The 72,089-nt window shown below is 50.4% G+C and overlaps 1 protein-coding gene across 2 annotated transcripts; it reads left to right on the top strand.

The window, feature by feature from the left end:
- Positions 1–17,388: 17,388 nt before the first annotated feature.
- On the top strand, positions 17,389–64,439 carry GP1BB (glycoprotein Ib platelet subunit beta). 2 transcript variants are annotated; one of them, XM_069620049.1, is made up of 2 exons: positions 17,389–17,478; positions 62,360–64,439. In XM_069620049.1, exon 2 carries the CDS (start codon positions 62,400–62,402, stop codon positions 63,024–63,026), a length of 627 nt encoding a protein of 208 aa, XP_069476150.1. In that variant the 5' UTR covers positions 17,389–17,478; positions 62,360–62,399; the 3' UTR covers positions 63,027–64,439. The 2 variants fall into 2 exon arrangements, with proteins under 2 accessions (XP_069476150.1, XP_069476149.1); XM_069620048.1 differs by lacking the exon at positions 17,389–17,478 and adding an exon at positions 55,689–56,051.
- Positions 64,440–72,089: the final 7,650 nt, after the last annotated feature.

The following is a 72,089-nucleotide window of genomic DNA, read 5'->3' as shown; positions in this document are numbered from 1 at the left end:
TAAAGTAGCCAGTGCATGTATCAATTTCTACTTGGAAATGAAATGCACTGCACCCGAGTCTGTCCCTTGCTGCCTGTCCCTGTGAGCTGCTTCATTCCATGTCTCAGAATGCTACATGGCTAATACAAGTGCCTCAATGGACCATGGTGGACTGGAGGGTATGTGCCACTGCCCCTGCAGGTGTCCCATACAACTTTCACATCAACTAGCCATCAGTCCATTAACACATCTGAGCTGTATTGTGTGCTTCTACACCAATATTTGTCCAAGTTCACCGTCAGTGCTGCTACTAAGCATGCATGTTCAACTGGCCAGGTGGAAGGTTTGCTGTGTTGTGACCACCCTGTGCGGCACACCTTGCCTGGAGTCCCTTGAAACACGTCATCCATTTTCAGATGTATGATAGCAATCCCTGTGCCTCTGCCTGCGCACACATGCACATGTCGGCAGCACCAAACGTGTCCTGATTCCAGACGTCCAATGGCCCATGTCTGCTGGCAAAGGTGGTCTTGAGGCTCACCCCCCTGCAGAAAGTGCATGAAACATATGATTAATGCTTAATATTCATCTGTGTGTGTCTCTTCAGGCATTACATGACTGGACCATGTCAGAGACGTACATCAGAAATCACACCATCAGTCTGTCTTTCACAGCAACAGTGTCGAACACACTATCTACGGCATGATTTGCAACAAGCACATGTTCATTTAAGATAAGAAACATAATACACAATGCATAGCAAAGAATGTACACATGAATCATTAAACACCCCATCTAGCAAAAGAAAAAAAGTGGACAATTACACCCTAATCATCCCCACTAGGTGTGTTAACACAAGTTCCACAGCAGCAGACATGCCACAGATATGACAGACCATCACCCTTGTGTATAGGCTGTTACACCGAACCATCCTTGCGAGCCCATGGATAAGGGAAGCAGGAGTGGCATATGTGAGTCAAGGACCCCAAGCAGCAAACACATACACAAGACAAGCTTGAAGGGCCCAGCTGGAACAGACAGTGGATGCTTTCAAAAACCACAAAGAACCACACCGTCACATGAAAGCACAATAGACTAGCAATTTAAACTATATTAACTAATTACACTAACTATGAAAAACCTACTTTACCTATTTGAACTAACTATCACACAGAAACTTAACTAACTAAACTAAAAGAAAAATAAAAAATGGCCACATATGACCCGGGGGGGGGGGGGGTGGGGAGGGACCCAGGAGGGGGGGGGGATACAGGGTGCTGCTCAACACCCACATGCGATGATGCTGAGGAAAAAAAAAACCTCCATGGGCTCAACGCCTGCACAGCCCGACCTATGTAGGAGATAGATTGTCGTCCGAGTCTGGCTCTTCCTGGAAAGGACGACATGGCACAGGAGCATGACCACGCCTAGCCACAGCTTGCCCCTTGTCGGCAGCAGGTCTGCCGGACGGGTGAGCATGGTTCTGTGTGGTGATGACATGTAGGTCTGCATGCAGAACCTCCCGTGATACACGTGCTTCCTCTTGCAAGGTAGCACGTGTAACACGGAGTTCCTCCTGCAAGGCCTGGCTTGGCAACCGCTGCACCTCCCGGCAAGCATGTAGCTCAGCCGAGATGGTACGCTCAAGCTGTGCAAACCTCTCCTCTGCCCGCTCCCTCTGGGACATCAGAAGGACACCCAGAGTGAATCTGAGCGAAGCATGCTCCTCCCTCAGGGCCTTCATGTGTGCCTCTGCGTGAGCAGCAATTGCTTGACGCAGAGACGACATTTCAGCCTGGCGTGCCCTGTCTGAGGCCACCATGCCCAGCCTGAGCGAGCGGCAGTGTACCGTGCCGCCTGCTTCTGGAGAAGCACCTGTCTAGCAGGGGGGAGCACAGATTGGGCCACACGCTCCATGCTCATAGCAATGTTCTCCATTGCTGCCCCCTGTTGTTCAGAATTGGCAGTCATGTCTTGCTCCCACTCAGTATACTGTGGTTGCGCGCGGCGACCACGTTGCTGGGCTTGACACCTGCGGGACCCAAGGACCGGGTGTCCTCGTTGTGTTGGCTCCGCCCGCTGCTGCACGACTACATGCCCCCGTCGACGTGATGGCCCAGGCACATCAGTGACTGGTGTGGAGGATGACCCTGCGTCCCGATCCACCACAGGCGGAGGTTCTAAGACTGTCTGACCCCTCAGTGCAGGTGTCACGGACATAGGAGTGCCCACATCAGAATCACTCACCCCTGACATATGGACCTGATGCACATCCAACTCGACATGGACGTCAGAGTAGTCATCAGGGCTGGACTCATTGCCAGCCAAAGACAAGATGGACTGTAGCACATGTGGGTTATCTCGGCCTACCACTCCTCTACCCCCACTTGTGCCGGGTTTCTGTAGTGATAACAACCCTGTGCCTGGCATGACAACACCATCCTCTGGCTCCATTGCATCATCATCTGAAAAGTAGAGAGAAAAAAGGTCACTACACATGTTAGAAGCTCACAACACACACACACAGACATCACACAGACACCAAACACATCAAGCAGACATATCACACACAAAAGAGAACCTGCCATGCATGCTGGGTCAACTTGACATTGCTTCTGTGATTAGGCTTGTAGAAGGGTGTTATATCGCTCTGAAGTGGGTTGATGCAGTGCAGCACATTTGTACGTTACTCACTATCCACATGTACAAGTACTTCATGATGTGTATCAGAAAATGTGAAGGCAGTGCAAGGTCAACTTCAGCCATCACGTGCAATCATTCATGCAATGGGTAGCATGGCTACAAGCAAACCACCCCTCCCCCCAAGTGCAAATGCAGGGATGCCTTGCATGGCATCAAAAGGATGACCATAGACCTGTGTATTGAGAGACAGTGTTTACTAGCATCAATTGCATCATGTGAGTCAAGTGACAACACAGCAGATGATGATGGGACAGTAAGCAGGACACATGATGAAACCTCAGGAGTACACCCACGTGTGAAGAAGACACTACACCAGTTGACAGAGTCATTGGCCATGAAACAGGCTGAGGCCTGTGACCCACACAGACTGTCACACCCTAAACATGTGTGCGACACAGGACTGAGCCACGGTGGCCATGGGAAGGCTGATGAAATGCCATGCAATGTAGGTTACCCTGGACACGTACTACAATGATCATCCAGTAAAGGGCACATAGGAGCATGCATGGAATCCACATTCAGCATGAATGAGCACTCATGCCCCTGTGGGGCATCTGACCTCTGCACAGTCCAAGTGAGACACCCTGCATCAAGTACTAAGGATGTACCACACAGCATATGTCTGGCAGATTGGCCGCTGGATGTTAGCATGTACACAGGAGGCATGAACAGGGAAGTACCCAACGGCAATATTGTAGCATACCAGTGCTAAGGTGGAATTGGGGTGCAGAGCAGGGGGTTGAGGGGCAAGGGAGCATGCCTACATTGGGTACCCCCTTGCAGGCAGAGTACACATGCACGTCAGTCATGCTATGCATAGTTCCTTGGCTGAGAGGAAGCTCACCCCACGCTACATGCAGAAGTGCCAGTGAGCTGGAACATGGACCGGAGGGGAAAACTGGTAACCAGCATGTGAGTAGGATGCAAAAGTGGTGATGTGGACAGTCTCCGTCTGCTCCACATGTCCACCATCCAGCAGAGTAGACATGCATCAGGGAAGCATTGCATTACTCACACATCATAACCATGTACACGTGACATGTAGTGGCCGTCATGCACATCACATCACACAAGTAAAACACACACGTCCTCCACAAACACGCTTCAACACTCACTGGACTGTGCATCAAAGTCCGGCATCTCTCCCACTCCTTCGACCGATTCTGATGGTATGAACTCCGCAACGAGTGACTCATGCGGAGTGAGGTCTTCCTCCTCCGGTGCAGGCCCACCGCCAGTCACCAGAGTCAAGTTGTAATTTGAGGCACGCTTAGCCTTAGCGCTGCGTTTGAGGTCATTCCAACGCTTTTAGCACTCTTGCGCCGTGCGCACCTCATGGCCGAATGCACTCACATGTTCCGCACCTTGCTTCCAGTGGGTATCACGGTGGGCAGCCGTAGTCTGACAATTGGCACCCACTAGCATGTCACGGCTGTGGTCCCGCACATAGTCCACGAGGTAGTCCAGTTCCTGGTTGCAGAAAGGCTTCTTCCTCGACATGCAGGAGGTCGTGGCTTTGTGTGGGGTCCTAGCCTGTGCTGCAGGTGCAACCTTCCTCCTCTTGGATTGTGGCGCAGACCCTGGCTGGCTGATGCCGCCCTGGTCAGCATGGCCAGTGGGACCGGTGGATTGAGCCAAGGGAGTGGCAGGTGGAGGGACGACCAAAGGCCTGACTTGCGTCAGTGGCAGCTGGGTGCCCTCTAATGGACCCTGAGCAGCAACATCCCCTGTGGCAGGGTCATTGACCGCGACTGTCCTGGTTGGCAGACTCACAACCGGGGTGTTGTTGGGTGCATCTGCCGCTGCACTTGCCAACACCCGGCTGTTCGGGGCAGCAGATGACATTACTGCCCCAGGGACACGTGTCTTGGTCAGGGCAGCCTCGCCTGCCCCTCTGGTTTCCCTCCGGGCCTGTTGGAAATCTTCCAAGGGCTCTTCAATTGCCAACGCAGCCTGCGCTGGCAGACCTTGAGCCTGGGTGGTGGTGTCCACAGCTGCACCTGCAGCTACCACTACCCTTGGGCCCGTGGCAGTCGATGAAACAGACTGCCGGGTCACACGGCGCCAGTGCCAGATGCAGAAGCTGCATCTCCCAGAACCACAGGGGGTGGTGGCATGACTGCACTGACACATGGCACAACATCATGCTCAAGTGGCGCACCCCTGCCTCTTCCTCCTCTGCGGCCACCCTGGACACCCTGGAGTCCCCCTACTCCCTGGTCACCCTGGCCATGTCCGTGACCACGCCAGCCACTAGGAGTACGCCCAGCTGAGGCGCCCCTCACCTTTGGTGGCCTCCCAACCATGGCACAGATGGAGTAGTGCCGGCACAGATGGAGTAGTGCCAATGGGAGGTGTACACCACAATTGACCTGGGCAATTGGGGTGAAGGGGGTGGGATGCAAGATGTTAACAGCCCCCCTGCACCTGCAAGGCTGTATTTGACTCCGGTGATGTAGTGACGGGTCACGCTACGCTCTGGCACCCCAAAACTGCAGTAAAACCGTGCACGCAACCCTGCAGCCTACGTGCGTGGAATCAACCTCCTGCAGTACGCGGTGGCACCCAGTAACACAAAAAACGCGTACGCGTGGGACACACGGGCTACTAAGACCTCGAAAACAGGTGCGATACACAGGGGCACCTGCAGTGGGAAAAATAGCGTGCGCGACTCACCGTCTGACTAGCGCGATGCAGGAAAACACGCGTAGCCAATACCCCCGCCAAAAGAAGAGATACGTCCTCGATCGCTGTGAAGATGTAATGGCGCGCGAAACAACACGAAGCAGCTACACACGTCGGTCTCCACGAAAGGCACGTACAGCGAACTGCTGGCCCCGCTCACCTTTAACCCGTGCTCAGGGAAACGCCCGCGCGTGTCATGTCACTTACGCGCGTAGGCGCTTTCCTCAGATTACACGCATTCATACGTGGACGTGCAGTTTTTTCACGCGGGCTGAACCACTATGCCCACGTCACGAGGGAAACGCCTGTGCACGTACGCGCTTACGCGCTAAGGGCCTTTGGTCCAATGAAAACGCGTACGTGTGCTGACGCACTTACGCGCTAAAGGCCTTTCCTCCAATTACACGCTGACGTGCAATTTTTTCACGTGCCAAATCACTCTGTATTAAGCTGGCCACGCGAAAACACACGGAAGACCACGCTCCTGCCCAGAAGGCCGAATTACTGCCCCCCAGAGCCCCGAGCACGCTCCCACCTGCAATCTGCTGCTGCCTGACTGCCTGCTGCCCACGTGCCCTGCCATTTGCTGCCTGCACGTCAGCCAGGGGTGAAGTTGCTGTGACCACCCCTGCTGGAACTGAAGACTCCCGACTGGGATTCCCTCGCTCCACAGCCCAGCCCCAGGACCCAGTTGCCCACCCACTCCTGCCTCTGGGGTTGCCATGTCCAGCAGAACACCATCGGGCAGCACTGGCAACCCCCAGCCAGAGAGGCAGAGGGCCACCAGCTTCAGTGCCATGGAAGTTGGTGTCCTGGTGGAGCAAGTCCTGGGGCAGTATGATGTCCTCTTTGGAAGTTCGCGCGCCGACAATGAAGAACGGACCAGGATCTGGATGGACATCGTGACTGCCATCAACACGGAGGGGGTGGCAGACCGCGACTTACATCATGTCAAGAAGCGCTTGGAGGACTTCAGGTCCAGGACCCTCAACAAGGACCGGCACCTTGCAAAGGCAGCGGATGCCAAAGGGCGCCGGTGCCAGCTGTCGGACCACAAAATGAGGGTCCTGGAACGCATATGCCCAGTGCTCTACGTCCAGATCCTTGAGATGCAGACCCGTCTGGAGTCGAGCGGTAAGTGTACATGCAGAGTGATTGGACGCTGTGCGTGTCATGGGGTGCCAGTAGTGTGCAGGTTGCACATGTGTTTTTGTAGGGCCATGTAGGGATGTGTATGAACATGGGCGTGAGGCTGCCACATGTGTGCCCTCTCATGTGTGAGACACATTGATGGTGTATGTGTTGGTAAGCATGCCGGACAAATGCAGGTGTGGGGGCACACATGTTTGAATTTCTGTGTATGTACATTGGCATGGTTGTGGCATGGATGGTGGTTCCTAATGCATGTATCTGCACTGTGTACATGTGCATGTGTGTGTACTTGACAAGTGTGCAACTGTGATGCAACATGGATGCATGTGACACTGATATGTAGAAGGCTGAATGGCAGATCTGACATGTATGGCGATCTCATCACTGCAACAGTTGGAGGAGATGTAGACATGCATGTAAGTGTGGTGGCGTGTGTGCATGTCTACTGCACTCCATGTGTTTCATGTGATGGCTGGCTCACCTTTGGATGCTAATGCTGTTGTATGTGTATGGATGGTGCTGGCTGTTGTGATATGGCTGTGGAATTGCTCATGTGTGTGAGTTAAAATGACATTTGTGTTGGGGATTGTGATGCCATGTCTGAGGTTTGACACTGCCACTCATGTGCAACTGTCATGTGTGTATCAGTCCATTGTACAGTGCCCTGATGCCTGTGTCCTATCTCTCCCTGTCTGCAGCGTCAACTGATGAAGAGGGCGGAGAGGGTGCTGCGGAGCACAGCGGCAGGGATCGCACCGCCAGCCGGAGACGCAAGGCCCGGCTCCCCTCCCAGGTTGTCATCTCGTCAGGGAGTGAGGAGTCTGGTGCCACGTCCCAGGCCGCAGCTGACGAGGGTAGGTCCAAGAGGCGGAGGTCGGAGTTGGACTCCTCGGCAGCAGAAGGGGCAGCTGAGACCCCTCAGGGTCCGACGGAGGAAGATGGCACGGAGTCATCCAGGTTGGTGGGGGGTTTGGTGGAGGAGGAGGCCGTGCAAGGGACAGACACGGGGTCTGGAGGTGGGGATTCCACTGGTGCTAGTGGTGCAGTACAGGGGCAGGGACAGGAGGCAGCACAGGCCACCGCGGAGGTGCCTGCGTGTAATCCTGTCCCCGATCCTGTGACTGCATCATCCTGCACCAGCAGGGATGCCTACGTCCAGACCCGTTTTCAGGGAGGGGATCCGCTTACAACAACTGGTCTTCCTCTCCCTGCGGACGTGGCAATCCGGGACCGGGTTGAGCCTGTCCTGAGTGGGATGGCATTGCGTCAACAGGGCATGCGAGGTGACTTGCAGTGTTTTCGTGAGGACACTGCACGTCATCTTGAATGCCTCGTTGACTGCGTTGAACTGCTGGGACAGCTCACCAGGGCCGGATTCCTCCGTTTGCTGGACCTTGTTCCGACCCCCTCCTCACTTGAACCCCCTATGCGCCAGTCGTCCTCCATGCCATCTTCCCACCCATGTATCACCTGGGTACCCTGTAGAGCTGCCTCTGACCCTGCGGCCAGGCTGGTGGAGGACACATCCCTGCCACAGTCGGGAGTCGGACGTCCAGCAGGGATGGCCACATCAACAACTGCACCCCAGCCAGAGGAGGATGTGCAGGCAGCAAGAGCCAGGGCACAGGCAGAAGCACAGCAGCAGCAGCAACAAGGTGGGAGCCATAATAATAATAATAATAATAATTTAGCATTTATATAGCGCTACGAACCCTCAGGTATCTGAGCGCTGCTTATTATTACCCACGGTGTGTGGTGCTCATGATGGCTCGGGGCCTTCAACATCGGAGGGGCAGGCATTGGCCAGAGGGCAGGAGGACCCAGGACTGGAAGTGTCTTCCATGTGGCAGCGGTTAGGCCATGCTATAGATTCGGAGCGACGGCGGGCGGAAGAGGCGTGGCTCACCATGGTCAGGGCGGAGTTCTCCATGCGTCAGGCATTGAGGTGGGCAGAGTGCCTCGAGACAACTCGCAGTGAGTTGGAACAGGCCATGAGTGCCTCCCTGCGAGACCTCGGGGCCAGGGCAGAGTCCCGCTTCCGGGACATCGACATGGAGTTTGATGATGCCCTGGCCCGGGACACCAGAGAGTGAGCCGCAGGACTTGCCCGCCACCATTGTATATAGTTAGATAGTGTTAGGTTTCCTTTCCTTTTGTTTTTTCTTTTGGTTGCGCTTGGACAATGCACCACGTTTTTGTATATAGTTTTTTATTAGGTAGTATTTCTGGTAGGTTTCATTTCATAAATTGGGCTCATGGACCCTGGATTGTTCATTTGTACATAGTTCGCCATTGGATTTTTCACATTTTTTTAATTTTCACCATGGAGCAATGGATTTCACTTTCTTTTTTCCCTTGGATTTGCTTTGTTGGACTGTGACTTTGGACACCATTTCTTTTGTATTTCTTTGGATTATGATTTCTTGTTTTTTATTCTTTCACAGACATGCAGCATTTCTTTAATTATTCCCATTGTTGTGTGTTTTTTTTAATTACATTCATGTTGTGTTTAATACAGTTTTTTCTTCATACTTCGATGTGTGGTATTATCTCATTGGTTTCATGCATGTCATGATATGGGTTTTCACATTCACTTGCACCCATTGTGTTTGTGTGACGGACATGTGTTCATTTATATACTTGCCTTTGGGGTTGTATCATGTAATTGCCTTTTCTATGTGGGTGGATGCAATACTTGGTTGGGTCTTTGGGCTGGAGAGGCTGGCCATAAGGGCCATGATTGAGGATCGTCATTACGTGGGGGCAGGGGGAAATGAGTGGGACATGAGTGGGGGCCTGCTGGCAGGTGCCCGCACTGCTGGTGGGTGGGGGGCAGGGGGACATGAGTGGGGGCCTGCTGGCAGGTGTCCCGCACTGCTGGGGGGTGGGGGTGCAGGGGTCATGAGTGGGACATGAGTGGGGGCCTGCTGGCAGGTGCCCCGCACTGCTGGGGGGTGGGGGTGCATGGGGACATGTGTGGGACATGAGTGGGAGCCTGCTGGCAGGTGCCCTGCACTGCTGGGGGTGGGGGTGCAGGGGGACATGGGTGGGGGCCTGCTGGCAGGTGCCCCGCACTGCTGGGGGGTGGGGGTGCAGGGGGACATGAGTTGATGATCAGTAGTGCAAGCTGACATGTGGCTTGGCTGGGGGGCATGCCCATGGTGGATGGGCTGCCTGCGGGACATGACCAGGGGTGCAGGGTAGTCCCCTGTGGTGTGGGTTGCCTGCAGGGGCCGTGGAGGGTGTAGAGGGAACACCTGGGAGGACCCACACTGCCAATTCACGTGTAGGACTCCCGCGCACCCCCGAAATACACGTACCCTTCTCATATCGCGTGTGAAACTTCCCGCGAACCCCAGTAATACACGTACCTCACTTGCACAGGCCCTTTCGCGTGTGAAACTTCCCGCGAACACCAGTAATACACGTACCCCACTCGCACAGGGCCAATTGCGTGTGAAACTTCCCGCGCACCCCCCAAATACACGTACCCCACTCGCACAGAGCCAATCACGTGTGGAACTTCCTGCGAACCCCAATAATACACGTACCCCACTCGCACAGGGCCAATTGCGTGTGAAACTTCCCGCGCACCCCCCAAATACACGTACCCCACTCGCACAGAGCCAATCACGTGTGGAACTTCCCGCAAACCCCAGTAATTCATATACCCCACTCGCACAGGGCCAATCACGTGTGAAACTTCCAGCGAACCCCAGTAATACACGTACCCCACTCGCACAGGGCCAATCGTGTGTGAAACTTCCCGCGCACCCCAGTAATACACATACCCGACTCGCACAGGGCCAATCGCGTGTGGAACTTCCCGCAAACCCCAGTAATACACGTACCCCACTCGCACAGGGCCAATCGCGTGTGGAACTTCCCGCGAACCCCAGTAATTCATATACCCCACTCGCACAGGGCCAATCACGTGTGAAACTTCCCGCGAACCCCAGTAATACACGTACCCCACTCGCACAGGGCCAATCGTGTGTGAAACTTCCCGCGAACACCAGTAATACACGTACCTCACTCGCACAGGGCCAATCGCGTGTGAAACTTCCCGCAAACCCCAGTAATACACGTACCCCACTCGCACAGGACCAATCACGTGTGGAACTTCCCGCGAACCCCAGTAATTCACATACCCCACTCGCACAGGGCCAATCACGTGTGAAACTTCCCGTGAACCCCAGTAATTCACGTACCCCACTCGCACAGGCCCTTTCGCGTGTGAAACTTCCCACGAACCCCAGTAATACACGTACCCCACTCGCACAGGGCCAATCACGTGTGTAACTTCCCGCGAACCCCAGTAATACACGTTCCCTGCTTGCTGTGCTTGTACAGTGTTAGCGCAGCCCTTTGCGCTGGATTGGGGATTTTGATGGCTTTTCCCTGTACGAGGGGTGTTCTTGGGGGGCGTAACTGGCGCTGCTGCAGGGTCGCTGCGCCACTGTGCGCCACGGCTGGTTTTGGGAGCTAAAATCCATGAATACGCTGTGTGCGGAAATGGATTTAACGCACGAGGCTGGCGCAGACAATCGCACGCGCACACTGTGCGCCAGCCGCATGCGCCACTTGTGCGCTAAATTCTATGAATTACCCCCTAAGTGTCAGGACAGACTCGTCAGACTCCAACAGTTTGAGGCTTTCTTCTCACCTTCACCAGGGCCCAGGTTATTACTACATCACTCGCAGTCTCTGGGGGTATTCGCTCTAGTTTTCCGACCGTGGTAAGCGACCACATCCTGTACCACTTGTAGTTCTTGTAGATGCCGCCATGGCTGCACCCTGATCTCTAGACATATCGGGAGCTTGTTCCTGTTACGACTTTAAGCGTCCACTGGCCTTTATTTTGCTGACTGTGTGGATTTAGTAGACTGTCCCGTAGATTGTGGTTGAAAACAAGGGATTCCCAAAAAAGTATCTGACTCCTTATGAAAATAGGAGTTTGTGTACTCTTTGGGAAAAACCTGCAAAAAGAGAGAAAAAAAGAAAACGAATCGCTCCTCCCGTAGTGTAGATATTGCAATTCGTTGCCAGCATGATGATGAAGGAACTGAAGTGTCCCGAGGAGCTTGTTGGCCAGGTAGGAGGCTGAAGTGTAGAGGAAGTCAAGGGCAACAGAGCTGGCGCGGGAGATTGAGACAGCTGCCGTACCGCTGATGAGGAGAGCAAGTTGTAGACAAATCACAATGGCAGAGAGCGGCAAGGGAAGGCAGGCAGCAGCAAGAGTCAAGGGAAGAGCTGCTAACAAGCCGCGGTGGAAGTCAGCGGCAAATGGAGGGTGCAGCGCGAGAAATTAGGAAACGGAGATGCTGCAAAGCGGGGACAGCTGGAGTGTGGAAAGAGGAGCAGAACATGAAGGCGAAACAACTTTCTCCCCCAAAAAATGAAGGTGTAAGTACTAGTTTCCATGAGAAGTTGGGTAGTGAGTATAAACACAACAAACGTGCCGGTGTGGGGTACAAGCTGCAGTATGGTAGAGATGCTGAGTCCCAGAAAAAAGCACGCATTGGCAATGACAACACTGTTGGCTGTTGTAGCGTCATGGGAAAGGCATTTGCCAGGCACTGCCGTAATGGTACTAACATGTACTAACAAGGTCTCCACTCATCCATCTCCAACTCTCTGAGGGTCAGACGCTTCTCCAAGCAGAGAATTGGGGGCAGATATATCTCCTTGCTGGGGCCTCCCTCTGGAACTGCCTCCCTGCCTCCCTCAAACTTGAGCAGAACCACCTCTGGTTTCCGGAAGCAACTCAAGACCTTCCTTTTCGCTTCCGCTTTCTCTCTTTTTCTCCCCTGCTGATGCACCCGACCGCTCCAAGCACTGGTCCCCTGGTCACCCTCTGAACTCGGGCCCAGGCTCCTGCATGTCCAGTTGCCCTTGCACTGCCTCAGGGCTCCCCAGCACTTAGGGGTCTGTATCTGCAATGCTACCGTCCCTTCTCTCTGCACTTATGAGCCACCCTCTGGCTGCACTTGTGAGTTAACTGCACTTCCCCTTTCCCCTCCCCCCTGGCACTTCTCCCCTTACTTCTACCCCGCACTTACACGATCTGAATGACACAAGGCCTAGTAAGATCGCTATTTACTTATTTAGTCCTCCCTTTGTTTCCCCCTCCTTGTCTTGTCGCGCCAAGAGACACTTGTGTACAGGCGCGTTATAAATGCCACATCATATCATATCATAACAGGCCATTAATTTAGTTATTTCTTTTATTTATTTGCATTTATAAAGCGCACTCACAGCCCAGGGGCATCAAGGCGCTGTGTCACGAGAGTGACTTAGTTACAGGTTATGACATTGCTACTGGTTACATGAGGCGTAGCAGGTTTTTGAGCAGGTTACATGGATGACAGAGTACATACATGACAGTCATTTGGATAGGAAGCAGTGATACATGCAGGACAATTGAACGCATCTCTGAGGTTGGGTGGAAGGGAGTTCCACTGGGTTGCGGCGATGAAGGGGAAGCTGGAGGCTCCAGCTCATGCTTTTGCGACCTTGGGCACTGAGAGTAAGTTGGTGTATGGGGTTCTGATTGGTCTTTCTGTGCGTCGTCTGGTGAACCTCTGAGACGGGTATTGAGGTGCTGCGTGGTGGATGCATTTATGTGTGAGGGGATAGTGTTGTGAATATGATGCGTTCTTTGACGGGTAGCCAACGGGCTTGTTTCCTGGCAGCTGAAATGTGTTCCCTTCTAAGGATACCAATGGCAGCTCGGAGTGCATTATTCTGGACAATTTGTGGGTTTTCAATGTTCTTTGTGGAGGTCCCGACCAGGAGGCCGTTGTACCAATCGAGTCGGGCCCCAATTATAGCTCTGGCTATAGTCAGGCAGTTTTGCTTCGACTGCACCTGATCCTGCTTTGTAAGGAAAGGTCTAGCTGCGGTCAGGTGTTTGGAGTGGTAGGCCACTGATGAGGCGATGGCGTTTACTTGCCTTGTCATAGAGAGTTTGGAGTCTAGGTAGACTTTCAGGGTTTTTATGGCCTGGGAGACTGGGATTGGTATGTTGTATATAGTAAAGACATTATTGGTTGTCAAGTTTCTTTAGTGTTTCTGGTGACCCGATTAGAAGGAGTTCCATCTTGTCTCCATTTAGACAGAGCCAGCTCTGTGCCATCCAGGTTTGGATCGTGGAGTAAACAGCGTTTAGAGTTTTGGAGTCGGTCTCATCGTCACACAAAAGAGCTAGAAGGACCTGTGTATCATCGGCATAGTTTGTATATGTGATGCCTAGTGCATCGAGGATGCTGAATAATGGCCTGGTAAAAATGTTATATACGGTCGTTGAGATGCACGAGTCCTGGTGGACACCACATTGGACGGTGCTCGGGTGTGCACTGGCTAGGCCTGAGACGACGCTCATGGCTCTGCCTTGGAGCAATGAGGTGATCCATGCAGTAGCATTGTGCAGACTTTGAGAGGTGTTGGCATAGGGTTTTGTGGTCGACGAGATCAAAGGCTGCCGAGAGGTCGAGGAGGAGTAGTAGGGCTGGTTTGCCAGTGTCTCTAATATCGTCCATTTGGTTCTTGAGGTCTAGTAAGGCTGTTTCAGTTCCGTGACCCGGGCGAAAGCCAGACTGGCGGAGACCGAGAAGGTTGTTGGCTTCAAGGAACTGTTGGACTTGCAGGTAGGCTGCTTTGTCAGGATCTTTAAGAGAAAGAAAACAGTGGTAATGGGTCTGTAGTTACCTGGTGCGGTTTTGCCTAGTGTGGGTTTCTTTAAGAGAAGGCAGACCCAAGCTTCCTTCAGGGAGGCTGGGACAAGGCCAGTTGAAAAAGAGGCATTAATAAAGGCAGTGATGAAGGGTGCAAGGGTGAGGCTCATTCTTTAATGAGAGTGGCTGGGCAAATGTCACCTTTGCAATTTGATGGTTTGATGGAGTTCATGAGTACCAGGACTTCCTGTTCAGTGACTTCTTTAAAGGAGAAAAGGGGTGAGTTTTCAAGCGTATCAATAGGGATGTGGGGTGCTTGGTGGTTTAGTGACTGTTGGTTAGCTTGGATTTTGCTGTGTAGCGTGTCAAGTTTGCTGTTGCACCAGGCTTCATCTTTTGAGATGAGTTGGGGGAGAGGGGAGTAGGTGTTTCTAGCTCCTGAATATGGAGAAGATCTCCTTAGTGTTGGAGTTCGCTGAGTGCATCCTAGTATTGAAGGAGGTGGCTTTGGCTTTGATGATGGCTGGTTTGTATTCTTTTGTGATTTTGTTGAACTCGCTTTTAGTGGAGTTACAAGGGTTGGCTTTCCAAGTGGAGACTGCTTCACTTTTTTCAGTGCGAAGTTCGAGGAGATCGGTGGTGAACCAGGCATTAGAGTGCTTGGTGTGTTTGGCATTCCTTAGAGTGAGTGGGGTGATGGTGTCTATGGGTTGTGCGACGATGGAGGTAAATGTCTGAATTAGCGCTTCAGGGTCTTTCGAGAAGGGTGGCCTGAGTGCAGGAACTGTGCGGTGGGGTAAGAGTCTATCTTTAGTGAGTTGACGGGTGCTCCTGGTAAGAGCTGACGGGAGGGGGGGGTCGAAGGTTGGTGGTCTGATTTAGCCATGGTAATGTCAAAGAGGATGAGGTGGTGGCCCGTCCAGGGCAGGGGTTTGTTTGCCATGATGGTGACAGGGCAGTTGTGGTGGGCTATCCAATCAAGGGTGCGATCCTTGATGTGGGTGGGGTCTGAGATAGCTTGTTTGAACACTGGGATTCGTAATGCTGTGTTTAGACAGTTGGCGGGGGGTCTTTTTGGTAATTTTGGCCAGTGATGAAGTCTCCTAGGAGGATGGCCTTGGAGGATTTCTTTAGGTTGTCTGTGATAAGGTGACTAAGGGTGGCGTGAAAGTCTGTTAAGGGTCCTGGGGGGCGGTCGACAATGTGTATAGGGTGACGGAGCAGCTAGCAGAGGTGTTGAGTTTGAGGAGTAAGTGGCCGCTGTTGTTTTCATTTGTCCTATCAACCTTTCTGATAGGGACAGAGTCTCTTGCTATAAGGGTGACACCCCCGCCTTTGGAGTGAGGGCGCTCCTGCTTAAAAATGGTGTGATAATCCCTGGCCAGATGCTTCATGGAGCCATGTTTCACTGATTGCCAAGAGATCAAGATTGTTGGGGGTGATAGAATCTTGAATGTCAAGGGCGTGGACTGTGAGCGATCGGGCATTGATGAGGGCGCAGCTGAGCAGTAGGGGAGGTGATGTGTTTGGGTTGCTTGTGTGGGGTTTTGGCCTAATTGTGGTGGTCCCGGGGGGTCAGAAATGTCCGTAGATTGGTTGGGGGTGGGGGGGTTATTGAGTAAATAAGCGTGTGGTTGCCTATAGGGGCAAGTGCTTTAACAGGCAGGTCAGCATGCGGTACAACAGGCAGTACATTAATGGTAGCAGCGGTAAAATGAGGCAAGTATCTGGGCATTTAATAGGCCCGAAAATGCCTATCTAATACCTATACACAAACCAGAACTGTTGTCTTTGCCAATGCTTGTTTTAACAGGACTTCGCTGAAGGACAGGAATACTGTGTATAAATCAAGTGGCTGAAGGCAGACCTGGCTAAGACATTTTTATTTAATCAGTTACGCGTTAACCATTCACCCTCAGCAAAGTTTGATTGTAAGACTTCATCAAGTTAGCCCTAAGAGTTCCCATGAGGAGGTGTTCTGGGCGGGTAAGGACTGGAAGTGGGTGGGAGTGGCCATAAGGAATACATTGGCCATGGGCAAATAGCTAAACAACACCCACAGACTGTGTGTCCCTCCTCATATGCCATCTCATCCTAGCTATACTCCAATGAAATGCTTATAGGTGGCGCTCAAGCACCACCGTATAGCCAAAAATAAAAAAAGCGCAGGTTCTGAGTACCAAACCCCAAAAATGTGCAGATGATGACCAAAAGAAGTGCAGGTACCGAGCACCAGCTCGAAATACAAATGAGGGCACTCCACACGCTCCGCACTTTCTTAATACAATTCCTATAGTGGAACTTGCTGCTGAAAACGTGGGGGCTCTCAGCACATGTGTAGTTAATGAGCTTTAACACAAGATTCCTTTTTAGTATTGGGTATTCACCAGGCCACGCCTAAGGCACTGGATCCATGTTACAAGGGAGATGACATGTGAGGAGGGACACACAGCTTATGGGGGGGGGGTGGGGTTTGGCTTGTACCCACCCATCGACTTCCACAGGTCGTGCTAATCCCTATGGCCATTCCTGCCCAACCGAGGAATCTTTTTGAGCCAGCTCTATCAAGCAGTAATCTCGAGTCAAACACCAGCCTTCCAGTGTTATTTCTAAGCAGTCTCCTGAAAGTTAATGGCCTCATTGCCGCTGTAAATGGTTACTGGTGTAATAAAAATGTATTAACAACGTGTGCCTTCAACCGCTTGATTCATATCTGTCCCTTGCAATGACGTCCTGTGAAAACAACCATCGACAAAGCTAACAGCTTGGGCTTTTGTACACGTATTGGACATTAGCCAACTATCATATGCCCAGGTTCCACCCGGTGCCATCTTCTGGCCAGGTAGTAACAGTATGTTAGTGTGTGCCAAATGCATATCACATGCTTGCACTAAATCCCAAACTGTAGGCTTTGCCAATGCCTGTCTTGTTTGTTCCAAATACGTGGCAGGTGGGTACTGAGTAGAAAGCCCAACGAGCGTACAGGTAATGAGTGGCAGCTGCAAGTTAAAGTCTAGCGCCTGAGTGCCAGGCTGCGAGCGCTTGCTGCTTCTGCTGCAAGGCCACTCACACGCTCTGGCTCCTGAGGCCGGATGATGCGGGGCCCCCTGATGCCACCGGAAGCCCCAGAGTCCCCTTATCTGCCTGCAACACCCGGGCACTGGGGAGGAGGGAGGGAAGGAGGGTCAAGCAGTGCTCGCGGTGGGGTTGGCACCATCTCTGGGCCACTGCAGGCGGGTGAAGAGCGGCGTGGCCTGCTGCGAGCTAGCGCGCACCTGACAAGGTGAGTGGGGGCTACTCCAAGGGGACAGGTACCTCCGGCAAAGGGGTGGGGGGCACTGCAAGAGAGCCCTCCCCAGCAGGTCCAGACACACACTTGCATGGGCTGTTTCCAGGTGCAGAGCCGCTCTGGGTGGGAACCCACAGGTAGTTCACTTCTGCAAGTTGATTTAAAACGTGTGCATCCATTTTGCGTTACAATCATTTTGAATAACATCAAGCGGTTACATATCTCGTCTTTAGGCAGTATTGTGGCCGTCATGCATAGGAACAGTGGGGCCGTGAGTCACCCCCTCTAGAGCTTGAATCCTGCGACTTCCAGGCTGTACACACTGAGCTCTGCAGCAGGTGCCTCGACACCTCAGCTATAAAGTCGCTTTGTCGCGCTTTCGTCTCTCAGGTCATTAACACCGGTTTGCGTTCGCGCCCCAAGGACGCCACCAGAAAACTGTGGACAATTAGCCAAGTGCCCCAGACTAGCTCCCCCCCCCCCCCCCCCCGGCAGCGACATAATTCCATTAACTTATCACCTGCCTTTTACTAAAGGGATAGCAGAAGGCTGGGCTGTGGGGTGCAGGGGTACAGGGTAACTGTGCTATTGTCCTCACCATTCTGTGGCCCCTTGACCCATTCACCAAGCTTTCCCCCCCACCCTATAGGTCTTCCTCTACAAAGAGAAATGCTTATTTAACATTTTCTAGGCCTTATCAAACCGTTTCTTTATTCGCCAAGCAGTGAGTAAAGCACTTGGACAATGTTCGCAATTTATTTATTTATTTTATACTGTTCGCCCCCCCCCCCCAACCCCCCTGCCCTATCATTGCCTTGGAGGGGCCTAATACACGCTTAAATAAGGCATTTTGGAATTTGTTTGCTTGGTCATTGTTTAAGAAATGCTTTTAACTGTGTTCAGGGTTAACACTGTACAAAGGAAAATTATGTTAGAAATTGTGTATAGCCTGATATGATAATTTATTTGTATCTCACTCGTACACAAGTGTTTCAGAGTGCGACAAGGCAAGGGAGGGGAACAAGGGAGAACAAAACAGCGATCTTACTAGACCCAGTGGCATTGAGAACACGCAAGTGCATGGGAGAGGTGGAGGGGAAAAGTGCATGGAAGGGGGCTGAGGTGGAAAGTGCGACGCAGAGGGGAGACAGACAAATAATAAGAAATACAAATAAATAGATAATGGAGGCAATAAACAGTGGTAGTGCAGCCAGCAAGTGGTAAGCAGACTGGGTAAGTCAGATAAGTGCATAAATAAGAAAATGGGGGTGGAGGGGCTGTATGGGTACAGATACAGTCCCCAGTGCAAGGGGTGGCCAGGAGGCAGTGCAGGAGGGTGGCAGGGTGAGCAGGTACCTGTGCCCAGGGCACAGAGGGTGGCCAGATGCACGGGGCCAAGAGAGCAGTTCAGCAGGGGAGAGGGGGAGCGAAGGCAGAAGCAAAGAGGAAGGTCTTGAGTTGCTTCCGGAACCGGAGATGGTTCTCCTCATGTTTTAGAGTGGCAGGGAGGCTGTTCCAGAGGGAGGCCCCACCCGAAGACAGAGATCTACCCCCAGCTCGTTTCTTTGGAAAATGACTAACCCTGAGGGAGTTAGAGGTAGAGGAGCGAAGAGCTTGAGAGGGGAGGTATTTGCGGGGGGATAGCTGAAGGTATTTTGGACACAGGACGCAGAAAGCCTTGTGGACAATGCAGAGTAGCCTGTAGCATTTAGACGAGGTTATTATTTATTTTATTGTACATTTGTAAGGTGCTTATACATCAAGTAAATTGTCTTTCAAAGAGCCAAGTGGACGCGAGCAATTCAAACAAGGGAAGCATGGACTAAAGTGATGATCCAATGGCACTACACCCCGGAAAGGCTACATAAAATGTTCCCGACAACACAAAATAACTGCTGGAGGGGATGTGACTCAGTGGGCACCTGGAGACATATCTGGTGGGACTGTCGAGAGCTACAACAATTCTGGGTGGAAGTCAAAAATAAGATGCAAGAAATATTCAAGGACACGGCCAACCTAGAAGAAGAGATTTGGATGTGCGGCATGTGGGCTCCCACAGACAAAACACTTAATAGGACACAAAAACGTAACTTTATGGGATTCCTCATAGCCGCCTGGCTGGCAATAGCACAACATTGGAAACGAAAGACCCCCCCAACCACGCAAGAATGGCTCCACAGGATATGGACATATGTGGCGATGGAAAGGATAACATATACCCTCCAAGGGGACAGACAGAAATTCGCTACAGACTGGGGAGACACCATAGACTTCCTGCAAAGTGACTACATGCTCCAATGGTGCCCACATAACATCCGAATTTTAGACATGTTTACAAGCTGAATCAGAAACACACATGGGACTCGAAGGACCGCAGAGACACTAATACCGGAGGGGAGGGAGGGGGGTGGGTAAGGGAAGTTTGGGACTATGTTGAGTCGCAAAGTTAATGTTTAAGAAATGCCAATAAAAATATATTTAAAAAAAAAAAAAAAAGAGCCCACAGGGCAACACGGAGGGAACATGAGAAGGAACGCCAATATAACAATGAAAGATAGAGGCATGACACGTCATTTGAGAGCCAAGGCATTGGCTAGTCAAGCTGGTGCCATAAATAACAAATATGGTCTCTTCTCCAGTCTCCCAGTACTTTTATTTTATTAATCTAAGGTCACCCCAGCGATCACTTATGGTGCTGAAGCTATGCCGAATATTCCGTCAATGGTCTGGCCAAAACTTGAAGGCCTATTTTGGAATCTTCCACCAGCTACACCAATCCAATCAATACAGCGTGAATTGGGCCTATCGCCCTTACAAGCAATAGTTGACTGGAAGAACTTGGCTTTTTTTGCAAAACTGCTTTTCACCAAATCGACCGGCTATCTTTGAGATGCTGTTTAAAGAGATTGTTGCCTTTAACACTCCGATGTTACAGAACTGTTGAGAGAAATCTTGTCTCTTATTGGAAGAGATTGGAAGCTCCTTCAAGGACCTTATTGACAACCCCATGCTCGTCAAACGTAAGATGTTTGAAATGGATTGGATCCATACGCTTGATGCCGCAGCAACATACAAACTGATGGCTTCCATTCCTTCTGAACCAAGGAAAGTTAATACTGTGTGTGACTATTTAAGAGGGAGAAAGGTTGGAGCCCTGGGGGATGGCGCAGGTGGAGATAGAGGCGGGGGAAGAGAAGGAGCCCAGAATAACCTGGGATGGACGGTCATTGAGGAAGGAGCTCAGCTGGACCAGTGCCCACTCAGAGATACCTAGGGTGTCATGGAGTCGTTTTATGAGGATGGAGTGGTTGACCATATCAAATGCAGAGGAGAGATCGAGTAGAATGAGAACAGCTGGACAGTTGGAGTAAAGAGAAGCACGCAGTTCCCCACGGGTGTTCAGAAGAGCAGTTTCCATGCCTTTGCATGCTTGGAATCCAGAATGATGGTTATGGAGGCAGCTAACAAGTTCAGTGTGCTGGATCAGTTGGGGGAAGACCAGTCTCTCTAAGAGTTTCCCAAGGAAGGGGGTGATAGATATGGGATGGTAGATGGATGGATAAGACAGGTCTGCAGAGGGTTTTTTCAGGAGGGGGCGCACAAGGGAGTGCTTGAGGGAGGAGGGTAAAGATCCAGTTGCAAAAGAGTGGTTGCAGAAATCAGCGAGTGCAGGGGCAAGGGAGCCGATGTTGTCCTTAATGGTTCTGGAGGAGCAGGGCAGCACCTGTTTGGAGGAGACCTTAATGGTGCGGACAACTCTGGTGATCTCATCAGGTGTGACAGGGGAGAAGGAGGAGAGAGAGGAGGAGGGAGGGTGGGCGGCCATAGGAGGCAAGGGGTGGAGTGGGGTGGGGCATTTTGTCAGGGGAGCGGGAAACAAAGGTGCTCGGGATGTCCTGAGTTTTAGTAGTGAAGTGAATGGCCAATGCGTTACAGAGGGCTTGGGAGGGGAGGTGTGAGGAGGCGACTGCGGAGGGGTTGGCTAGTTTCCTGCAGATTTTAAAGAGTTCAGCCAAGTTGTTGGATGCACCAGAGACCTGCGCCTGGATGTGGGCCCTTTTCTTGGTGCAGATGAAGCCTGCATTGTCTTCGGAGCAGGCGACAGGCCAGTTTGTCAGAGGGTGAGCCAGAGGTCTGCCACGTCCGTTCTGCAGCTCTGCACTTGCGTTTCAGGGCTGCAAGTTCAGAGTTGTACCAGGTGTTACGCTTAGAGGCATGGTTCAGGGGGATCCTCATGACTGGGGCAAGACTGTCACAAGTATTAGTTATGGCAAGATGGAGGTTGCTGAGAGCAGAGTCAGATGCAGAGTCGGGTGGGGAGAGAGGGGGCGAAGAATGTAGAAGCGAAGGCAGCAACGGACACTCGTTTCATCGGACGGGTGTTCGTGAACGAGGTTGGCCTGGCTGGGAGAGGTGCTGTCAGAGGGCCGAGAGGACCCATGTGAGAAGAGAGGAGAGAGTGGTCTGACCAGGAGAGCGGGGTGATCAGTGGGAAGGAGAGTGATAGATTGGCGTGGATTAAGGCATCAAGAGTGCGTCAGGCCGAGTGGGTAGGACCAGAAGGGAGGTTGTTGAGGGAGAGTAAGGTGCAGAGGTCATGGAAGAGAGTGGATGCTGTGTCCAGTGGACACTGTGTTACTAAAAGTCTTGAGACTCTTTGCTCATCATGTCACTAAGCTACGGAAAGATCACGTCATTTTCACAGGAAAACATGTGATGGACTAATGGCCACGGTAGGGATGTCTATAATCTACTTGCATAGATATGGTGCCTACTGGATCCAGTTACCGGCATTCGGGTTATTAGAAATCTGGCCAGCTGGTGCATAGAAAACTCTCAAGTTGCATCTGGTTATTGGTGCCTCCGGAGCCTGCACAGTCCAAAGCCCAGACACCCACATGCCACAAATGGACGCTGCAGAAATGGAATTTCTAGGGGGTGGAGGGGGGGGCACGGCACGGTGGGGGTGTTAAGGTGGGAAGGTGGAAGGAGCATGTTTCACAAACTGAAATTCCCCAAGTGCATACAAGCGAATCTTGTCTATACGAAAAACCCTCCCTGCCACGCGGATCATTTTGAAACAGTGCTCACAGCCATACACGTGGGGCCTGATTCACAGATGGTTGTTCAATGGTATTGCACCATTATAAAACACTTCTGTGAATCAGGCGCGTAATGATTAATAGCGCTGCAGTTTAAGAGCTGTAATCCTTCGTACGCATTTCATCTTCCGGAGAAAGATGAAAGGCTGTCGCCTGGAATCTGTAACCCGCATTTTACACAGGTCTCAGGAGCTGACACATGTACTCACTGACTTATCTGTCTAGGACTGTTGCATTATTGCCCCCCCCCGACCCCCTTCAAACACGCAGATTCTAAGACGGCCAGTATCCCACAGTTACAGCATATCAATATTTCAGTTATAACCAGTGCTTGAAGTAGGATGAGACATTGAGGGGGCGACTGGATAGCATGTGTGGGCGTGGCTTACGGGCAGCACGCTGATCACAATTGGAATGATAGTGATGTTAGGAGATACTCTGTGTGTGCTCTTTCCACGGCTGACCCAAGGGGGTCTCAGCAGTGACAGTGGTTCCAGCCCCCCAGCCCCCTGCATGTGGTCTGTGTTATTGTCGATGGAATCCAGTTTAATAGCACAGCTGCGGGGTCCTCCCAGTGCGGGGCAGGGGCATAGCTGGGGGCTGGTTTTTCCCACTGAAGAGGAGCTGCCATTTTGTGTGTGCTGTGCTCGGCCGTTGGATGAAAATTCCATTTTGTCACAGTGCTGCAGGTCAAAGGACGAAATTGACCATTGTTTTCTGTTTCCAGAAAATAACAGATGATCGGTTTTATGTTTGTTTCAATAGTTTCTTGGAGTTTGTTTCGACTATTGCAGTATATTCCAAGTCTTTCGAAAAAATCCTATTTTAGTCCCAGTTCCCATATTCCCATATTCCCAGTATGTATTCCATCTGGACAATCCCAGTATAAAAACCAGTTGGAAAATGCTAGCATTCCCAAAGTTTGTTAAATCACAGGATACTCCCAGTTTACATCTAACTTTTGCAAAATTCCAGTACATTGATATGATATATGATATGATATAAGTCATTTATAACGCGCCTGGACACAAGTGTTTCCTGGCAAGATAACGAAGGGAAGACAGCAGGAGGGCAAAACAGCGATCTTACTGAGCCTTGTGTCGTTCAGATCGCGCAAGTGCGCGGGGGACGAGGGGCAGAAGTGCTAGAGGGGTTGTTGGGGGGAGGGGAGAGTGCGTGGAACGTTTAAGTGCTACCACAGAGGTGGCTCATAAGTGCAGGGAGTCAGGGTACTGTAGGGTTGCAGATACAGTCCCAAAGTGGTTGGGTGGCCCAGAGGCAGTGCAGGGGCAACTGGTCATGCAGGAGCCTGGACCCGTACATTCAGTGGGTGGCCAGGTAACTAGTTTGTGCAGCAGTAACGGGCCTCACCAAGGGAGAGAGAAAGCGGGAGCGAAAAGGAAGGTCTTGAGTTGCTTCCGGAAACTGAGGTGGTCCTGCTCAAGTTTGAGAGAGGCAGGGAGGGCCCCAGCCGATGACAGAGATCTACCCCCCTCTTTGCCTGGAGAAGCATCGGACCCCCAGAGAGTTGAAGGGTGGATGAGCGGAGGGCTCGAGAAAAAAGATGCTTTGGAAGAGAATGTTGGGTGTAGTGTGGTCTCCGGCCCAGAAAGTCTTGTGGACAATGCAGAGGGTCTTGAACTTGATTCTTGTAGCCACAGGGAGCCAGTGGAGAGATTTCAGGGCCGAAGAGATACAACCCCTGGGCTTGAGGCCAAGGAAAAGTCATGCAGTCCTGTTCTGGGATAGTTGTAAAGGGCGAAGAGTAGAGGCAGGAAGATTTAGAAAGTGACTATTGCATTAGTCCAGCCTAGAGCGAACACAGGCTCTGGGGACAGTGAGCTTCTGGGGGAGAGTGAGAAAAGAATACCTCTGAGGAGGTGCAGCTGATAGTGTGACTCCTTAGAGACATCAGAGATGGGAGGAGAGAAGGAGAGGGTGGAGTCGAAGATGACACCAAGGTTCTTAGCTTCACATGAAGGTGCAGCTAGAGGGAACAAGGTGGACGGCCAGAGTGCGAGAGGGAAGGCGGGAACAGGTGTCCCAATGAGAGAAAACGACAAAGAGGATGTCTGTGAGGGTCTGTCTGGAGGAAGCAGTAGTGTAGGTATCAGCGATAGGGAGGTCTGGGTTGGAGACCATGATGTCCCTTTTGAGCTTCTTCCTGCCAGACCTAGTGAGAGGGTTAGGATAGTCGATAGAATAGAAGGGAAGTCTTTTGAACAATGATGGCCCTTGGTATGTGTGTAGCCCGACCACAAATGTAAGCAAAATATTCAACTTCCTTTAATTGAAATCTAAAGAAAAAAACTGTCCCTGTCCAGGTCTACTCAAATAAGAAACATGACAAAATAAGGGTTCGAAGACTATTTAGCTACACCAAATCAACCTACCATCTGCCCTGAAGGAGGCCTTATAACTACATGGAAGAACCTATCTAAGGATGGGGTTCATTCCACAAATACAGGCCGAAACGCGTAGAGACATATCATCCTAGCGAAATCTTAAACAAAAACAACTATTTGGTGGAAAATGTGGGGAATGATATGATATGATGATATGATATGATATGATGATATGATATGGCATTTATAACGCGCCTATACACAAGTGTTTCAAAGCGTGACGAGGCAAGGGAGGGGGAACACAGGGAGGACAGGACAATTATCCTACTAGGCCAGGTGTCATTCAGATCGCACAAGTGCATGGGAAGGGGGGAAAGGAAAGTGGGCAGGGGGAAGGGAGAGGGGAAAAGTGCAGTACATGGTAAAAGATAACAAGTAAAGTAACGGCCAGCATGTGGCAAGTGCATGGATAAGTGCGGACAACAGGTGGCGAGGGCTGGTAGGGGGACTTTAGGGATACAGAAACAGTCCCCAAGTGCGGGGGTTGCCAGGTGGTCAGTGCAGGTGTGTGACGCTGGCGGGGGAGGACCTGGGCCCGAGATCGGAGAGTGTCCAGGTAGCCAGTGCAGTTCCGGTTACAGCCAGGATGTCAGCAGAGGAGAGGAGGAGAAAAAGCAGAAGCAAAGGGAAAGGTTTTGAGGTGCTTCCGGACCTGGAGATGGTTCTCCTCAAGTTTAAGGGAGGCAGGGAGGTTTTTTCAAAGCGAGCCCCCAGCTGAGGAAAGAGATCTACCACCAACTCGTTGCTTGGAGAAGCGACTGACCCTGAGGGAGTTGGAGGCGGATGAGCGAAGAACTTGAGAAGGAAGATATTTAGGAAGAGAGAATTGAAGGTATTGAGGCCTCAGGCCCCAGAAGGCTTTGTGGACGATGCAGAGGGTTTTGAACTTAATCCTCGCAACCACTGGGAGCCAATGGAGAGATTTTAGTCCTGGAGAGATACAATCCCTGGGCTTGAGGCCAAGGACAAGTCTTGCAGTTCTGTTCTGAATAAGTTGCGGAGGGCAGAGAGTAGAAGCAGGCAGATTTAGGAAGAGGCTGTTGCAATACTCCAGCCTAGAGAGAACCCGGGATCTGGAGACAGTGAGCTTCTGGGGGAAGGAGAGGAAAGGAAGAATACCTCTGAGGAGGTGCAGCTATTAATGTGACTTCTTAGAGACATCAGAGATGTGAGGAGAGAAGGAGAGTGTGGTGTCGAAGATGACCCTGAGGTTTTTAGCCTTGCAGGTGGGAGAAGGAAGAGGGCCAAGAGAGGCCAGCGAGAGAGCTGCAGGGAAGGAGGGAGCGGGTATGCCGATTAGGAGAATCTCAGTCTTAAGGCAGAGGTCATTGGCGGCACACCCCTCCTGGATAGCAGACAGTCAGAGATGAGGGAAGGAGAGGAGGAGGCCGAGGGTAGCCTGAAAATGAGCTCAGTGTCATCCGCATAGCACTGGAAGTTGGGGCAGAGAGCGGCAATGCGGTGGGCAAGGAGTGCCAGGTATTGGTTGAACAGCCAGGGAGAAAGGTTAGACCCCTGGGGAACACCACAGGTAAAGAAAAAGATAGCAGAGAGGAAGGACCCAAGTTGGACCTGGGAGGGTCGGTCAGAGAGGAAAGAAGTCAGCCATGCCAGAGCCTGACCAGTGATACCCAGGTTATCACAGAGACGGTTGAGCAGGATGGCATGGTTGACAGTGTCAAAGGCAGAGGAGAGATCGAGCAGAATGAGAACACAGGCAGTGTTAGAGTCAAGGTTGGAGAGCAGGTCTTCACAAATGTTCAGGAGAGCAGTTTCCGTGCTTCTGGCAGCTCTGAAGCCAGACTGATTGTCATGATTACAACCAACAGATTCAGTGTGGAGGTTAAGGTGAGAGATGGCCAGTTTCTCCAGGCGCTTGCTCTGGAAGGGAGTGATGGAGATTGGGCGATAGTTTGCTGGACAGGAGGGGTCATCAGAGGGTTTCTTAAGAAGAGGGTGCACAAGGGAGTGCTTTAGGGGGGATGGGAAGACTCCAGTGGCGAAGGAGTGATTGCAGAAATCAGCCAGGGCAGGAGCCAGGAATTCATTGTGGTCCTTGATATGTGTGGAGGAACAGGGGTGAACCTGTTTCGACGAGACTTTCATTGATCAGACTTGTCTAGAAACCTCGTCAGTGGATAACAGGGGAAAGGCAGAGAAGGAGGGCGGAGAGGTGGCTGCAGAAGGGCCAGAGGAAGAGCAGGGAGTAGGAAGGGGATAGGAGGAGAGTGAGGACAGGATGTCCTGAGTTTTAGAAATGAACTGAGAGGCCAATGCCATGCAGAGGGCCTGGGAAGGGACAGGAGAGGTAGAGACTGCGGCAGGATTGGCCAGTTCCTTGCAGATTTTAAAGAGTTCAGCCGAGTTGTTAGATGCAGCAGAGACACGGGCTTGGATATGAGCTCTCTTCTTGGTTAGGACATAGAGCCGGTATTGCCTTTGCAGCAGGCGGCAGGCCAGTTTGTCAGAGGAATGATACTCCTATTTTGGAAAAATGGTCTAATAATGTTTGAACTAGATGGCGTATCAGGAAAGCCATGTTACAGATAACCTGTGAAACGTGTTTATGTCCTGCATATTTTTTAATATGATTACGGTGTCTTTACTGTGAAAGATAAATACAAATTTTATGTGTTTTTGATATTACATGAGTCTGAGTAATACATGGTCACAGAGTCTGTTGAATATAATACAGAATCTGTGAATCAAAGGTGGTTGATACTGAGTTGAAAAACAGAAGACAGGGGTAGTCCGTGTTTCATATTTGTTTGATACACTACAATAGTACTCAAGGATGTGAGAATGCAAGTACAATACAGAATACCCAAAACTGGTAATCCTAGGGGGCCTAGAGGGGCAGTAGAGATATGGACATGATGCAGCAGGTATACAGTACAATGGTCACATTACAAAACAAAATACGCAAGCACTAGTAATCCAAGGAGACCTGGAAGTAAGGGGGAAATGCAAGGGATGCAACAGATTGGCAATACAATGGTCACAGTACGATAGGTCGTGAAATGCAGTGACATGGCAGGGAACAATACACTGGTCGTCACTGAGGGGAGACTGAAGAGGAAGGAGATGAGGGAAGCGGGCCTGGATTGCATGGGGAGTAATGCTGAGAAGGATGCGTAAGGCCGGGGGAGCCAGGACAAGTTGCATGGGGAGCAACGCAGAGAGAGATGCACAAGGCCAGGGGAGTGGGAACAAGATATGTGGTGAGCAACGCCGAGAGGGATGCTCTAGGTCAGGGGGGCAGGGGCAAATGTGTGGGGATGTATGCAGCATGCGAGATGGTGGGGAGCTGGGCCTAAGTGGCGAGGGAACACACGTGGCACACACAGCCAGGGGGAGCGGGAACAATTTGCGTGGGGGTGCACATGGAAACGGAGGAGCATGAAGACGGGGGAACTGGGCCTAAGTTGTGAGGGAAAGCATGTGGCGGACACGCCCAGGGGGAGCATGGACAAGTTGCGTGGAGGCGCGTGAGGACGCAGAGGAGCGCGAAGACAGGGGAAGCAGGGCCTAACTTGCGAAGAGCGGAAGTTGGGAAGTGAGAAGGGCCGGACGTGCAGGCGGGGAAGCGGGGACTGTTGCGAGGAGGACGCGCGTGGGGCAAGATGGAGAATGGGACAGATGTGCAAGGTCCCGGAGTTGCGTGGAGTGCATCAATGCTACTCTCCCTCCCCGCACCTTCTTACCTTATGGACACAGAAGGAGGGAGAATGGTCCACACTTGCAATATGCAGTGCTACACCATTGCCACCAAACACCTGCGTTGCACAACAACGCAGCCTGTCCTGCGAGGTCTTTGCCACAGAGGGTCCAATCCTCAGTTCTTAAAGGCTTGGGAGCATGGAAAGTTGTGTGACGTGCTACATGCGTCAGGCAGCGTCTCCTGCGTACCTGCGTCGCACAACACCACAGCCTTGTCCTGCGAGGGCTTTGCCGCAGTGGGTCTGATCCTCTGTTGCTAAAGGCTCTGGAGTGTGGAAAGTTGCATTGTGTGCTACGTGTCATCGGGCATCGTCTCCTGCGTACCTGCATCGCACAACACTGCAGCCTTGACCTGTGAGGGCTTTGCCCAAATTCCTAGTTGCAAATCCCCATCAGTATATTCCCAGTGTATCGGGGAATATAATGTCAACACGGAAATCCGGTCCACTCAAAATTGAAACAATTCCTTTGTTCTTCTAGTGTGACAGTCCCCAAGTGAGCCCCAACTCTCATGTATGTTGAACAACCGTTGGAGAAGCCCAGCTTGTGCAGCGCAAATTGTGAAGAAAGAACTCGTGCCCATTTGCCCACAGAACATAATAACAAGCAGTAGTGCGATGCTCGGGGCCCCACACAATGGCATTCCAACCACCTGGTATATAATAGGGCAGTTCTGACCACATGGCGACAACAGCCCTGCTGTTGGCACTTAAACAACACTGGCTGCTTTTTCTATTGTCTGCGTCAAGCCAGCGACTGGCCAGAAGTGGAGCACGTCTGCCCTCCGGTGGCTGAATATCAGATGACAAGGCACACTTGATTTTGTCACGCATTGAAATCTGAGATACACAAGCATTAAACAGTTAAACGAGAATAAGGCGCCTCCTACCTGCAGGAAATAGTATCCTGCACACGCCTGGGTGGCAACTGGACCAGTATAAATGATTTTTAGTTGACTTTACATTTCCCATGCAACAGTCATAACTTTCTGAATACATAAAACATGTCTAACTGTTTAATTAAACTGACCCTTAACTTTGTAAGTTATGCCTCAGATCTTGAAACAGCACTGGGGACAGGACCAAAACCATCGTTTGACCGAATGCCCTGTGTCCTGATCCGACTTACCCCATGTAACAGGGGCAAGTTGGGTCAAGACACAGGGACTGATGCTCTTACAGAGACTGAAACATTATGGACCCATTCATGTGTAATTGCCTGAGTCAGCAGGAACAGTCACTGACAAGGGTGATGGGAAACCCATGAGGGGCGAGGGAATGACAATGGGTCATTTTCAGAGCCTCCTGAGTGCAGGAAATCTGAGACGGGTTTAGTTTGAGAGACTTGTTGCCCCGGTGGTGGCACTTAAACTGCTGTGTGGGGTGCATCCTCGTCCCTGAAAAAGAACTCTTTCCTGAAGTGTAACACATAGAGGCCGCTGTGAAATCTTAACAAAATGGTTGCATTTTTGTGTACCGCCGGCTGGCACCTATCAAGGGCTTTGACATGATCTGATGCTGAAGTCTTAGCCGGGCTTCACAGCCCACAGGTCATTCACCAGGTCTGTTTCTTTCAAGTCTTTTCTTTTATTAATTGCTGTGGCAGGCAGACACAAGTGTTAAATGGAGAGGGCTAATGTCCCCTTGCTCTGTGAAGTCACAGCTCCCTGGGAATGTGCCATTAGTATTCCAAAGTCCCCCAAACTGTGTATACTCCACTGTGAGCATCTCCATCACATAAACCTTTTTTTTAATTTACCAATCCTGACTAGTCCGTTATGTGTCTAGGTTGTTGACATGTAAACTGTGTGTTAACAAGGTATTGCATGCTTGCACACTTTATTCAGAAGATGCTTATGTGAAGCAGTGACTTCTGTGTTTTGAATACATGGCAGTCTACTGAGATGACTGGTGTGCACTTGGGAGATAAGACATGATCAACCATGGGGGGGGGGTCATTGTTTTACTGATTCCTTGATTTCGGGAATAAGGGGTGCTTAAAATGAATGTTGAAAACAAGGAAAGTGGGTGTTTTAAAAAAATGGAGACGGGCATGGGTGCAACTTTAGACAGATAGTGCCACCACTGGGCTTGCCACACTGGCTGATGTGGCAGGAGAGCACCACATGGCAGATCAACGTATGGTCCACTGAAGAATTAGGGACAAAATAGCCCTGACAAGACAGACAACGGCAACCAACAAACTTCTATCTATCTATCTATCTATCTATCTATCTATCTATCTATCTATCTATCTATCTATCTATCTATCTATCTGTCTGTCTGTCTGTCTGTCTGTCTGTCTGTCTGTCTGTCTGTCTATCTATCTGTTTGTTTATTTATTTGGTATGGCGCGCAAAACCCAGAGGTAACAAGGCGCAACAGAGAACAGGAAGGTATGATTACATAAAAACTTAGTTGCATAATAAGATACACATGAAAAAGAGGCATAGCATTACAATGCGAGGAATGTGCATATATACATATAGTTACATATTTCGATTTTTTGTGCTGTGCCTATAGACAGTGCGGTTGAACTTACATATTTACATATTTAATGCTGTGGATAACAGTCCGGTTTGAGCAAAGGCATGGGCAGGTGAGATGGCCGGGTTAGTCATAGGGATCTTCGGACCGCAGCCAGGTGAGGATGTTTCGCCTGAAACTATAGTAGGATTGGTCTAACGTTGAGTGAGAGGGCGTTCCAATGTTGGGCTGCCAAGACAGGGAAGCTGCTGCCGCCGGTTTTCTTTTGTCTAAAGTTGGGTAGCTGCAGTTGATCGATCTGTTGGGGCGGGTGGAGGTTTTTTTCTTTATTCTAGATACGAGATAGGGGGTGGCTGCATTGTTTAAGCATTTGAAGGTGAGTGATGCCGTTTTGAGAGAGATGCGGTCAGAGATTTTGAGCCATTTGTGTTCTCTCCTTTTGTTGGAAATGTGTTCCTTGGAAGGTAGGTTGAGGGCTGTTCTGAGGGCGTTATTTTGTAGTGTTTGTAGTTTGTTAGTTATGTATTTGTTGGCTCCTAGGTACATGGCGTTGCAATAGTCCAGTCTGGATAATATTAGGGCGTTGGCGATGATGATGCAGCTAGCTTGGGTGATGGGTCTGTAATTGGTGGGGATGGCAGGGTCTAGGGTTTGCTTCTTGAGGAGAGGCAGGACCCAAGATTCTTTGAGGTTGCTTGGTATGGTGTTGGAAGAGAAGGATGCGTTGATCAGCCTGGTTATAAAGGGGGCTAGGTCCCTGGCAGCATCCTTGATCATCTGGGGAGGGCAGTTGTCGCCTTTGCAGTTGGATGGTTTAAGTGAGGCTATAACTCTTTCTGTTTCTGGGATAGATATTTTGGTGAATCTGAAGAGATTCTGGGCTGGAGGGTTGGTTATTTTGGCGTGGTTGCTGGGAGATGCTTCATTGGTGGTGAGGGAGTCTTTTTTTTTTTAGTGCGATTTTAGTTTGGAGAGTTTTGGTTTTATTAGTGGTGCACCATACTTTGTCCTTGATTATGTTGTCTGGTGGGGGTGGGGGGATTCTAGTTCCCTTAGTATGGCAAATAGTTCTCTGGTGTTGGAGCTAGATTTTTTATTCTTTCATTGAAGAGATTCTTTTTTGTGAGTAGAATTTCTTTTTTATAGTTGTTTGCAAGTTGTGATTTGTTCTCTTCAGTGGGGGAATTGCGCCATTGGGTTTCAAGTTTCCTTTTGTGCAATCTAAGTTCTTTCAGATGTGGGGTGAACCCGGTGTTCAGATGAACTTGTTGTTTACTCTTTTGCAGTTTAAGAGGGGCAATGATGTCTAGTCCTTTCTTTATGGCATTGTTGCAATTTTCTACAAGACACTCTGGATTTAGGTTGTCGGGAAGTTCATTGAGGGTTGGCAGTAGTAGTGGTAGGAGGTTGTCTGGGGTTATATTTTAGTTTGCTCTAGTGGGCAGTGGCGGTCCCATGATTTTTTCTTTGTTGACTTCTTTATTGAGAGATAGAGTGAGGTCAATGAGGTGATGGTCTGTCCAGTGTTGGGGAACGGTTTTGGTGATGACGGTATCGCAGTTCAGGGAGGCAATCCAGTCCAGGGTCCTGCCTTTATTGTGGGTGGGGGTGAGCACTCTTTGGATTAGGCCATGTTCATCTAGCATGTTGGCTATGGCTTGTGCTGGTTGGTCATCGGGGTCATTTAGCCCGAGATTCAGGTCTCCTAGCAGTAGTATTTGGGAGGTGTCTTTTATATTGTTAGCTAGGAGGCTGGATAGGTCTGCTTCGAATGAGCCAATGGGGCCAGGTGGCCTATATATTAGGTAAATGGTTAAGGTGCGACAGTTGGAGATATGCAGTTTGGCTACTAGGAGCTCGCAGGATTTGAGAGGTGCTTGAGGCAGTGGTCTTAGCTCGAGGTTTGTTTTAGCTATGATGGCTAGGCCACCTCCTCTATTATTGGGCCTGTCCATTCTGATTATTTGGCAATTTTCTGGAATGGCTATTGAGAGTGCTGGGCCTGCTACTTCGTGCAGCCATGATTCGGTGATTGCTAGGAGGTCGAGGTTGTTTGTGCATAAGGTGTCTGCTATTTCTGTGGGGTGGGCCACTAGCGAGCTCGCGTTGATCAAGGTTCCGGATATAGTGGTAGAGATGGGTGTGTCCTGGATTGTTACAGGGATGTGTTTGGGTTGGGTGGAGTTGTAGCAGGGTGTGGTTTGGTTTGGGCAGGTTTTAGTGTGTTGCGAGGTGGGTCTCTTGTTATGGTAGATAGGCTCGTAGAGGCGGGGTAGTCTGGCTCGTAGTCTGTTGTTTCTTTCTGAGGTTGGACATGGTGCGTTTTCTGCAGGGTGCATAGTTATGGCGGCGGTAGAGATGGCAAGGTGTAGTAAAGGTATGAGGAGGTATGGTAGGGTGGCTATTTGGTTCTTACTAAGTTACGTGGTGCGATTTGGGTCCGGGATCAGTGACAGTGGTGTGGATCGAGTATTGTATGGCTGGGCTTGCCGGTAACTAGTTTGATCTGGGTGGGGGCAGGCCTAAAGGGCAGCACCTAGAATCAGATGGTGCACAAGCTAAAATGCAATGTGGCAGCGCCTAGAATCAGAATAGTACATTAACTAAGATGCAATGGGGCGGCATCTAAAATCAGAATAGTACATTAACTAAGATGCAATGTGGCGGCACTTAAATTCAAAATAGTACATTAACTAATATGCAATGAGGCAGTAAGGACACTAGGGCTAGAAGCAAAAATGTGTACAGGTATGTAGGTTCAAATTAAACACACATGATACAGTAGGGCTAAGTTGCCATGATACAGTAGTGCTAAGTTGCCATGATACAGTAGTGCTAAGTTGCCATGATACAGTAGGGCTAAGTTCAATATCTACGCCGTGGCTAAGTTAAGCGACAAAGTGTAGGCGCTCATTATTATGTGCTAGTTCGGGAGCAGGCAGCATGCAGTCATTATGTCAAGATAGAAGGAAACAAGTAATGTCAGGAGAATTGGAGGCATAGATGTGGCAAGCGCGGTGAGGATACGTATGTAAAGGTAAAGCTGGGGGTAGGTCCGTGCAGGAGAATACTGTTTAAGCGCCAAGTGTCTGCACTACCGGAGCATAGTAGTGGGGCCAAGTCATTTTGGGCGCGTGCCATGTTAGGCAGAGTCAGGCAGGGCTGGTTTAGCAATGGACGTTGCCTCCAGCTCACAGGGATTGTGGGCGACGTGTAGCCATGCGATCGCAGGTTACAGGGAGCATGCAGCAGATCTTACCAGGTAAGCGCCGTGGGGACTATACGGCTCCAGACAGGCTCACGACAGGCACCTTTGTTGGTGTACCTTCGGTGGGGGAGCCGGCTGCCGCCTGCCGGCGTCTGGTTGGAGGAGAAGTCTGCGCAGCAGACCAATCAGGCGTCGGAGGCGGGATGCAGGCAAGCAATGCTCAAACGAAGTGCAGGGCGGCCATCTTTGACTATCTATCTATCTATCTATCTATCTATCTATCTATCTATCTATCTATCTATCTATCTATCTGTATATCTATCTATCTATCTATCTATCTATCTGTCTGTCTGTCTGTCTGTCTGTCTGTCTATCTATCTATCTATCTATCTGTATATCTATCTATCTATCTATCTATCTGTCTGTCTGTCTGTCTGTCTGTCTATCTGTCTGTCTGTCTGTCTGCCTGTCTGCCTGTCTGTCTGTCTGTCTGTCTGTCTGTCTGTCTGTCTGTCTATCTATCTATCTATCTATCTATCTATCTATCTATCTATCTATCTATCCAGCCATATGTCTGTCTGTCTGTCTGTCTGTCTGTCTGTCTGTCTGTCTATCTATCTATCTATCTATCTATCTATCTATCTATCTATCTATCTATCTATCTATCTATCTGTCTGTCTATCTGTCTGTCTATCTATCTATCTATCTATCTATCTATCTATCTATCTATCTATCTATCTATCTATCTATCTATCTATCTATCCAGCCATATGTCTGTCTGTCTATCTATCTATCTATCTATCTATCTATCTATCTATCTATCTATCTATCTATCTATCTGTCTGTCTGTCTGTCTGTCTATCTATCTATCTATCTATCTATCTATCTATCTATCTATCTATCTATCTATCTATCTATCTATCTGTCTGATAAATGTTTATATTGCGCCGCTCCCCGAAAGGCCTCAGGGCGCTCCCAGGACAGACAGACATGAAAGAACAATAGATAGGGTGTCATGTCTGCCCACTGGTTTGTCCGAGGCTTTGGGGAACATGTCCAATGCTTGGACAATGTGTGATAAGTGGAGGTATTTCAAGCTACAGAAGCAAAAGCTAATCCACTCCAAAATGGCTGCCGAAGACAACAGAATAAAGAGGCCTAACGGGAGTGGAAACACTTCTGGGTAAAGGTCATCATCCTCTTTACAATCAAGGAAGAAATTCGACCACTTGTCAGACAAGGGCCTTTCATGGGTGGCTTTTGCTCCCACATTCAACCTTCGTGCAGTGGACCTTGTTGGACTTTTGCCCCGCAGTTTGCTTACAATCCCTTTATCCAGTTTCTTCCTTTACACCCTATTCTTTCCATTACTTGTTTGTTTTCTTCCTCCCTGAACCTGCCTGATACCATTCTTCTCCATTCTGGCTCCAGGGGCCTGACATCCCTTTTCCCTGTTTAGCCTGCCGCTTGTGGGCTAATCCTTCTTTGGACCTGCACAATACCATTCATGCCTATTCTGCCACCTGGGGATGGACATCTAGTTGTTTCACAGTTGCCTCTTGTGTGTCATACTTACTGAGAGACTTTCTCACTGCACACCTGTTCAGAGACCTTATCTTTTACTTCCTCTTGCTGCGTTGAATATTTGCATTTGCCCTGTATTAGTATATGGTATTTCAGACTCATCACAGGTGGAGCAGTCCCATTTTTGGGGTTTCCCTGTACCCTGAGAGTCTTACAAATCTGGCTATTTTCCCCCTTTTTACTGGGGGTTCACTACTTTTTCCTCTCCCCAATGGGAGAGGCTTTTTTCTGTTGTCTCTGTGGTCCCCACTCTAGACTCTTGCAGCTAGAGGGAGGTTTTATCCAAATACATCCTACTAGGAGACCTCAACGTAGGCTTCAAGGACCCACAGGACAATAAAGCAACAGCCTGCCACAAAGCCTTAAGCGAGATGCAATTCTCCCAAATAGCGGACGCCCCGCTCACTCCAAAGGTAGAACCCTTGATTGAATACTCACCTTGAACATGGCGGTCACCACAACAGACATCCTTATGATGCAATGGACAGACCACCACCTCATCAAAATCAATGTAAATCTAGACACAGACACCACAGCTAGAACACCCAGCCTAGCACCCATCCAGGTTAGAAATAATCGTAAGCTCACCGCGGAGAATTTAAACCCCGACTCAACAACCTGCTAAATACCACTACCTTAACTAGCACCAACACCAAGAGCATCGCAGACCACTACCACCCATGTCTCAAACTCGCTATAGACAATGTTTCCCCTCTCTAAACTAAAATGCCCAAACCCAAACGGAGTTCCCCCTGGTTCAATGATGAACTCATAGAACTCAGAAGGAAAAAAGAGCCCTAGAATATTTACTCAGGAAAAATAACACCGCAGAACTCAAGGTCAAATTGCAGCAATTAGCCAAAACCTATAAACGTAGCGCACTCTCCCATAAAGCTGAATCACTCAATAATCGCATCGCCAACGCAGCCTGCGACGCTAAAGAACTGTTCTTCATTATCAGGGAACTAGAATCCCCCATCCAGACCACCAACCCCATGACTATCAGCAAAGCCTGGTGCACCACTATACAGGATGGCCTACCCGCCAAAGTGAACGTCCTCCAAAACAAAATAGCAGCACAAAAAACACTCCTAGGACTCACCGCCGCCCCTACTCATCCACCTGATACCAGCATAAGAACAGATGTACCTGAATTCCACTTCACTCAAGTCACCAATGACCAGGTGCTTAAAACCATAGCATCCCCGAAGAAGCCCTCTAACTGCAAAGGCGACAGCTCCCCCACGAAAGTAGTCAAAGACTGTGCCACCAAATCTGTCAATGAATCCTTCAACACTAGTGAAATGCCAGCATCCATCAAAGTAGCATGGGTCACACCCTTACTCAAGAAACCCACACTAGACCCAGCAATCCCCACAAATTACAGACCTATTACAACAGTGCCATTTCTCCTCAAAATCATAGAGAAAATAGCCTACACCCAAGTTCAAACCAACCTAGAACAGAACCACCTGTTAGGTGACAGACAATCAGGTTTCCGTCCCAGTCACAGCACAGAGACAGCCCTCTCAGATTTAAAAAACCAAATGGACTCTATTAAGGACTCCGGTAAACTGGGCATCCTTCTACTCCTGGACCTCTCTGTGGCATTCGATTTAGTCGACCACGATAAATTATGCAACACCCTTTCCACCAACATTCACTTCTCCAAGAAAGCCACCTCCTGGATAAAATCCTTCCTCTCTGACCGCACTTCAAGAGTTGCTCTAGGGGAAGAAGCAGCAGACCCCATCCCAGTACCGCTGGGAGTACCACAAGGATCCTGTCTCTCCCCTACACTCTACAATGCCTATACTAAACTACTCTTCGCAGCACTGGATGCTATGGGAGTAATCTACACAAATTTTGCTGACGACACACAAATACTTATTCCCATTATAGGTAACCTTGATCAGGACACGGCCTGTATTAACAAAATCTATTCCATCATCCAAAACTGGATGGCTAACAATAGTCTTTGCCTAAATGGTGAAAAAACAGAGATCCTCATAGTCGGCACCCCAGCTAGGGTCTGCAAACTCCACCCCGCTTACACCTCCATTGTGATAGATGGAACCCCCATCACAATTTCCAACAAAGTAAAAACATTAATAGTAATTCTAGACTCTAATCTCATTAGTGCACTCGCCTCCTCCACAGCCTATACAGCCAAGCTCATTACCCTAAGCAGACCCCTTCACTACCGCCAGAGCAGGCAACACCTGCTTCCCCATAGCAGCTCCGCGAATCTGGAACTCGCTCCCTACCCTCCTCAGTAACGAAACCTCCTTTCCCAAGTTCAAGAAACAACTAAAAACCTGGCTGTTCAATAAATACTAGCAGCACCTCCGCCACATAGCCCGCCATTCTGGCATTGGCTCAACTGCTTACATCTAACATGCCTGTAACTGCTAATACTGTTTTGAATACTGTTCCTGCAACTGTTAACAACTTTGGAATCCTGTAACCAAGATGTTTGACCAAGCTTCATGTACGCCGTGATACCCACGGGTTTGGGCGTGTACTCAAATGCAATAAATAAATAAATATGTTATGTCAGCGGAATGTATATAGCGCACGTTCAACAAGGCATCATGGCGCTCACCATGGTGGTGTCTTGGAAGTTTATTTCCGGTAAGGCTTTATCTTGTTATTCTGAATATTTCCTCTATACTGAACTCTGGCAGGTCTTTAAGTAAGACACTGCTCTCTCTTCCAGGGCCTCAGTCTTGGCATCCTGCTGCACTGATTGCTGCACTGATTCCTTCCCTGCGCCTTTGAGGGGATACATTTTCCCTAAGAGATGAGGACCAGGTCATCCTCAGTGTGGTTCCAGAAAACTGGCTTCCTAGGATTTTCTCAAGTGTCAGTTGACTACTTCCCCAGACGCCCCTGACTTTCGGTGCAAAGGGAAAAGCTGTCTGTGCTGCAAGATGTGAGGAACTTACTGCGTGCACAGCAGACACCACTTGGTGCTGGTGCGCATGTGGGGTGTGAGAAATGGGTGCCCGTGCACTGTTGACAATTTGTGCGTAGTGAGGACACACCACCATCTGAAGCACTTAAACCATTGCACCACAGATGTTTGCACAAGAGGTCTGTGCTCCACGTTGCCTGTGCCACAAATCACCACACACTCATTACGCGCAGTGGAAGGTCAGTCTGCCACTCTCACATTAGTTAAAAAACCTGATGCTCTAGGTCAATCACACATTACATGACAAGGTGAGGGAGAGGCAAGTGGTGATAAGGCCGGGCAGGCAAATACCACCGCTTCAAACACCAGTCCGGTGTCTGCAATGTGCAGGCTAAGGAAATCATTCCAGCCTACTCAAGTCTGATGAGGAGGTTTTCATTTATTAAAGAAGATGGCAGCTGCATAAGTAGGAAATCAAACATGAGGGTACATTGCCCAAATATGTCCGGATTACATAGTTACGTCTCATGGTCAATATCTGATGACATCCATACGTTACAGCAAATTGCCTAGAAATGTGTGCATGTACATCAGAAATCTTTACCGTCCGCAGGCTTTAGCTTGTCAAAACAGTTCAGCCGTGGACCAGGACATGATATGCCCGCAGCTCACAGACTGTCTGGGGCCTGGGACCTCTCTACATCCAGCTTTATCTCCTGAAATACCATCCAGCCAGAGCCCTTCCGTCTTCTGATGCCAACTCTCTGCAGGTCAAACGTTTCTCCAAGCAGAGAGTGGGAGGTAGAACCCTCTCCTCGGCTGGCGCTTCCTTCTGGAACAGCCTCCCTCGCCCTTCAGACTTGAGCCGGATCTTCTTAAGATCCGGATCCTTTTAAAGACCTTCCTTTTCTGCTCTTCCTTCCCTCTCCCCCTCCCGTGCTAACTCTCCATCTGCTGATGTACTGGGGCCTGCTCACTTCAGAGTCATACATGGGTCAACCACCCCCCACAAATCCCCCCCTAGCATTCTCTGCCAGCACTTGCACTTGGGCTCCCTTTCCTGGACAATCCCAATTTAGTCCTCATGTCCACTGCACTCCCCCCTGCTCTTTCCACTGACAATTGCCGCCTCGGCCCAAACATCACTTTCCCGCCCCCCCACCTATGGGGGCCCCTCACTTCTGCACTTCTCCCCCTTGCACTTATCACCTTGTTCATGCACCTGCACGGTAGGATTGTCACAAGAACAATATAACAGTTTATTTGTTGTGTTCTTATTCTCCCCCCAGCCCCCTTTTGTCTTGTGGCACCTGGGAACACCTGTGTATAGGCACCATACAAATGTCCAATAAATAGAATAAATGAAATAGCGAACCGTTAGTAAGATAAAGATCAGCTGGCCTTCCCGTGACGCGAGGCTCACATTCTAAGACGAGCAGAGCAATCCAAGCCAGTAGCAAGATTATACTGATAACAAGTAAGAGATAAAGTACATATAGGTTCTTCACACACAGCAAATCCCACGTTCCTTCCAAGGGCTCGCAGTCACAGTGAAAAATAAAATAAAAAACAGAGGCCTTTTTGGCTCCATCGCGGAAGGTACAGATTTCATAGCACCTAAGTGAGTTTAATCAGCTAAATGTAAGTATGCACACAAAATGGCTGAACATTGGTTCTGTCAATCATTTCCAAGACCTCACCACCTCAATGCTAAATAAACGTGTAAACTGTGCATCCACCAGGGGCACGGAATGAGAAGCAGTCGCATTACTTTTCCAGACATAAGATGGACATTTCATAGTGCATGTTTTTGCAACCACTACCACCAATATAACTGCAAATATTGCTTGACTTGTGGGGGTGTTTGCCGGGGCTCAGCCCTGGCACTTATTTCTGAGCCCCGGCACTTATTGTCTCAGACTCAGTTTAATTATGATGTGATGTTTTGGTACTTTATTTTTTTTAACTGCCAGTCACATAATAAACAGCTATACAATCACAGCAAAATGCAAATGATTGTGTTTAAAGACACACTTAAACATGTGTGTCATGTCAAGACACGACAAGTATGTTATTTAATGTGTATGTTGATTGGCATTTGTAAATCACACATCTTCCGTAGTGAGTACATCAATTAACCACAATAAGCCGGTGAAAGTTGCAGCTTGAACCCCATACATGTTCACAGCATGGGGAGTAGCCGTGGGTGGTGGCAACAGTGGGACAGGAGCTGTCCATCCTGATGCGTCATGGACGTGTTTGAAAATATTTGAGCCCTGGCACTTTATTTTTTTTTACAAATTAAGCCCTGTTATATAGAATCCAAACATATGACTGGTCAACCCAAACAGCATGAAACAGAGCGGCTTGTGCCTGGATGTGGAAACATGGGTTCCTATTTCTCCCATCTTACCCAGCAAAAGACAACAGGTAGCATCGACCACCTGGCAGACCCCCCTGCCCCAGAGCTGCTGACAGATAATCCAGTGCCCTTCTATTTTGAAAGGAATAGGTAGACACAGATTTCCTTTCTTCCTGCAAAGACGACAGGGTCTGGAGGGTGGCAGTAGCAAATATTTCAAGACCTGCGGGGACGTTTACCAAAGCACTCTCCTGCTCGATAAACCCTAACCGAGGAAAATGTGCTTGTTAGTGGAAGGTACACAGGTGTATATTATGTTAGGGTCTATGTGACATATTCGTATCTGAAATGAACGCAACAGAAAAGTGCAAAGTGTAAATCTTTGCATCGACAAAAATATCAAGTAATGCATTTGTAATTTTGAACACGTTGTAAAGCCCCTGCCCGCATTCCCCACCCTGAACACCTATGTAAGGTGAGGTGCACTTACCTTCCTTACTTACCTGTGTCTGTGAGGTTGTTGTGTGGTGACATGACCCTTATTGTAACTGGATATCCTCAATCACCTGTGAGGGTAAGAAGAAGGTGCTGTTGGTTCACAGTCCAGCAGATAGCAGTCTGTAGGTTGGCACCTGTGAACTTAGGCATTGGTCGGGGTGAAAGGTGGACATAGACTGCTGTATGCATGAGTTTGTATGTTAACTTGCATAACAGTAAAGAATTCTATAATCCATCTTTTAGCGTATGCTCTGATAACAGACTGGCCTCCAACATGCCAGCTTCATGCTATGATCCAGGGAAGCCTTTGATGTGGGCAGTGAACCGTAAGTAGTCATCACATGACTCAAATTGCTTTTAAAAAGCATATTCCCGATTTGCAGCCACAATGTTTAAGATGGCCGCCATGGAAAATAGTAGCCCTTTGTGTTCCTTCAGGCAGCTACAAACAGCTTGATTGGCTGGCAGTCTGCACATTAAAGCCAACCGCAGACCGGCAGGCGAAACCAGCCCACAACCAAAGGACCTCACCAAAGGGCCCTGTATGTGCATGTCCGGGCCTGGCTGGGCTTTGTGGGCCCCTTTACATTCTACAATCAGCAATATGCGCCTTGAGGCTGGGTACCTCATCCATGCACCCTGGGGCTATGGGATCCCCCCTCTGCTATCACGTGAGTGTTGACTGTTGCTCTGTTTGCCTGCCACATCTCTCCTGACTCTGTGCCTGTGCCACTCCTGACATTCTCTCTAATCTATCTCAGATGGCATTTCTTCCCAGTTCTACATGGTCATAAACACTAATTTTGTCTACCTTCCCGTGCTAACATTTCCACTGCCTACACCTTTGTACTGCTGGTGCTGCAATACCTCATTTAGGCGTTTGCTCATCCCACATTGTTTTTCTGGTAGTTAAAAATCTAATTTAGGGGTGTGCTCATCCCGCATTGTTACGCTGGTAGTTAAAAATTGAGTTTAGGTGTGTGCTCATCCCGCATTTTCTTGGAACTGCACTGACTGGTTATTCCCCTTTCCCTCTGTTATGGTCTGTTTTTCTGTTCCCTCACCCTCTTCAGTTCCCACTGTTTCTGCCCAGTCCCTGCTGTGTCTCCTTATGCGTCTGCTCCCCCTTGCATACTTCCTCACACGTACCTCAGCTGCTCTGCCTGGTGTAAGTGTACCACACTGTGCCCCTCATTATGACGCTTTCTATCTCTCCCATCTTCTCTAGCTGCTTCTCTATTTCCTATCCTTCTCCTCTTACTATGTCTGGCAGGAGGAAACTCAAGAAGGACACACTGGCTGCCTATCGCTGACACCTACATCAGTGCTTCCGCCAGAGAGACTCTCACCGACATCCTCTTTGTCGTTCCTTCTCCCGACCTATAGACTCTTCATATGGTTGCTCTGCTCTCTCCTTACTCTTCCTGACACATTAATGGTGGCACCCGCTGGGAGGTCCTTCTTGCCTCCTTTTCCACCTCCAGGGTCATCATAAATGTCTATTGAAATGGTACCATCCTGGGACAAGGGCCTCGACGCAACCTCTTTTTGAAAGGCTTCTTCCTCGCCTCATCAACTTTCCACTTTCCTCCTCTCGGGCTCCTTTGTCCTCTGTTTCTACGGCCGCCCAGTCTCCCTTGTCAGCTACGGCCCACCTTGGCTACCTTGCCTCCTACTAACCTCACCGCCTGTTTCACAACTGCTCCCTTGTCGCTTGCAACTGTACAGGCTCTTTTGCCTACACGCACTGCTCCACCACTCGGTTGCCCTTGCCACCCACTGCCGCTGCTTCTGGGGCCATATTGTCCCCTGTGCCCCTCCTACACTAGCTCCCTTGCCATCTACTACTGTCCTAGCTTCCTTGCCTACACTCCCCTCACCAACATCCTTGTCAGCCTCGGCTCCTCTGCCCCTTCCAACCTCTATCTCTTAAGCACTCTCGCCACTTACGGGGGGGACCACTATCCCCTGTACAACCCCTCGAAAGTCTTTTAAAAACAGCAATCCGCTCCACGTTGCAACGCTTAACTCTTGCTCTGCTGTCAAGCACTCCTCTGATATCTGCCACCTCCTTGAATTCCTGGATCTCAATGTCCTAGCCCTCACTGGGACATGGTGTAAGGACAGCTCTGCCACATGTTTTGACACACTACTCCCTGAAGGCTACAAGATCCTCTATGTACCCAGGCCTAACAAGCCAGGAAGGGGAGTAGCCCTGATAGTTCCCGAGTGGATCCCTGTACCCATCATTCACACTCAAGTCTACTCTTCCTTTGAATTTCTGGTCTGAAGGGTCTCTCTCTTCCCTTTCTCCAATCTTACTCTGGCCACCTTCTATCGGCTGCCAGGCCAGTCAACTCTCTTCCCCTTGGAATGGGCTGACCTGGCCTCCTCTCTCCTCTCCTCCTCCTCCCCCCAACTCCTCCTGCTGGGGGATCTTAACATGCATCTTGATTCTCCAGACTCTTCAGATCCTTTCCGCAACCTGTGCGACTCTCTTTCTCTCTCCATTGTTTCTTCTGGCCTGACGCACACCGCTGGCCACACCTTAGATGCTTTTATCTCTGCAGACATCCTTCTCTCTATCCCTCTCACTACCTCACTCTCCTGGACTGATCATTCTCTTCTCTCTTCCCACATGAAGCTCTCTTCTCCTCTAGCAATGGCCCACCCTTCACTGCCTCCGGCCTTCAAGGTCATCCGACCCATGAAAAGAGCGACATTGGGTGCCTTCACCTCCACCTACTCTGCTCCTTCTAGTCCTGCGGCGGACTCCCACCCCTGCACAGCCCTCTCTAACCTTCACCACTCCATTTCCAACACTCTTGACATTCTTTGCGCTTATGCACATTAAAGACAGGCATCACATTTAGTTTTTCAAGATTTAACCATTAGCTTATTCAATATCTGTGCCCTTCTGATTACATGTGTTTCGGCTACGTGCCTTTCTCAAATCTGGGCAATAATTGTTTCCTTTAATTCAAATAAGGGCAAGTCACCAAACTAAATAAGACATTACAGAAAACTAATCATGAATAAATATACATTTTAAACATTGTGACAGAGATATTGGGTTGGGAACAGGGACCTCTGAGGTCTCACCTGCTACCCCTGTGGTCTCCCTTGCTACCCCTAAAAATAAAAGTTTTGTCTTTCTTTTCTTTTTCTTTTTGTAATGTAAGCTCCTGGGCTGTGGCCAGCACCATGTGGCTCTTTACCTCTGGAGTGGCTGGCTTTCTTATTCAAGCATCCTAAAAAAGACAAAAAAGAACAGGGGTGTCACAAGTCTATCACTTTCATCACTGACCCTAAATAACAAAGAATAGGAATACCAAATAATGTGTCTTTCTGGAATTCTATACAATAATTGCTAGACTCTCTAAAGGTTTATTTCAGGCACACTTCAGGGGGTGAGTCACTGGTTTAGTCTGTTCTTAAACACCTCAACTCAGCCTTTCATCCTTCTGAGGTCGATAAATGAGTACCAACACAGGTTGGGTGATATTGGGTGTATATTTTTTCTGTATAAAGCGCTATAAAATATCACATCATTATCATTTGGTCATGGACGTCTGCTTGCATTCACAGTAATTTGGTAACATGGGCCTATACACACTGATCTTAACAATACATATGGCGATCCATTCTTGTATGAAATATACATCACTTTACAGTGATATCGTAACCATCTTTTTCTAGTGTACTTAGGAACATTGCTATGTGATGCCACGTCCTGTTTTGTCAAGGGGTGAAAGATCGTGTTCCATCGCTTCCTGCAATATCACTTCGGGGTGGGGTCACATGATATCACTTCCTGTGATGTCATCATAGGTCAAGGGTCATGTAATGTCACTTCTGCTACCCCAGGCATTTTGGTGAAATGACGTTCCTGGTTGGGAAAGGGGAGGAAGTTCAGGGTTTCAAAGAGAAGAAAAAGAAAGAAAAAAGAAATCAAAAGAAATACATATGAATTGACAGAAAATAGAAAATTGTAACGTGTTCCTCACAATTAGTCAATCCATATCAGTTATCAGTTGGGTCGGCATCAATTCCAAACTTTGTAGTTTCATGATGCAGTACCGCCTGGTTTACACTGGGTAGGGAGGCCATTTTAATCATATTCATTCACTTCTTTCTACCACATTACCGATATTCCTTGTTTAAAACTTGCCACATACTAGTGTCCTGCCATCCAGTATAGTGCAGCTCAGTTAGTTCTAGTCATTTAACCATATTGCACACATTGGGCCTCATTACGACCCTGGCGCTAAGTGAAAAACGATGGCGGTAAATGGTTACCGCCATCGTTTTCCGCCAGGTCCGATCATGACCCGTGACCGTTAACTACGATGCCATTAGCGGCATCGTAGTTAACGCTGGCGCTAACTGCGCCAAGGGTGCGCGCACGCGACCGGCCATACCGTACTTAGCGCCATGGCGGAAAGGTACGCAAATGCCGACCCAAGCGGACATGCACCTAACGCCATCACCCAGCCCGTTAAGTACCTTACCACCATGGTGCAAATAACGCCATCGCGAACCAACGGTAAAGGGCCATGTTAAGTGAATGCAGCTGCCACAGGTGCACAGAAACAGCACAGGTGAAGGCAATACAGACTCAGGGAAGCACAAAAAGAGCACACCCCACCCCTTCCCACACCCAGTCACACTCCACAATGATGCCAATACGACTAGCAATGTTGGGGCTGGAGGACCTGATAGCAATGCATGTGCTACAACAGCAACAACAACAACAACAGGCAGCACAGAGGAGACGCAGGAGGAGAAGGAGGGCAAGGCAGGCCCAGCAAGCCCCACCAGCACACCAAGTGCCACCACGCAGGCAGCCCCCAATCCCACGCATCAGAGCCAATCCATTCAACCTCACTGCTGAGCAGATCCACACCCTGTACCGTTTGGACCGGGACACCATCACCGCCATCGTAGACATGACACACAACGACATCGTCAGCATGATAGAAAGTCCAACCGCCATCCCCCCCTACTGAAGGTAGTGTCTGTACTCCACTTCCTGGCCACAGGCACCTACCAGCACACAGTGGGGCACCTGCATGGCATTTCACAACCATTATTCTCACGATCACTCATCCAAGTGCTCGATGCCCTCCTCAAGCACACAGACGACCACATCTCATTACCACGGACTGGCCAGGAGATTGCAAACACCAAAGTGGGTTTCCATGCACTAGCCGGCATAACCGGTTGCATTGGTGCCATCGACTGCACCCATGTGGAATTGGTGGTTCCACGTGCCATGAAGGTACCGTACCGCAACCGGAAACAGTTCCACTCAATCAACGTGCAAATGGTCTGTGACTCCAACAAGATCATCACACATTGTTGTGCCCGATTCCCCGGATCAACCCATGATTCTATGGTCCTGAGGAACTCCACAATACCACGCTACATGGAGCGACATACAGGCCCAAGATCCTGGCTACTCGGTGAGTCCAATGTCATGGAAGTGGGCAGGTGAATGACGTACCGATGCATACTCCACCTGGCAGAAAGGGGGGGGGGATGATGCATACTCCACCTGGCAGAAAGGGGGGGGATGATGCATACTCCACCTGGCAGAAAGGGGGGGGGATGATGCATACTCCACCTGGCAGAAAGGGGGTGGGGGGGATGATGCATACTCCACCTGGCAGAAAGGGGGGGGGATGATGCATACTCCACCTGGCTGTGAGTAACACAGAGAACGGAGACAGCGGATGGGCACTCACAATGCACACAACCCCTCTGCATACATTGGGTGATGGCATGCAAAACAGGACATGGGAGCCATGAGCATATACTGGTTGCATTGTGTGAATCAATCAGTGCATGTAGAAGTGAGCCAAAGTAACAGTTGGATGCGAGCCATGGTGGAACATCATGTTCCTGATCAGACAACATGACTGACACATACATTCTCGCCTACATACAGGTGATGCAGGCTATCCCCTGAAGAGGTGGCTCCTTACACCAGTCCGGAACCCGCAGAACCAGCACGAGGAGGACTTCAACCGTGCACATACACGTACTCGTGTGGTCATAGAGCAGACATTCGGACTATTGAAGGCACGGTTCCGAAGCCTCAGCAGGTCTGGTGGCGCACTCCTGTATGGCCATGAGAAGGTGGCAAAGATCGTCATGGCATGTGTCATGCTACACAATATGTGCGTCAGACGGAATGTGCCCCTGCCCCCTGACGCAGAACTGCAACCACCTGACGATGAGGATGAGGAGGGTGCAGATGGGGCGGCACCCCATGGAGAAGGCGATGCACAGGAGGGGCGTGCAATGCGCCAAAGTATCATCGACCACTGCTTCTAGCACACACGGCTGGTGTTTATCACATGGAGACTGCACTTGGGGCACTGTGTGTCTCTGGGACATGCACACTGTGGACTGTACACCAATAAAGCACACATACGCAATGAAAATGTCCACACATTACTTTTTTTGAAAGAATAAAGTGTATTGAAACTATGAAATGTCGTGTCACACCCCCTCCCACCTCCCCCCTGCACACCCCAACACACCCCCTCCCACCTCCCCCCTGCACACCCCAACACACCCCCTCCCACCTCCCCCTGCACACCCCAACACACCCCCTCCCACCTCCCCCCTGCACACCCCAACACACCCCCTCCCACCTCCCCCCTGCACACCCCAACACACCCCCTCCCACCTCCCCCCTGCACACCCCAACACACACCCTCTAGGTGTCAACAGATGCCTTTGACAGTGGCCACAGGCTGTTACAAGCCCCCTCTCCCGGCCCCCGGGGCACCCCTGGCTGTGGAGCGCAGGTTACGTCCAGAACGTCGCACGGTGCTGCTCTGTGCAGAACTGGCAGTGGAGGATGTCCCTGGCTGCCCCTGTGCATGCACATCCGGTAGGGTGTGGGTGTGCCCAGTGAGCGCACGACGCAAGGCGGCAAGTTCCGCACATATGTCCCTGGACATGGCCTGCATGGCATCCCTCAGGGTGGCAGTGCTCTGTGCTACTTCGGCCCTTGGGTCTCCGTGGCCTGTTCAATGGCAGACCTAGCCCCCACACATTCCACAGCATGCTCATTCAGCATCGTGGCCAGTTGATGCTGGCGTTCAGTGATGTCCTCGAGGGACTGCTGGCCCTGATGGCCCATGGCCAGTGCTGGTGGAGTGATGGAGGGGCTGCTCCCCTCCTGTGGAGTGTGGACAGGGCATGGGGTGGAAGGCCACTCCTCTACCTCTGTGTGCCCCTGTGTGTGATGCTCATGGGGGCTGGCGTCTGAGAAACAGGGGGAATGTAGTAGGTCAGTGGGGCTTCTGACCTCGTGCTCCATGTCTGAGTCTGAGCATGCAGCTGTTGCAGCTGTCTCACCAATGTTGCTGCTGGCCGCTGACCCCGTGCCTTCTGTGGCAGGCAATGTCGGTGGAGGTGGAGCAGCTGCTGCTGGCCTGCTGCCTACAGGGGTGCTTGCCGGTGGGACGTCAGGCATGCTGGCAGTGGGACCTGCTTGTAGTGGGGTCTGCCTCACTGCAGCTGAGGTTGAGGGTGCAGGGACGTTATTGATGGCCTTCTTGGCTATCTTCGGCGCAGGGGTGTCCTGGTCCTCTGGGTGTGAATCTGTGCGTGTGGTGGAGCAAAGGAGGGAGGGCGTTATTGATGAGTCTGCGGACTTTGGAATGACAATGATTGACATTATTCTGGTCAGTAGATGAGGCAGATTTCAGGCAGTGCCATGCAGGTTGTCTCCTATTAGTGTGGAATGTGGATGCAGGTATGCGGGTGCCAGCAGTGCATACAGGGTGGTGCTTGCATGTGGCTATGGGCAGTGTTGATATGTGTTGCATTTACACTCTAGGGCAACCTTGTGCTACGCATGATTGGACTGCAGTGACTATGGCATGTCTTGTTTGAGGCACCTACCTTCATCGCCTGATGTCGGAGCTCCCCTTTCCATCCCACCGACGCCTTCAATGGATTCCATGCCAATCGTGGTAGCACAGATCTCCTCCCACGGTTGGAGTTTTAGGGGGGATTCCGACCCTCCACCGGTACCCAGGGCAAGGTTGCGGTTTGCAGAGATGACGGCTCTGACCCGTATGCGGAGGTCGTCCCAGCGCTTCCTGCACTGCTGTGGGGTGCGGGGTACGGTCCCCACCGCGCTGACGCGCTCAGCCACCAGGGCCCAGATGGCCTTCTTCTTCCCTATGGCTGTCCTGGTCATTTCCGGGGAGAAAACGACACCTGCGTTGTCTTGCATGGTCTCCGTAAGCATGCAGAGTTCCTCCCGGCTGAATCTCTCCTGGCGCTGGCGGTCACATGCCTTTTTCACAGCTTTTGGCATTTTCGGGTACTTGGATGGGTGGGTGATAGGTTGGGACAGGTGTCAGGGTTGGGTCTGGTGTTGTTCGGTAGGATGGCAATGGATTGTGTTTTTAAAGATGGCCGACGGTCTGTTTCCCGTTCCGGCGCGATGACGCTATTTCCGGTTCTACTTTTTACGGCCGCCGCAAATTGCGGTGGCCGCTACTTACGGTGGCCGCTACTTACGGTGGCGGAAGTGCACCTTGCTCGCTTTACGATGCCGGTAGGGGCCTTTTACGCCATGGCGTTAATTGCATTACCGCCATGGCGTAATGCTCGTGCACGATGGGTCGTAATGTGGCGCTCTTTACGCCATCGGCCCACGGCGTAAACGCTCATTACGCCATGGCGGTAATGACGGACGATTACCGCCTGGGTCGTAATGAGGCCCATTGTTCTTTGGTAGCTCCATTCTGCCACATTATACATATTGGGCCTCATTACGACCCAGGCGGTAAGGGGTTTACGGCAGCGTTAACAGCGCCGACCCTTACCGCCTGAGTACGAGGTCCCTTAGCGCCATGGCGCTTTTAACACCTGCTTTTAGCAGGTGTTAAAATCCATGGCGCTAAGGGACCATGGAGTTAATTACGCCACCGTAATTTACGGTGGCGTAATTAACGCCTTCCCCACTCCCATTATGCCCTATGGGGCAAAAATGGGAATGGGGAAGGGTAAATGGGGATTGGGGACTTACCGCCCCGCCAAGGTCGGAATGGGGCGGTAAGTCCGCCAACCACCATGGCGTAAACGCAGTTTACGCCATGGTGGTAAAGTCACGGCCCAGGCGGTAACTTACCGCCTGGGTCGTAATGAGGCCCATTGTCGTATTTTAAATATACATGCAATGGTGGCATACCATCTCTCCCATGTCCTTGTGTGTGGTCTGTTTAATGTCAATGGGATAATCCCTCTCCAATAAAGCGTGTCAAAATCATCATTAGTTGTTAGTTTGTTTTATTCATATTGTATAACACAATTGTGCAATGCTGCTTGCACTATCATGTATCATGTTTATATTTCTCATGCTGCCCGTTGTCAGTGCTCATCAACAGTGCCTTCCATACGCTTTCATTCTTGCCACTGTCATGAGGGTCCATCTGAAGCCTTCCAAAAAGTGCAACTCTTGGTACGATTCCAAGATGGCTGCCCTTAAACGAAAGTGCAGAGCAGCGGAATGGAAATGGGGATCTTCAGGCGCACCATCTGACAAAATGGCCTGAGGTCTTCTCCAAAGGCAATATAGACTCTGCATCCGCTCCAAGAAAGGAGTCTATATTCAAGCCCACATCTCCGCGGCACTAACAACACGGCTGAACTCATCAAAGTCTGCAAGGAACTGGCCAATCCTACTGCAGCCTTTTCCTCTACTGCACACACCCAGGCCCTTTGCTCGGCCCTGGCTGTGCATTTCACTGCCAAAACACAGGACATCCTGTCCTCTCTCTCCCCCACACCTTTGCCTGCACTCACATCTTTTGGGCCCCCCTCATTCACCACCCCTCTTCTCTTCTCCCTCTCCCCTGTCACACCTAAGGAGGTCTCTAGACAAGTCCGGGCCATGAGAGCCTCCTCTGAACAGGTTGACCCTTCCCCTCCTAAAACCATCAAGGAAAACATTGATTCTCTTGCTTGAACTTGGCCGACCTCTGCAACCTCTCTTTCACCACTGGAGTTTTCCCCACTTTTCCCAAGCACTCTCTTGTGCACCTTCTGCTCAAAAAACCCTCTGCTGACCCTTCTATCCCAGCAAACTATCACCCGATCTCTATCACTCCTTTGCTGGGCAAACTCCTGGAGAAATTAGCTATCGCTCAACTTACCCTCCACACTGAATCTGTTGGTTGTCTCCATGACCATCAGTCTGGCTTTAGAGCATCCAGAGGCACGGAAACTGCTCTTCTGAACATCCATGAAGATCTGCTCTCAAATCTTGACTCCAAGTCTCCTTCTGTCCTCATTCTTCTTCATCTCTCTTCTGCCTTCGACACGTCAAACCACAACACCCTGATCTCCGGTCTCCGTGATACCCTGTGCATCACAGATCTGGCCCTGGCGTGGCTTGCCTCCTTTCTCTCTGACCATCCTTCTCAGGTGGAACTTGGGTCCTTTCTCTCCTCTATCTCTGTCTATACTTGTGGCCTCAGCCAGGGATCTAACCTATCCCCTTGGTTCTTCAATGTCTACATGGCCCCTCTGGCCCACAGGATCTCTACCTTCACCTCAGTGTTTTGCGGATGACACGTAGCTCTCTTTCAGGCTACCCTCGGCCTCTTCCTCCTCCTCACTCATTCCTGACTGTCTGCCCGCAGTTCAGTCTTGGTGTGCTGCTAATTATCCCTGCCTCAATGCCAGCAAGACAGAGATTGTACTCATTGGGACCCCTGCTCCCACTTTCCCAATTTCTCACTGACAGGCCTCCCTTGGCCCTGCGCCTCCTCCTGCTAGTGAGGCAAAAAATCTGGGGGTCATCTTTGACTCCACTCTCTCCTTCTCTTCTCACATCTCGGACATCTCTAAAAAGTCCAACTAACAGCTGCACCTCCTCAGAGGTATTCTTCCTTTCCTCTCCTTCCCCCAGAGGCTCACCGTCTCCAGCGCCCTGGTTCACTCTAGGCTGGACTATGGCAACAGCCTCTTTCTCTATATTCCTACTTCTACCCTGCATCCTCTGCAACTAATCCAGAACAGAACCGCAAGACTTATCCTTGGCCTCAAGCCCAGGGACCGCATCTCTCCGGCACTGAAATCTCTCCACTGGCTCCCCATGGCTTCTAGGATCAAGTTCACGACCCTCTGCATAGTCCACAGGGCTTTCTGGGCCTGGGGCCTGCAATATCTACAACAATCTCTTCCTAAATACTCTCCTTCTAGAGCTCTCCCCTGGGCCTCCTCCAACTCTCTGCAGGTGAGCTGCTTTTCCAACCAGAGATTTGGGGGTAGGTCCTTATCCTCTGCAGGTGCCTCCCTCTGGAACAGCCTCCCTGCCTTGAGCCAGAGCACCTTAAATTCTGGAAACTCCTCAAGACCTTCCTCTTATCCTCCTCCTTCTCTCTACCTCTCTCCTGCTAACCTCCTCTCTTTTTCTCTCCTGCCTCCTTCTCTTCCCTAACTCTGTTCAGTTTTTGCTGACATGTAGCCTAGTTCACCTCCAGAGTCTCACAGGTCCCAGGCTCCCCTGCCAGTCTCTGCACTTGCCTCCGAGCTTCTGCCCTATGTTAGGCACTACAGCACTTTCAGCATACGTTCCATGAGAGGGGTGACCTCTCTGCACTTAACCCAAGCCCTGCTGGACTGGGTGAACTTGTTCCCCTTCACCCCTCCCTTGCACTTCTGTCTGTACACTTGCATGACCTGAAATTACTAGGCTAGTAAGTTCTGTCTTGTCCCCCTTTGTCTCCCCTCCATAAATTGGTTGCGCCTGAAACACTTCATGCACTTGCACTAGGAGAAATGCCGTCAAGCCTTGTATGCTAGTTACTTTTTTGTGAGATCATTCGGGAACCTCAAGGCCTGGAAACGGAGCATAGCACAGGGGTAACGTGCTGGTCTTGAAAGCAAGACCACCCTGAGCAACAGAGTTTCAAAACCCGGATCCGCGATTAGAAACCAAACTCAGGTATTAAGCGCGTTATAAAACAAAAACAATTAAATAAGACTAACTACTGTATTCCCTTGCTCCCTTCCCGTCTTGAAGCACTTCACATGTGTATAAGCACTGTACAAATAAACAATTACAATTACACACTAGTTGTATGTTGAGGCTAGGGCAGCCTTTCTGGTTGCAGTTGGCAAATGCCCCCAAGTGACATATTTTTGAAGGCCAGGTGTGTGACACCAGTGGCACTGATGACTGTAGGCAACTTGATAGTGTCATGGAAGGCCTCCTCGCTGGTCAGAGGCCATGTGGTGCGTCTAATTTGGGCGCACATGCCACGGTTTCTTGTGTGTCCATACTGCTTTTCTGATGGACAGTTGGGGTATTGCCAGGGGGCCCACTGCGACTGATGCATACTAGTGTAGGACACTGAGGAGTTTTAGCTCCACACACTTGCCATGCAGGGCTCTCCTTTTGGGTGTGATGCCGCCCTCTATAATGCAGAAGATTTTGTAAATAGCCCTGTCGAGCTTCTTCCTCTGGATGCAATGCTTGCGGTGTACCCTGCCCGTGGAACGTTCTGTGCAGGTGTGTCACCACCCGGTGTGACCAATGTTCACTACTGCAAGCTGCAGCGGCTGGTGTATCTGTTCCATGTTGCGGTCATACCTGCTTACATTTGAAAATCAAAAACCCTGAGATGTGTCCCCGCCCACAGCCACACAAGACTCTGTCCCTTTGCACAGGGCTCCGCCCGCACACCCGGCCCACATGTCAAAAAGGTAAACTCGGTTGTTTTAGCTGTCATTAAAAACACTATTGCGGTTTGCACTTCACAGTGGAATGTAATACATTTCATTAAATTGGCTATTCATAATCAGCCAAATTGCATAGGACGAATGGCATTTGCCTTCCATAAAATCAATACACACACAAAACCAAGAGAGGATATTTTCTTCAAATAGTGTTTTTGAAAACGTTAAAATGTGTGCATGTTTTAAACTCCAAAAACCAATGCAAAGGTTTTCCCTGGAACTTGCAGTACCGAAATGGGACATTTCCCCATAGTTGTTTGTTGTTTTTCATCAGGTTATATGGTGCAGTGGTGAGGTGTCCAGCCTGCAAACCTGATGGCTGTGGTACAATCCCTGATGTCGGCTTTAATTCATGAATTCAAAGAGGACCTTCAATGCTTCTCACTTTAGCTGGGGGGAGAGGAGTCCACCCTCTCAAAAAAGTAGGTAGACGCAGTCCTGCTGCGTGAACCCTCGACTTCAGCCCTGGCAAACTGTCCAAAAAGAATGAAAGTTTAAGCAAAATAAACACATCGATACTGCTTTCAATCCAGTGTCATTAATGACACCACATTGAATGCAGTATTCTTCGCAGTATGTTGCTCCAGTCTGCATTCTTTTCGGTCTTGCCTGCATCCTGCCCACACCTCCACCCGATTGGCTACCTGCAGCGGTTGAACGGGAACCGGAAACTGCAGCGAAAACCCGGAGACTCCAGTGGCTTCCCAAGAGACCCGGAGCAGAGGCTAAAAACCCAGAGTCTCTGTGGAAAACCCAGAGGTTAGGCAGGTATGGTTGCGAGTTTTCCTAGAGGTAGCGTGGTGGCATTTGTGGTGCAATGGTAGGGGGCAGTGTTATGAAAGTCGTATGCGTACTGTTTTAATTTGGCTCAAGAGCCCTAGTTCCCAATCAACAGGGTGAGCAGAGCACTTCATAGGAAGCAAGCATGAAACCCGGCCTGACCCTAACATGGTGGCCCTGGGCCGGATGAAAGTTATACCATTCGAAATCTCCCCTCACAGCGTCTAACCACCACAGAGGAAGTGGGAATATGGGGCCAGTGCCAATCGGCGCCCAGGGAATCCAGGAAAGTATGAACCAGCCAATCAGATCGCATATTGCCCCATTCACCTTTTTATCCAACCTATGAAAGGCAAGGAGAGGACCAGCGGGAATCCGAAGGAAATGCAATGCAAAGTGTCAAGAAGTGTGCAGAGGAGAAATGAGCACGGGGACTTAAAAAGGATACAAACGAGAAAGCCCAAGAAGGAAAAGGGACCCTGAGAGAAGAAGAGGAACCCCAGAATAAGCAAAGAAGGCGGCGAAACAAGGAAAAATGGCAGCGAGATGGAGAGAGTCCGTCTCTGCGATGCCAGAGGAGCCGTATCTCAGCAAGACTTGCGGCTGTGAGAAGGGGGAAGCACGACCCAGCGATGCCGATGTAACCGGAGCAAAGAGAACGGCAGCAAGAGGGGAGGAGCCTGACCCAGCGATGCCGAAGACAGAGTCCCGGAGGAGCCGGAACCCAGGTAGGAGGAAAACAGGACCACAGGAGGCTCAGAACAGAGGCGAGCAAGCAGCAGTCAGGTGACAGAGGAGCCGGCACCTACGCTTGGAAACAAGGGGAATGCAACAAAGGGGCGTTGCGCGGGGCAGCAGCACGAAGCAACGCAGCAGGCTGAGTTCTTGGTTCACAGATATGGGGCCTCATTAGGACCCTGGCGCTCCCATAATGAACGGTGCCGGTACGGGTCCGGCACCGTTCATTACGGGATGCCCTATTACGAGGCCTGCTAGCGGGTCACGCTTTTCACGTCTGGCCTGACCGGACGTGAAAAGCTGGACCCACTAGCAGGCCAGGATGCTAACAACGTGCCCATCATTAACGGGCTTGTTGTTAGCATCCTCCCCATTCCCATTGAGTCCTATGCTCAGAGGTGGTGGGGGCAGGAGGGAGAGCAGGTGGTGGTTGGGGCAGGAGGGAGAGCAGGAGGAGGCGGGGCAAGAGCGAGAGCAAGAGGTGGTTGGGGCAGGAGGGAGAGCAGGTGGTGGTTGGGGCAGGAGGGAGAGCAGGAGGAGGCGGGGCAAGAGCGAGAGCAAGAGGTGGTTGGGGCAGGAGGGAGAGCAGGTGGTGGTGGGGGCAGGAGTTGGTGTAGGAGGAGGAGTGAGAGCAGGAGGCAGCAAGGCAGAAGGAAGATCAGGAGGTGGTGTAGGAGGAGGAGTGAGAGCAGGAGGTGTGGGGGCAGGAGGGAGGGCAGGAGGTGGTGGGTGCAGGAGGTGATGTAGGAGGAGGTGTGAGAGCCGAGGTGGTGGGGGCAGGAGGAGCAGTGAGAGCAGGAGGTGATGGGGCAGGAGGTGGTGGAGGAGGAGTGAGAGCAGGAAGTGGTGGGGGCGCGAGGGACAGCAGGAGGTGTTGGGGCAGGAGGGAGGGCAGGAGGTGGTGGCGGCAGGAGGGAGAGCAGGTGGTGATTGGGGCAGGAGGGAGAGCAGGAGGAGGCGGGACAAGAGCGAGAGCAAGAGGTGGTTGGGGCAGGAGGGAGAGCAGGATGTGGTGGGGGCAGGAGTTGGTGTAGGAGGAGGAGTGAGAGCAGGAGGTGGTGGGGGCAGGAGGGATTGCAGGAGGTGGTGGGGGCTGGAGGGAGGGCAGGAGGTGGTGGGGGCAGGAGGGATAGCAGGAGGTGGTGGGGGCTGGAGGGAGGGCAGGAGGTGGTGGGGGCAGGAGGTGATGTAGGAGGAGGTGTGAGAGCCGAGGTGGTGGGGGCAGGAGGAGCAGTGAGAGCAGGAGGTGGTGGGGGCAGGAGGTGGTGGAGGAGGAGTGAGAGCAGGAGGTGGTGGGGGCAGGAGGTGGTGGAGGAGGAGTGAGAGCAGGAGGTGGTGGGGGCAGGAGGTGGCAGAGGAGGAGTGAGAGCAGGAGGTGGTGGGGGCGCGAGGGAGAGCAGGAGGTGTTGGGGCAGGAGGGAGGGCAGGAGATGGTGGGGGCTGAAGGGAGAGCAAAATGTGTGTGGGCCGGAGGGAGGGCAGGAGGTGGTGAAGGAGGGAGAACAGGAGATGGTGGGGGCAGGAGGTGATGTAGCAGGAGGAGTGAGAGTCGAGGTGGTGGGGGCAGGAGGTGTTGCAGGAGGAGCAGTGGGAGCAGAAGGCGGTGGGGGCAGGAGCAGTCGCATCGCCAGGAATCAAATTTAGGAGGGGCACAGAGGGGGCCAAAGACAAAAGTAAGGGGAGAACATGGTCACTGCTCGTCTTAGGTAGGGGGCCACATGGGGGGGCACAGGGTTTCACTGGGGGGGCCTGACCCCCCAGAGACTCCCCTAGCGATGCCACTGGGCAGGAGGTGGTGGAGGGGGAGTGAGAGCAGGAGTTGGTGGGAGGGGGTGGTGGGGGCAGGAGGGAGAGCAGGAGATGGTGGGGTCAGGAGGTGGTGGGGGCAAGCGGGAGAGCAGAAGGTGGTGGGGCAGGAGGTGGTGGGGGCAGGAGGGAGAGCAGGAGATGGTGGGGGCGAAAGGGAGACCAGGAGGTGGTGGGGGCAGGAGGTGATGGGGCAGCAGGTGGTGTAGGAGGTGGTGTAGGAGGAGGATTGAGAGAAGGGGGTGGTGGGGGCAGGCGGCGGTGGGGCAGGAGGTGGTGGGGGCAGGAGAGAGGGCAGGAGATGGTGGGGGCAGGAGGGAGAGCAGGAGGTGGAGGGCTGGAGGTGGTGGGGGCAGGAGGGAAGGCCAGAGGTGGTGGGGGCCGGAGGGAGGGCCAGAGGTGGTAGGGCAGGCGGGAGAGCAGGAGGTGGTTGGGCACGAGGGAGAGCAGGAGGTGGTGGGGCAGGAGGTGGTGGGGGCAGGAGGGAGGGCCAGAGGTGGTGGGGGCCAGAGCGAGGGGGGAAATGGTGGGGGCTGGAGAGAGGGCAGGAGGTGGTTGGGGCAGGAGGTGCTGTACGAGGAGGAGTGAGAGCAGGAGGCGGTGGGGGCAGGAGGTGTTGGAGGAGGAGTGAGAGCAGGAGTTGGTGGGAGGGAGATGTTGGGGGCAGGAGGGAGAGCAGGGGGTGGAGGGGCAGGAGGTGGTGGGGCAGAAGGGAGAGCGGGAGGTGTTGTGGGGCAGGAGGGAGGGCAGGAGATGGTGGGGGCACGAGGGAGAGCAGGTGGTGGTGGGGCAGGAGGGAGAGCAGGAGATGGGGACAGGAGGTGGTGGGGGCAGGAGCTGGAGTGGGTGAGAGCAGGAGGTGGTGGGGGCAGGAGGAGGAGTGAGAGCAGGAGGTGGTGGGGGCAGGAGGTGTTGGAGGAGGAGTGAGAGCAGGAGTTGGTGGGAGAGCGGTGGTGGGGGCAGGAGGGAATCAGGAGGTGGTGGGGGCAGGACGTGTTGGAGGAGGAGTGAGAGCAGGAGTTGGTGGGAGGGAGATGTTGGGGGCAGGACGGAGAGCAGGAGGTGGAGGGGCAGGAGGTGGTGGGGCAGAAGGGAGAGCAGGAGGTGTTGTGGGGCAGGAGGGAGGGCAGGAGATGGTGGGGGCAGGAGGGAGGGCAGGAGGTGGTGGGGGCAGGAGGGAGAGCACGAGGTGATGGGGCAGTAGGGAGAGCAGGTGTTGGTGGGGGCAGAAGGGAGAGCAGGGGGTGGTGGCGGCTGGAGGGAGAGAAGGGGCTGGTGGGGGCAGAAGGGAGAGCAGGGGGTGGTGGCCGCTGGATGGAGAGCAGGAGGTGGTGGGGGCAGTAGGTGGTGGAGGAAGGAGGGGGAATGAGAGCTGGGAGAGGTGGGGCAGGAGGGAGAGCAAGAGGTGGTGGGGGCAGGAGATGATGTAAGAGGAGGATTGAGAGCAGGAGGTGGTGGGGCAGGAGATGATGTAAGAGGAGGATTGAGAGCAGGAGGTGGTGGGGCAGGAGATGATGTAAGCATAGGATTGGGAGCAGGAGGTGGTGGGCAGGAGATGATGCAAGAGGAGGATTGAGAGCAGGCGATGGTGGGGCAGGAGATGATGTATGAGGAGGATTGAGAGCAGGAGGTGGTGGGTCAGGAGATGATATAAGAGGAGGATTGAGAGCAGGAGGTGGTGGGGCAGGGGATGATGTAAGAGGAGGTTTGAGAGCAGGAGGTGGTGGGGCAGGAGATTATGTAAGAGGAGGATTGAGAGCAGGAGGTGGTGGGGCAAGAGATGATGTAAGAGGAGGATTGAGAGCAGGAGGTGGTGGGGCAGAAGATGTGTGAGAGGAGGATTGAGAGCAGGAGGTGGTGGGGGAGGAGATGAGGTATGAGGAGGATTGAGAGCAGGAGGTGGTGGGGCAGGAGAAGATTTATGAGGAGGATTGAGAGCAGGAGGTGGTGGGGCAGGAGATGATGTATGAGGAGGATTGAGAGCAGGAGGTGGTAGGGCAGGAGATGATGTAAGAGGAGGATTGAGAGCAGGAGGTGGTGGGGCAGGAGATGATGTAAAATGAGGATTGAGGGCATGAGTTGGTGGGGCAGGAGATGATGTAAGAGGAGGATTGAGAGCAGGAGGTGGTGGGGCAGGAGATGATGTAAGAGGAGGATTGAAAGCAGGAGGTGGTGGAGCAGGAGATGATGTAAAAGGAGGATTGAGAGCAGGAGGTGGTGGGGCAGGAGATGATGTATGAGGAGGTTTGAGAGCAGGACGTGGTGGGGCAGGAGATGGTGTAAGAGGAGGATTGAAAGCAGGAGGTGGTGGGGCAGGAGATGGTGTAAGAGGAGGATTGAGAGCAGGAGGTGGTGGGGCAGGAGATGATGTATGAGGAGGATTGAGAGCAGGAGGTGGTGGTGCAGGAGATGATGTAAGAGGACACAGTTTTAAGTCGCTTCATGAGCCCATGGATCCTGGACTCCATGGGGCGCTGGGCTGCTGCACACAAAAGGCCTAAAATGCGATTATATCAGAGGAGCCATCCCAAGTACAGGGGTCACGTCAACCAGCACGCGGGGACTGGAGCAGCATCCAGAGGGCGGAAAACATGTACACACTGATGGGAGAGGCCGATGGGGGTGGGAGATTCATTTTGATGGTTGAATAGAGGAATTATTACAAGTAACAGGTATGCACGGAAACTGCAGAGGCACCGTAGAGAGGGGTATCAACAGGAACAGGGAGAAGGGTATAACACAGAGCGGGGGGCAAGGGGATGGGTTGTCTCACCTGACTGATCTGCTCCTTATGCCAAGGTACTAGCAGGAAACTCTTCTTGTTCAGCAGCTGCCTGCGCCGCTGGCTCTATGACGTCTCTTTGAACATTGTGGGATGCCTGGTACTTACTTCTAACAACAACATTTGACACATATAGGCAAGCGCCTAACCTTGCCTAGTGATAGCACTGGCCCTGGGTGGGCGTTGTCATCACAATAATTGCCACCCTGAGTCTGGGTAAAGCAGAAAATGTATGTTTTAAACAAAAAACACTTCGCAAAGGACAAAGATTGATGGCGGCGGTCCCAAGTTATGGGTCCTTTATAATTAGAAGACATGTTGGGGGACAGGGGAAAAAGGACAAGCTCCACTGGAGGGTAGTTGAGGGTACGAGTTGAAGCAGTAAAAAAACTGAAAGGTAGCATGAGTTGGGAGTAAAGGCGGCAACCAAGATCGGATGGGGAGGAGGTTCCTTGGGAAGATGGGGGAGATGAAAACAGCCACATGGTGGCTCAGGGAGGAGGAAACCAGGACCAGCCGGTCGGGGGTCGGGGAGCAGGGCTGCTTAGGAATGGGGTAGAAGGCTAGCAAGGACCATCCAGTGGGCGGGGGTTCAGGGATGGGGCAAACAGGACCGGGGGAGGGGTGCGAGTACCAGCCCAAGAGCAGTGACTCACACGAAGGGCAGGGGTGGGTGAGCCTGGCAAAAAAGTGATATTGTTATCAACATACCTTTTTGTAGGCTGCCTATGTGAGGATACCCTCAGCCACTCATTAAGAGCTGAGTAACCTAGTCACAGAGGTCAGATGACCCGACATGATGAAGTGATGGCGGGGGCAGTCTCCAGTGCAGGGCGACTAATCGGAAGAGGCTGTGCATGCAGAATAAGGGCCCGCAGCAGGTGGCATTGCATGGCACTCCTTGGTCATCTTGCAGATGGAAGAGAGGGGAAATGGGGCGCGGCTCACAGGTTTGGGGGGCCACAATGCTGTTCTTGCTCTCACTCACGACTGGTCCATGAAGGAGGAGGGTCAGATGGCGGTCAGTGATAGAGAGTGTGTAGGCGGGCAGTGGGAGGGTCTAGGGAGGCAGTGGGAGGGTCAAAATCGAGTAATAAACACGAAGACCTCACGGTGGCTGCAGAATTGACTCTTAATTTCATTTTGGAACTTGGCCATGATTGTCTCTCTCTTTTCTCCTTGAAAATAAATAAATAATTAAATAAATAAATAAATAAATACATATAATAAACATTCCTCCTTCGATCGAAGAAACACAAGCAGCCATAACTCTATAGAGCTCTGACCAGAGTACCTGCAAATATGTATTTGCTCCTTTCACGTTGCTAGGCAACATTCACCATGGCTTCATGGGGATGGAAAACAACCGGTAGTTACCACTACAGGATTTTTACTGTACCGCCAAACTATGTGGTAATCACCACATGCAGTAATTACAACATAGAGTAAATACCAAACCCCATGTATAACAGATACAGGACTTGGAATCATGCTGACTTTTCCCCGTACCCGGTATTCACCACATGCAGTAACAGTAAACGAGCTTGGTGGTATTACCTGAGGTGGTACTGCCAAACTCATATTAGGGGCAATAATGTTATTGATTGCGAAAAAAAGTGAATTACATTTCATGCAGCATTATAAGCCCTAAGAGAGAGTGCCAGAATGATTGTTATAGACTAATACCCGTTTTGTTTTTCATTTCCATAGGGCGTCGAAGACCCAAGTGTTTAGGGCTCCGGTTTCAAGCATGGAGGTGAGATGCTGGGCACAGACCCTCGCTATGCTGGTCCTCCTGCCTTTGGTGGTGTCCCGATGCCCCCCACTGTGCCGCTGTAGCTCCAACATAGTAGACTGCAGTAGTAAGGACCTGACTGAACAGAATCTGCCGTCCTCCTTCCCACCATCCACCGAAGTCATCCAACTCAACCAGAACCGCCTCACCGCCATCCCCAATGGTCTCTTCGACAACCTGCGCCAACTGCAGAGGGTGCAACTGCAGCAGAACCCCTGGTGCTGCGACTGCTCCGTGATGTACCTGCGCGCCTGGCTGCAGAAGCAGCAGGAGCGGGCCCTCTACAAGGACGTGGTCTGCGCCTCCCCTGAGAAGCTGCGCGGCCGCGTCATCATGTACCTCACCGAGGACGAGATCCTCTCCACCTGCCAGTACTGGTACTGCAATATGGCCCTCATCTCTCAGATATGCCTCTTTGTCTTCATAGCCGTCCAGGCCATTCTCCTCATCTTCGTCATCATCTTCCTCAGAAGGTTCCAGAAGATTGCCAAGGAAGCCAGGCGGACGGCTAAGGAGCTGTACCAAAATGCAGACAATTACACGTATGACAATTATCCAGCGTACAACCATGGTGGCACTTGAAAAGAACACCATATAGTGCACCACACATAGGTAAACCTACCGCTGTAATGCATCAGCCTCGTGCTCTAGTAAACGCAAATTGACTGGTATAAGAGTCGCTAACTCCAGAAGATAACACACTCCCATGATTCTTCATTCCCCTGCCTTCATCCCTCCTTGACTCCCTCCCTCCTTTCCTATCACACTCTCTCCATCATTCTCCCCACCTAAAATGTATTCATCAGAACATGCCATAGTGTTCTCCAAAATATATGGAGGCAAAGCTTTGCTCAATGGTCTATACCAGGGTTGTTCAACTCCCAACCTCGAGGACCAGATCCATGTCGGGTTCTCAGGATACCCCTCAAAATTCATGAGTTACATTTGCATACAATGATTCTAAATTCATGCAAATGTTTCCAAATGGATATTAATGGGGGATATCCTGAAAACCAGTCAGGATCCCGGCTCTCGAGGCCTGGAGTTGGACAACCCTGGTCTATACCCAACTTTATGAATTTTGAGGAACAGAACACCTTCTAAGCACCTAATTCAGCGACATCCCAGAAGAACTGTACTGGCTCAGCCTTACAGTCCGCTTTGAGTTCAAGATTTAGGGCATCGACCAGTAAGTTAGATAGCCTTGATGTTAAGCCAGTTATCTATTTTGAGATGAGAGCAACCAGCGACCATGCCACCACCCTGCAGAAAGCCTTCAACAAATTAGGACAGAAACATGTCTTCTGCTGCTATGCGCCTAAACTCTGGATCCACCTGCGGTTGCTTCTTAGACTGGCCACCTACCTACTGCAATTTGAGAACCGAAAAGGTTCCTGTTCAAAACACCCCATGAACTAGTCCGAGGCATCACATCCCACACTTGTAGGCCACATCCTGCTCACTGCCTCTTCGCCACGCTCTCTTCACTTTGAGTACTCGCTTTTTGATGCTGCATACCCTTCACCGTGGCAATGTCTTTGCACCAAGGAATGATGTATGGAATATAGGGTTCAATATGGATTCAACGTGTAACATACATGCATAGTATATCAATGTGCACGCTCAAATGGATCCCTTTTGCACTGCATACAAATGCCCAAATAAATACATAAATAAATAAATAAATAAATACAGCCTTGACGCGTCTCGGGGCAAGGTCCTCGCCCAATAAATACCCCAAATAAACCTCATTTAAATCAATTTGAAGATGCAGTCCCCTCGCCGCTTCCAGGAAGCAACTCCCATAGTGAGAATTTGCAATATGACTGTTTTATATGACTGTTTCACATGTTGTAATGAGGAGAAAGATGGAACATTTTGAAAATGCGGGTTTACGGCAAACGCATTTTTGTTGAATTGCTATTTTGTGCGCAGATTGAGCTAAAGTAAACAGAAAAAATGCAAGCAAATAAAATAGAAGGGTATTTTTTGTCACCAAGGCAAAATTGAAAATTTGTTTTAAAGAACATCAGTGATGCCTTTACATCAACGTTATCACAGGTGGTTTGTGGTTCGCTGCTCATTTTGCATAGAAACCCTGTTCGTGGGTAGAGGTTTAGTACCATTATTATTCGGTCACGCGTGGAATGTTCTCAGAATTTACCAATACCAAATCAAAGAGGTAGAGGCCAGAGATGGCGCTGGTTCTGAGGCTCAAACCTCTTATACAAAGACCTTGTCAGAATTCCAAAGCAAAGTAAAAAACTACCCACCTTCCCTCAAACTCCTAAAAACCCATCTATTACGTTGATTTACCATGCCAGGCAATGCCTGGGGGCAGTTACCGGCCTGAGCAAAGCGTGGGCTTTAACAGGAAAGCGGGCATTACTTGTCCGGTAAAGTCTCCCTGTCCGGAGGGCTTACTGCTACCCAAGATTTTAATAGTTGTTTTTTTTAATTGAGAAACTGCACAGTTGCTGTTTCTCAACTAAAAAAAAAAGGTACAAACTTAGATGGCCGCCTTGGTCAAAAGAGAAGGAGCTACAGGTCGTACCTTCTCCATTTCCATGGCGGCCATTGCCACAATGGGGAAGCACCGCCAAGAGACCGGGAAGCCTAAAATAAGTGGTGTGTGGGTGGAGTAGTGTGCAGGGGAGGGGGAAATTGGGGAAGGGGTGAGAAGGCGGCATTGGGTCACGTACCTCACTGGCTGTGAGGCCGAGTCTCCCACTACCGGGATTCTGAAAGACATGATATAAGGGCCCTGCTCTGTTCTCACTGCATCCAGAGTTGTCTGTTTCTTATGCACGCACACATTACACAAAAGCCACAGACAAACATTAGGAAAGAAATACAACCCAAGGCATTGCTCTGAAAAATATACTATCTCTAGGGGTCCCAATGGGAAGATAACTATAATTTATTCATTGGGCAGTGGGAACTGTGGGCAGTGGGCTTCAGCCCTACCAGCTGTCCACAGACACCAGCATGTCAAGACATATCTTGATTTCTCAGCAGGTTAATCCGCCTCCAGAGAGATCTGAATGTATACATAATTAATAATAATTCCACCAGTTTGGAGCAAATCACCTTTTGGATTTTTCAATATTAGCCATTTTGTTTCTGTCCATTGGCAGGGAGTGGAAGGAAGTCCAATCTTGACGCTCTTAACATTGAAAGGGTAGCAGCCATTTTGAAAAACAGATGTTCCTCTTACCCAGAAGGGGATAATTGCAGACTAAACTGGATCATGTGTCAATGAAAGAATCCAATGGGAGTAAATGACACCAGAGATTGGTTTTACTGTTGGGAAAATGAAGACATTTCTGATAGGCCAATGCCTCTGATTGGCCAGGAAGGCTGGGCCAGAGTTATTTCCACGTCACGCAGAAGCCTGACATGCAAATGTTCCTGCCACAGCACTACTGCAAATTTACAGGCATTGGTCTGTACAAACGTTTCTCAGTGTCCCAATAGACCTGTCGCTTCTGAACAATACAACACAGGGGGATACACTGAGATTTGCAAGAAGAGCACTTCCGTGGAAACTCCAGAATTCTGGCAACAGGCAGGGGAGTTGCTATGATGGTGGGCTGAAGATTTCAGTTTCTTTCACACTGCATGTGTTTGAAAGGTTTTTTTTATGTGTATGCTATATACATTCTTTGTCAAGGTGAACTTTCTCTCTCGCTCTCACTCTCTTTTTTTCTTTCTCTCAGTTTTCTGTGACTCTCTTTCCCTCCCTCCCTCTCTTTCTTTTTCTCTCTCCCCCTCTATCTCTCTCTCTCCTTCTCTAGTTCTCTCTCTACCCTCCCTCTCTTACTCTCCATCTCTCTGTCTCTGTCTCTATGTGGGCAAGAGTGGTGTTGCCAGATGCACGTTTGCTGGAGACACCACAGTGGTGACTGACAGCAGCAAATTCAGAGAAAAATGCACATATGTAAAAGGAAGGTAGATATGGAGGGGTGAGCTGGAGCAGCAGCGACAGAGCCCTTCCTAAGGCAGAGACCGGTCTGGGATTTGTCTTTGAGTTTGCCCTTGAGGAAAGATGCCATTACGCCGCAGGCGTATTTTCCTTATATGTGACAATGAGGGGGATCCTGGTACGGTCTGGGGGTATGGGGCCAGAAGACCAGGCTGCAGGATCTAGACTGCATTTGTTGTTTCCTATTTTTTGTTAATTATTGTAGTGCATCCAGCCACATTGCATTGGTGCTCACAGAAGATACATGTATTTAATTATATGTAAGCGCTCTTAAAAAGCTCACCTTTGCCCAAAAACATAAAAATCGAGGTAAGTAAAACTACAGTTCCATATAACATAAAAAATGGCCAACATGTTCATATTCCTGAAACTAAACAAGGGACAAAAAAACAAAAAAAGGCAATTTGAACACGTCAGATTTCGTTCATATACAAAATGTCCGCAATGACGCGTGCATACAGAGATCCCCAAAGATGATTGGCTGCTGCTGCTGGAAACGCATGAGTAGATTGCCTGGGTGACAGTATGGACCCCTGGGGATCCCCACACTGCCTGGAAATTGGTAAGACTTGGAAGGGCTCAGCTGAACGAATTGCCAACGTTCCACCAAAAAGATGAACATCGTTAGGGCTTCATTTTGTGGCGGGATCACCGATGCAGAAGGAAGTGAAAAGAAAGAGAACAAAAGAAGAAGAAAACAAAGGCTAACTTGGACAACTGGAAGATTCGTCAAGGACCCGAGGAGCAGCAGTTATTGGTGTGAAGTCACCTGCCCATACCCATGATGGTGCCATCGAATGTTCCCATGACTCTTCTGAGGTCTGAGACACATGAACCTGAACGAGTCGAATAGGCAGATTACATCGGATACATGTGGAAAAAGTCACCAGTGATGGGCGCAACTAGAATTAAGAAAGGGAGTGTGAAAGGGAGTGTGGGTGCTTCGGCGTTAGTCGACCTGGTGAGCACATCTTTTGTGGTGTAAGTACTTTCCCCAACAGCCGGTAAGTGGAATTGTGTCTCTTCGTTGTTCACTATACCATCATTAAGAGTGGTCAAATCTCATGACATTGACAGCATAGAATTTTTTTTAATTATAGTATTTTAAACATGACACAGTTTCATTGTGCATCACCATGAATAGTAGACTATATATTGGGCCTCATTCCAAGTGTGCTGGTCCGTAAATAATGGTGTCGGTCGCATCGTACTGGCACCCTTTCCAGACTGCCACACTCCAACTATGGCTTCCAGAGCCCTGGGGCCCGGTAGGTCTGACCGGCCGGGCACAATGGCCCTGGACGGCAGAGTTAAGCAACGGTGCCGGTGCTTCCGTGAACTCATTTCCGTGGAGTCCTGTGGGACTCCACGGGAATGGGGACTTCTCGAATCTGCCACCTGATATCCCGGTTTGCCGGGACTTGTAAAGTCCCGGTGGCACCGGGATATCATGCGGCGGATTGGGTGTTATGAGGGCGGTGGGAACCCGCTGGTAGCACCGGCAGATTACCGGCGTCTTCTTAATCAAAAACCTTCCTAAAAATGGGACTTGATTTTTAGCACTAAGGCTACGACAGGGATGATAAAAGGCAATGAGTACATCACCGTTAAGATTAAATATGCCGTAATGGATCTCAATTTGTGAAAGTGAACATTGAGGCAAATGGTTACCGGGAATTTTGCAACGTGGGTCGAGAAAGCGTTCCTATAGTGATGTACGCATCATATCATGGTACACGAGGGGTTAAACATGTTTGAATGGTGGTAATGAAGGGGGGAATTTGCTTAGTACAGCTCATATTCTTATAATACAGGAATGCTGGTTAACAGATGAATATATTTTGGGGGGCTGTACGATGATATCTCATCCAGCCACAAACGGTAGACTAGGGCGCCCTTCGAGAGGTCTGATGATTTGGGATTCAAAATTCTCTTAAAGTTGAGGAGCTGAGCACCCCGACAATTTCACCTAATGTTATTGCTGCATCTGTAAGATTTCTCAATGAGAAAGATACTACCGATAGTAAACGTATTTGATCCTCCGAGGGAGGAGGGGGTATCCACACTGATTACATTCTGACTGTATTGACAGAGCTTTTCCAATGAAATTTAGACGGGTCTCATAATATTGTTAAAATATCAGGAGGATTGTACTGCCCATAATATAATTGAACATATAGTACCAGACCAAATCCCCTGGATAAAACTGGAATTCCCAATTACAAATCGACAAGGGAACAGGTGGCTTGGACATATTTCAGGAAAGAAGATTCTGATGGCCAATGGACCTGTGAAAGGAGATTACTCAGGGAAAGCAACCTGGACAATGGCAAAAAGTCCACCACAGATTCTTTTTTTATAGGTTTTAAAGATTTTGAGAGTGTTTATAAATTGGAAACTATAGTAAATGATATCAGCGATTATGATATCTTAAGGCTGACCATAAATGTTGATAGTATGCTCCACACAGAGGCTATCATAGGTGCTAAAGACTAGAATTCGGTGTTCGCGTTTTCAGTTTGTTGACTGTGACTGGCGAGTGCTGGCGTGTTGAGTGCAGAGATTCCTATTGGCTGGATCGCCTTCCAGTACATTGAGTGCCGCTAGTCAGCATTTTGGCAATCAAGAAGCCTTGTTACACAGACTGCTGCATTTGTATTTTCCGTGCGCTGTAAGGACTACACTTTCAACTTAACTACAGCTCCCAGAAGGCTCTTCTGCCTAGTTAACCCTTTTTGGCGGTGTGTTAGCACCAGCACGTTCGAAGCCGGTTGGCGCCGGTTTGCATCCGGGTGTGTCTCCCTATTGTTGTTCAGTTCATGGATTATAATAAAATGCCTACAATGCCAGCAAGTCTAAATATTAGTAGCTGTAGCATGGTCTGCGCTGGGGTGATACGGTTTTCTCTAATAAGGTGACGCCTAAATCTAGGAGAGCGAACAGCCTATTACAACACTATCTGACTATGCCCTTGCTACCTTTACCTACATCTCACTATAGTGAATACGAGGGACTTAAGTCTGGGTGTGTGGAGGTGTATCGTGTCCTATGGGCCAGCTTTCTACTCCATGCACTGCCACCGTAGCAGTGGATAGTGAATCAGATTATCCTATCTCCTCTGGTGAACTCCGGAAGCCGAACCATGCACTGCCACCGTAGCAGTGGATAGTGAATCAGATTATCCTATCTCCTCTGGTGAACTCCGGAAGCCGAACCATGCACTGCCACCGTAGCAGTGGATAGTGAATCAGATTATCCTATCTCCTCTGGTGAACTCCGGAAGCCGAACCATGAACTGCCACCGTAGCAGTGGATAGTGAATCAGATTATCCTATCTCCTCTGGTGAACTCCGGAAGCCGAACCATGCACTGCCACCGTAGCAGTGGATAGTGAATCAGATTATACTATCTCCTCTGGTGAACTCCGGAAGCCGAACCATGCACTGCCACCGTAGCAGTGGATAGTGAATCAGATTATCCTATCTTCTCTGGTGAACTCCGGAAGCCGAACCATGCACTGCCACCGTAGCAGTGGATAGTGAATCAGATTATCCTATCTCCGCTGGTGAACTCCGGAAGCCGAACCATGCACTGCCACCGTAGCAGTGGATAGTGAATCAGATTATCCTATCTCCTCTGGTGAACTCCGGAAGCCGAACCATGCACTGCCACCGTAGCAGTGGATAGTGAATCAGATTATCCTATCTCCTCTGGTGAACTCCAGAAGCCGAACCATCGGAAACCGAACCATACACTGCCACCGTAGCAGTGGATAGTGAATTAGAATGTGCATGAGGTGGAGCTACAGGGACCATCTGGCTGTGAGATTATTCATGTCAAGGTCTTAACTGACCCCAAAACCACAATCAACTCTTTGCTTTTGTATAGACCGCCCGTGCCAATGCCAGACTTTCCAGACCAGTTCACCAATATGTTGCTTCCTTTGCTTAAACCCTCCTCTAAATTCATCATTGCAGGGGATTTCAATCTTTGCTTGTCTGATATCACAGACCAACCTGCTCTCATGCTGGGCACCTCCCACAAGGATCTAGGTTTTTCCCATCACATACATGAAGTGACACATGTAAAAGGTAATTCCTTGGATTGGCTTGTGACTATGAATATCCAGATTAGTGAAACTAGAGTGTCTGCCTGTCCATGGTCAGATCACAGCTTCATTGCCTTCAATCTCTTGCCTTCTAGTCAAGGAGAAAACCGCTAAGAATTGTTGAGGTATCTAGAAATACGCGTACACTTACAGCGGATGCAATGGAGCTGTTTATCACCCCTCTCACACAGAGCCTGGCTAACACTGATTCTGTGAAGGACGTGGCTAGTACTTATCAGAAGAATTTGGCCAAAGTGCTCAATTCCACTGCCCCTTTGAAATCACGTTCCTCGCCACACGAGAAATCAAATGCATGCTACTTCACTAAAATACAAGTTTTGAAGTTGGCCAAAAGAAAATGCTTTAATAGGTGGGTTCAAACTGGATCCATTGAAGTTCGAGACGCCTGTTCTAAAGCAGCCAAAAATCACAAGCTTGCAATTATTGAGGCAAAAAAGGCCGTTTTTTATTTCTAGAACTTTGAATGCTGGTTTTAATAAACAAGAACTCTTCTAGAATCTTAAATAACTTGACAATCCCTGCCTCAGAAAGTCGACTGAAATGACCAAGGACAGTGCGTGGTGCCCTTAAATTCAAGAAGCCATGTCTGGAAAGCAATACAATATTAGGGAAAATATTAGGGGTAAACGGAACTCCCTTGATGTCAACAGTTTAGGGGGTAGCCAGTGTGGGACTGGAAAGGACCTCATCCTTATTATTGGCTAATTCTAATACACGCTTGGAATTCAGACCCGTCGCTGAAGCTGAATTGTCAGATATTATATCAAAGCTTAAACAAACCAATTGCAAAGGTGATACATGCCTCATTGCAAAGGCTTGTTCACCATTATTAATTCCCTCCATCACAACATTTGTCAATCTTTCTTTTTGCAGCGGGTCAGGGTCACGAGGGCATCAAGCATGCCTGGATTAGACCACTACAGAATAAACCGACCCTAGACCCACTTATTGCAACTATCTGCCAATCGCCACTGTGCCCTTCCTCTGCATTCTGGATTGCGTGGCATGCTTGCAGGTTTTGGAACATCTTACCGGTAAGAGACAATCTGGCTTCAGGCCTGCCCACAGCACTGAGATAGCCCTGCTGGATCTTACATACAACATGGTGCAGTTTATGGGCGATGGGCAAATGGTTCTGCTGATGCTTTTAGATCTGTTTGCTCCATTTGATCTGGTTGATCACACACTACTGGCTGAGAAACTCCAGCAGGTTACAACTTTTTCAGCCCCTCCGGCCGCTGGGTCAATTCCTTCCTGGAGAATTGCTCGGGCAGGGTTTGTAGCAACGAAGCATTAGCAGGATCCAGTTTGTGGTGCCACAGGCATCAAGTCTCTTGCCTATAGTGTATGACATCTTCACAATGCTGTTGTTTCAGTTGCTGGATGACACGGGGATTAGGTACAGCAGCTATTCTGATGATACTCGCTGTCTGATGCCCTTGTCTGGTGTTTGTGGAAAGGATCTTGAGGTTATAAACAGTGCATATTCCCTAATCCAGTATTGGATGGTGAGGAACGGATTGACATTAAA

This window comes from Ambystoma mexicanum, chromosome 10 (assembly GCF_040938575.1).
Source record: "Ambystoma mexicanum isolate Mex_15411 chromosome 10, UKY_AmexF1_1, whole genome shotgun sequence".
Classification (NCBI taxonomy): domain Eukaryota; kingdom Metazoa; phylum Chordata; class Amphibia; order Caudata; family Ambystomatidae; genus Ambystoma; species Ambystoma mexicanum.
Note: the sequence above shows the minus strand (reverse complement) of the source record. Positions and strands in the feature narration are given on the sequence as shown.

Coding starts and splice junctions, on each gene's coding strand:
- GP1BB (XM_069620049.1), top strand. CDS start 62,400: ATGGAGGTGAGATGCTGGGCACAGACCCTCGCTATGCTGGTCCTCCTG.